The 72,089-nt window shown below is 41.0% G+C and overlaps 4 protein-coding genes across 4 annotated transcripts in view; 1 reads left to right on the top strand and 3 right to left on the bottom strand.

Annotated features, from left to right (window-relative positions):
• LOC146376782 (GTPase IMAP family member 8-like) overlaps window positions 1–3,235 on the bottom strand; it is a 5,297-nt gene extending 2,062 nt beyond the window's left edge. Inside the window, exons 1-4 of the mRNA XM_084945408.1 lie at window positions 3,187–3,235; window positions 1,692–2,315; window positions 1,331–1,375; window positions 1–52 (exon numbers count right to left, since the gene is read on the bottom strand). The exon at window positions 1–52 is cut by the window's left edge and continues 2,062 nt beyond it. Coding sequence (XP_084801534.1) covers window positions 1–52; window positions 1,331–1,375; window positions 1,692–2,315; window positions 3,187–3,235 — 770 coding nt within the window. The remainder of the gene's footprint in view (window positions 53–1,330; window positions 1,376–1,691; window positions 2,316–3,186) is intronic.
• Window positions 3,236–18,357: 15,122 nt separating this feature from the next.
• On the top strand, window positions 18,358–20,855 carry LOC146376781 (granzyme K-like). Its single transcript, XM_084945419.1, has 5 exons — window positions 18,358–18,533; window positions 18,700–18,841; window positions 19,757–19,895; window positions 20,148–20,417; window positions 20,514–20,855. The coding sequence occupies exons 1-5, from the start codon at window positions 18,470–18,472 to the stop codon at window positions 20,664–20,666; spliced, it is 768 nt and encodes a 255-aa protein (XP_084801545.1). The 5' UTR covers window positions 18,358–18,469; the 3' UTR covers window positions 20,667–20,855.
• Window positions 20,856–28,905: 8,050 nt separating this feature from the next.
• LOC146376780 (uncharacterized) lies at window positions 28,906–44,656 on the bottom strand. Its single transcript, XM_084945377.1, has 5 exons — window positions 44,354–44,656; window positions 40,210–40,253; window positions 35,069–35,128; window positions 32,996–33,598; window positions 28,906–32,795 (listed from the first exon to the last, which is right to left on the bottom strand). The coding sequence occupies exons 2-5, from the start codon at window positions 40,223–40,225 to the stop codon at window positions 29,821–29,823; spliced, it is 3,654 nt and encodes a 1,217-aa protein (XP_084801503.1). The 5' UTR covers window positions 40,226–40,253; window positions 44,354–44,656; the 3' UTR covers window positions 28,906–29,820.
• A 16,673-nt stretch (window positions 44,657–61,329) lies between these two features.
• LOC146376779 (uncharacterized) lies at window positions 61,330–66,190 on the bottom strand. The gene is made up of 4 exons (XM_084945421.1): window positions 66,136–66,190; window positions 64,808–65,410; window positions 63,401–64,609; window positions 61,330–63,283 (listed from the first exon to the last, which is right to left on the bottom strand). Coding segments are annotated over exons 1-4 (3,381 nt in total). The 5' UTR covers window positions 66,137–66,190; the 3' UTR covers window positions 61,330–61,715.
• Window positions 66,191–72,089: the final 5,899 nt, after the last annotated feature.

Raw genomic sequence — 72,089 nt, 5'->3', positions numbered from 1 at the left:
GTCCTCTTCGAATCCTCTTTTTCTCCCAACAGCACAATCCTGAGAGCAGAGGCTGTAAGAAAATATGAATATTGTTTGATTGATATTGGGAAAACATTTTTTGGAGAATTGTCAGGTGGCTTCAGAAAGATTTCAAATTCAAATCCAGTGAGTCTCATCCCAGAAACTTGATAAACCTATGATGTACTTTTGTATAACGGATTTAACAGCAGAGAAACCAAACCAAATGTTTTTCACTTCTGCTTTTTTCCATTTCACTTCTCACATTCATAGTTTTCTGTCATCAGAGTCAAAAGGGATTTTCCTAAACTGTGACTGCACTAATAAAAACACAATAGCAGCAAACATATGTTTAAAAATTACCAAAATACTGCAAAACGTTGCTCTGAGCTGACAAAAAAAAGCTTTAGAGGTCCAACACCCATCAACTTGATCTGTATGAGGTGGGTAGAGTGTGTGGATTGCATCAAATTCCCGGGCCTCCACATCACCTTGGATCTGACTTGGTCACTGAACACCTTCGTTCTGATGACGAAGGCCCAACAAAGAATCTTCTTCCTCATGAAACTGAAGAGAGTGGACTCTCCCTTCAGTTGCTCCAGAACATGTGATGGAGAGCATCCTCTGCCACAGCATGATGGTGTGGTACGGCCACTGCACAGTCCAGGAGAAAAGACTTGGACCGGCTGGTGAAAACTGCCCAGCGGATTGGCGGACGACAGCTAACAGATCTGGGAGCTCAGTCTGAGTGGATTTTTTTTTCTCCTCCTCTCACCTCATGTTATGTATTTTCGTTGTTTTTTCCTATCAGCCTACCTCGCTGACATGTCTTCCCAATGTGTTGTTTGTGTAAGTTTGGTCAGAAGGTTCCTTTGTAAGTGCGCATGCGCCATTAGCGTGCTGCCTGCTGTAACCCTGATTTCCTTCGGGATTAATAAAGTATTCTGATTCTGATTTCAGTATAATTACTAACTCTGGCAGACTGCAAAGGAAGGCCAGTCGTATAGCTGCTGACCTCACTCACCCGAGACACGAACTGTTCATCCTGCTGTTGTCTAGGAAACGGTACAGATACATAAACACCACCCAGCTGAGGAAAGCTTTCTCCCAAGAGCTGTGAAAGCCATCCACCTGCCCTTCCCTCTGCTCCCCTGCAGACTGCTAAAGATTTGTGCATCTATTTTTTATATCTTTCTAATAAAAATCAAATTTATTTATTTATAATTTTTGTATTTTATTTATTTCTGACGGCACCACTGTAATTTTTGTTATGATCTAGCAAAAAAATGACAATAAATAAATCTTGAAGTTTCTTGAAGTAGTCACGTACCTCTGGGCAAAAGTTTCCTTTTACTTTCAGTGTTAGAGCTCCGTCCTAAGATGACACACAGACAAAAATCAATCAACCAATAAATAAATGTCATCCAATAATCAAACATAATGATGTTTATTTATTAGTGCTGTCAGCGTTAATCTTGTTAAAATGACGTTAAAGGCATAATCACATTTGCGTGGCTAACGCGTTAACAAGCTAACCGTGCTAACGCATCGACACTGTGCAGCCCTCGCACCGGGCGTTAACTCGCTAACGGAGATTTGCCGCATCAATGCAGTTATGGAGTTAACGTCATTTTAGTGAGATTAACGCTGACAGCAGTAATGTTTATATTTATTTCACACGTCCCACTTACCAGGATCCGACACAACAGTTCGTGTTTCAGTGTTTTTTAGACTCCAGTGAACATTCGGTGAAGCATCCACATATAGATCACAGCTCACATACTCTCCATTGTTCTCTTTGACTATTTGAAACATGCGTGTTAACAGCTGTGAGTGCTCAAGGTTCTTCTGCCACAGAAACCTGCCTGCACATTTTCCGATCATGTCCTTTAAGGGTGGATGGTTCTCATAACTTTCCATGTAATCTAATTTCTCTTCTCCTTTGGGTGTTAACATCAGAATTAGTGAATGCTCAAATGACTGCTCACTGAACAGCTGGAGGACTCTGCAGAGTCTCTTTCTGTGGTTCTCAGTGAAGTCTTCAGGCTGCAGAACCAGCAGGAACACATGAGGTCCAGGATCAGAGAGCCTCACACAGGTTTCTACATGTTCTCTTAGTTTTTGTTCAGAGATGTTGGAAGACATCACGTCTGGGCTGTTGATGAGAAGAATTTCATTCTCTCCCAGCTGTTCTCTGACTCGAAAACAGCAGTCTGCTCTTTCATCTTTTAACCCAGTTACTCCCAGTATGAAGCTCTCCACCACTCTCCTCTCACTCCAGTTATTCCACAGGAGAACCACCCTAAGTTCAGACACTGACAAAAAAATCAGGACACAAAATAAAATACCACAAGATAAATATCACAAAATAATATAGTGATGTACATTTACAGATGAAAGAAACTGAGTTTCTGCCCTGCACCAATTCTTCCTTCTTTGCTCTGTGGCACAGATCATTTACCTGAAACTCTCCTAATCCACAGTGGACTGTGCTGTATCTGTTCATTGAGTCGTAACAAGAGTTAAGCACAGCAGGGTTTCAATAACCTCCAAACAACTAATGGGACAAACTGCCAGCACAGAAAGTAAATATCAGAGTTATTACAACTCTGGGATGTAAGTCTCATGCTGGGACTTGTATCCCATCTGGAGAAATGAGCCTTGAACTTTAACCAAAATGCATTTTTTGAAGTTTCATTCTGAGAATGATCAAAAAACAGAAACATGCAGTGACTCATCATCAGCTGAATAACTACAGCCATAAATCCGGCTGACAGTGTAATCATGCATGGTTTTAGTTACCGATAGAGCCTCACTGTATGTAACCTGCCAACAAACAATTAAATCACTTGTCTACAGTGAAGAAGAAATCTGTGACTGTCTGAAACAGCAGGTAGTGAAGGGCAGGTGAAGGAGGAAGGGTGGAGTGGGTGGAGCGTGTCGAGGGATTTGTGAGCAAGAGTGAAAGGGAAGGTTTAAAGACTGTAGTTGGATATTTTTCCAGGTAATATTTATGTTAAAAAAAGTAAATTCTCTCACTTTAAACACTCGATGTGGTTTTTATTTTTAATTGTAAATAAAATAAGCATTCGTGAGATTTGCCACTTATTGCGTTTTGTTTTTAATTTCTTCTTCACACAACATCCCTGAATAAGTTTGTGCACATAGTAAATACTCGTTACTTACCAGGCGCTGCGGTCTCCATTACGTCATTCAGCTGTGGACCTGCTGCCATTAAATTAGGAACCTAAGAAACAACAAGATAGTGGAATTTTTACGTGTTTCATGTTTGTTTGTTTTTGTTTTTTTTGATTGCCCAAATCCATGTGAGCAGTTTCAGCCAACACCGTAAAAAAAAAATCCAAAAAAAACAGTAATATTCGGGCAGCTGGGGCGCCAAAATAATACCAGAAAATAACAGAGAATAACTTTCTCATGAAAATACGGTTATTTTCAGTAATGACAATACAGTTTGTTGCCCTACTTTTACATGAGATTTTACCTTTTTCAAGTGCTTTTAAACATTAAATTAGGAACATTTTAATGTGATTAAACAATGAAATTACCTATAAACAAGGTCAATGAATGCGGCAATATGAATAATAATACTTAAATGTACAGAAATATACAGTTAACTTAAATAATAATGGATTGCATTCACGTAGCGCTTTATGAGACCCTCAAAGTGCTTTACAATTCCACTTTATAATTCCCCTCTGGCCATCACCAGTAGGTGGCAGGTGAAGTGTCTTGCCCAAGGACACAACGACCGAGAGTGTCCGAGCCGGGGCTCGAACCGGCAACCTTCTGATTACAAGACGAACTGCCAACTCTTGAGCCACGATCGCCCTAAATAACAATAATAATTATTTGATGTTACAAAAGTTTATACGAATCATTTTATATATTTTTCCACAGCATTACATTTGAATTCAACAGTTCAATCTTTCAAATAACGGACAAATATTTGTGAAATTATGATACATTTGTGAATTATTTTAACAATCTAAATATGCTCATTTACAGACAGATACATTTAAAAAAAAACAAGAAAATTATGTTTTATTACATTTACAGTGATTTTACGTTAATTTACATTTGAAATGTAAAATCAGTCTATTTATGTAAATTTAATGATATTCTAGAAGAACAGTACAAAACTGTAAAATACTTTTATATTAGGATTTGTTTTTACAGTGAAGTTAATGAGTGAAGGGAAGCTATGCTAAGGTTAAGTGGCCTATAGTCTACATCTTCCTGTCTGCAAAAGACAGAGTAACTTAAACGTACCATATAACTCCCACAAGTGCATACAATTCGACACAACTACAGGGAGTGCAGAATTATTAGGCAAGTTGTATTTTTGAGGAATAATTTTATTATTGAACAACAACCATGTTCTCAATGAACCCAAAAAACTCATTAATATCAAAGCTGAATGTTTGTGGAAGTAGTTTTTAGTTTGTTTTTAGTTTGAGCTATTTTAGGGGGATATCTGTGTGTGCAGGTGACTATTACTGTGCACAATTATTAGGCAACTCAACAAAAAACAAATATATACCCATTTCAATGATTTATTTTTACCAGTGAAACCAATATAACATCTCCACATTCACAAATATACATTTCTGACATTCAAAAACAAAACAAAAACAAATCAGCGACCAATATAGCCACCTTTCTTTGCAAGGACACTCAAAAGCCTGCCATCCATGGATTCTGTCAGTGTTTTGATCTCTTCACCATCAACATTGCGTGCAGCAGCAACCACAGCCTCCCAGACACTGTTCAGAGAGGTGTACTGTTTTCCCTCCTTGTAAATCTCACATTTGATGATGGACCACAGGTTCTCAATGGGGTTCAGATCAGGTGAACAAGGAGGCCATGTCATTAGTTTTTCTTCTTTTATACCCTTTCTTGCCAGCCACGCTGTGGAGTACTTGGACGCGTGTGATGGAGCATTGTCCTGCATGAAAATCATGTTTTTCTTGAAGGATGCAGACTTCTTCCTGTACCACTGCTTGAAGAAGGTGTCTTCCAGAAACTGGCAGTAGGACTGGGAGTTGAGCTTGACTCCATCCTCAACCCGAAAAGGCCCCACAAGCTCATCTTTGATGATACCAGCCCAAACCAGTACTCCACCTCCACCTTGCTGGCGTCTGAGTCGGACTGGAGCTCTCTGCCCTTTACCAATCCAGCCACGGGCCCATCCATCTGGCCCATCAAGACTCCCTCTCATTTCATCAGTCCATAAAACCTTAGAAAAATCAGTCTTGAGATATTTCTTGGCCCAGTCTTGACATTTCAGCTTGTGTGTCTTGTTCAGTGGTGGTCGTCTTTCAGCCTTTCTTACCTTGGCCATGTCTCTGAGTATTGCACACCTTGTGCTTTTGGGCACTCCAGTGATGTTGCAGCTCTGAAATATGGCCAAACTGGTGGCAAGTGGCATCTTGGCAGCTGCACGCTTGACTTTTCTCAGTTCATGGGCAGTTATTTTGCGCCTTGGTTTTTCCACACGCTTCTTGCGACCCTGTTGACTATTTTGAATGAAACGCTTGATTGTTCGATGATCACGCTTCAGAAGCTTTGCAATTTTGAGACTGCTGCATCCCTCTGCAAGATATCTCACTATTTTTGACTTTTCTGAGCCTGTCAAGTCCTTCTTTTGACCCATTTTGCCAAAGGAAAGGATGTTGCCTAATAATTATGCACACCTGATATAGGGTGTTGATGTCATTAGACCACACCCCTTCTCATTACAGAGATGCACATCACCTAATATGCTTAATTAGTAGTAGGCTTTCGAGCCTATACAGCTTGGAGTAAGACAACATGCATGAAGAGGATGATGTGGACAAAATACTCATTTGCCTAATAATTCTGCACTCCCTGTATTATTAAAGGCTCCCTGTAAAATACTGCAGTGGATGAACTGACAGGGGCTAGAAAGGTCAGGTGACCCCGGCCCCTCCAATAGCTATTGGCTCAGACATCATGTGTTTCTTTCAAACAAGCTCTTGCTTTGATTTTCTGTCCATATTATGATAAAATATTTACAGTGTAAACAGCCCTCAGATGACTGCGGTGATGAATTATTGCTGTGTTGATCATTTCTGTTGGACATTTCCTGCTTAAAAAACTTTCAGACTTTGAACTGAGATGAATCTGTATTTGTGGAAACAGGATTTGCTTTGTTTGTTTTACATCATGGAGAAACCCTGAGGTGTGGCTCAGGTCGCAGTTTTTCAGTTTGCTGGACTGTTGGCTTCAAAGCAGTACAGCGTTCACACGATCGCTGATCAATCATACCTGATGTTCAGCTTTGAGAACTTTGTGGACTCATTTCAAGGAATTCAGGAAATTTCTTGGATATTTTTCTGAATAAAGTCAGATAATTATATCCAGTTTACTGAAAACCTGAAGCTGTGTAATTAAAGTAATTACAAACAAAGGAGAGACTAAAAATAAAAATAATCCGGTTAAACAGCTTCATCCTGTCTCTGCTCTGAACCTCCCAAATGAAACAGTTCACAGCTGAAAGTAAAAGTCTGCTTGAAACTTTTACTTTCATGCAGGAATGTTCAAACATTTAGACGTTCCTATGAAACTGAATCATGTCATCATCTGATGCCACTCAGACTTCAGTGTTTGTACTCTTAACATTTGTTAATGTGACATAAAATACACATTAAAGTTTTTATGTGTCTCTAAGAGTGCATGGTTTGAATTACAGTTTGAATTACAATTAATTAATTCATGAATTATTCATGAGTGACATAATTTCAAGTGGACGAGCTCTTTCTATTAAAAGTTCATGTTTAAACAAAGTACAGATTATTATCTGATGATAGTTTATGACCACATGTGTTAATCTTTATTTTCATTTCCTGTGTAATACCCGTCCATGAGCTCACTGCCTCATCACGCTGTGTGTACAAACTGCGAGACGCACACCTCAGCTTTAAACATGAGACAAACAGCTTTGCTTTGACACTGTGTTGTTGTTTTATTCTGCTGGTACTATTAATATAAAAGAATGCACTGAAAATACATGAGCCACTAATGACTAAAGCACAGAGACATTAGCTGAAATTACTTCAAAAATCTATGAAAAGAAATAATAACAGTTAAAATTACATCAGCAGTAGGAGACAGAAACATTCAGATTTCTTTCAGCTGACTGGAAATAAAACAGCTTCAGCTGGAGAAGCTGCTTCAGTCTTTCTTCTTCTGTTTCAGTGGGATTATCAGTGAATGGTTGTTATGTATTATTAATAATCATGTTCAGTGCTGTTAAAATAAGATCAAACACATAATGATTACAGACAGGACTCTCATATAGACCTCATATTAAGAATGAGTCCAGAAAGACAAACATGAAACAGGTCAGACAGTCCTGAGTTCTTCTGACTGAGATCACAGCAGCTGACTGCTGTTCACACTGACATGAACATGAACACATCATCTTTCTCTTACCTTTCACCCTCCTCTCACTTCTCATCTGAAATATTTTCCTTCTGAGTGGAGTGAAAATGATCGTGTGTGGCTGAGCCTTTTATTCTAAGGTGTGAGGATGTTCGGGATGAGGGATGGGCTACATCGTCCTTACTCGAAATTACATAACTTCAGGAAACTGGAGTGTTATTTACACACCTTTCCAAGAATCGAACCTGGGCGCATGCACGCGCGCGCACACACACACACACACACACACACACACACACACACACACACACACACACACACACACACACACTCACACACGCACAGCTTGTGTTTTAATTTAAGCTTGGTATCCTGCCAGATGACTTCAGTTGAGTGGTATTTATTGTAATTGCTGTTCTGCAGCTGTATGAATGCCGCTGTAGAAGTGAGAGTGAAATAAATACTGAGGAATGATGATGATGATGAAGGTCTGCATGTCTGATTTCTGGTTTAGTTCCTTCTTCCTTTGTGTTTGACTGTTTCCTCCTCTTCCTCCTCCCATGTCCTCGTGTCTGCATGAGACAGTCTTTGCCTCTCTCTCAAACTCTTGTTCACTTCATATTTTAATGTTACTTCCACTTGTCGTTTCTATGTTTTTACGTCTGCCTTTTCCCGCCCTCACCATCGTCCTGACTGAGGTCACCTGTCTTATTGTGCCTGTCGTCTGTGTCTTTGTTCTGAAACCTCTCAGACTTTACTCCTCCTGGCTGCTTTCGGGTAATTATTGCTGTTTTTATTGAATTAATTAATTCATTGGAATAAATGGCGTGTTTAAGGACTACTGAGTTTCTGTGCCCTGAATGCTGACCCACTTGCTCCCCTTCTTCTTGTATGTGAACGGACTTCTGGTGGAGGTTTGGATCCTACAGTTTTAGCAGTTACACACACAGATATACAAATGAATAAATATATTCTTAGTACAAGTACACGACAAACTATGACAGTCTAAATTCCTAAGCTCTCTCACCGAGTTGAAAACCAAAGAATAAAAATGAGTCTTTAAGCACACTCTGAAAATCTGGAGGGTGAGGGCGAGCATAACATGTGGAGGAAACTCATTCCAGAGTTTGGAGGCTTTGGCTGAGGAAGCTCAATCCCTCTGTTTCCAAATCTATCCTTCAAAATACAAGAGATAAGATAAATGTCACGGCCAGGGGATCAGCAGGCCGCTGACTAGTAGTGTTCTCTCTTGCTCTCTCTCTCTCTCTCTCGCCAGGGCGGAACTCATGGTGGGTTCACGCCCTCGGCCCACGCCCCTCTGAAGAGGAAACACCTGGGCCTCATCAGTGCAGCCAGCATTTAAGCCAGGGAGTGGCTTCTACTCATCGCTGGATCGTTGTGTGTGACTCGCGTCAGTGCAGCCCGGCTCTGAGCAAGTTCTCTTTTGCTTCCCTGTGCAAAACCTCTAACGTGTGTTTCCTTCTGTACATAGATCCCCTGGACCCGACTCTGCATTCCCCGAGCGGATTCCCTTTTTGTGTGAGTGTTTGGAGAGGGAGTCAGAAGAGGAGCAAGTGTCTTTTCCCTACCTGGATTTCCCCGGAGCCTTTTCCCTGTCACCGCTTTGTATATAGCACTATCCCCTGCACTGTTTGTATATACACCTGGTGGAACTGTAATAAATACTGACTGTGCCTCTGAGTCCTGCGTGTGAGTCCTCAAGCGAACCGTGACAATAAAATAAGAAACCACAGTGGGCTGGGAGGTCAGTTCCTTGATCATTAATATTCAAATTCTTATGACCATTGATCAACAACCACTGATCAATGGCCATAAGTACCGTTTACAGAGTGCTGGTGAATGGCTGCAATCACAGCATTGTAAGATGGTGACAGATGTACCCTTAGGCCCCTCCTCCATTCAGAGATGGTCTTTCCCTTTTCACGTAAACGGCCTCCTTGACTCCGCCCTCAAACCAGCGTTCCTCCCTGTCCAGGATGTTACATCCTCATCCTTGAAAGAGTGTCCACTGGCCTGTAGGTGTAAATAGACTGCAGAGTCCTGGCCTGACGAGGTGGCTCTTCTGTGTTGCCAGAGGTTGTTTGGTTTCCCCGATGTATAAATCCTGCCAATCCTCCTGCACTTAACAGCGTACACTATGTTACTCTGTTTGTGTCGGGGGACCCGATCCTTGGGGTGGAACAATTTTTGGTGCAGCGTGTTTTGGGGTTTAAAAGCCACAGAGACCTGGTGTTTAGAAAAAATGTGTCTCAACTGCTCCGATACTCCTGACACAAACAGGATCACTACAGGTTTTTGCTTGGGCAGCAGTTGTCCTTCTCTCCTGGATCAGCTGGAACTTTCTTTAGGAGCCTTTCCAGCTTTGACAAAAGTCCAGCTGGGATAACCACATTTACTCAGGGCCTTCTTGATGTTCTTCTGCCTCCCTGGCTGCTGTGTCTGTGGGGATGGTGTTCGCTCTGTGTTGTAGCGTCCTGATGACGCCCAGTTTGTGCTCCAGTGGATGATGAGAGACAAACCTTAGATACTGATCTGTATGTGTAGGTTTACGGTACACATCAGCTTGTAGATGTCCAGCTGGGATAAATGTGGTTATCCCAGCTGGACTTTGGTCAATGCTGGGAAGGCGCCAAAAGAAAGCTCCAGCCGATCCAGGAGAGAAGGACAACCGCTGCCCAAGCGGTTTCACACATGTACAAAGTACATAAGTAGCATGTTACAGTTTGAACACTGGTCTATATTCTGTAAAGGTTCTTGTTCTTATAACTGTACTCGCTTTGGCTGAGAGGAGCGAGGCTGGTTGTGCTCTTCAAACTCCTCGAGAAAAAAACATTAGTGTGCAAACTTGTGACTGTGTGACTTTTAAAGACACTAATAATGTACGTTGTATAATAATTCCACCCTGAAAAAGGAAAAGTTCAAAGAAATCATTTAAAGCTAATAATTACCAATGCCTGTTGTCACCTTATATAATTATATATTATTTTGTTTTAACTCAAATAATAGGAAGGAAGGCAAAAGTGTATATTTAAATTATTGTATAGTTTTTATAATGTGCTATAAGCATGTGTGCACTTTTATAGAGCTGTTTCCAATTTCGTTAAACTGTGTATAATGACAATAAAGGCTTTCAATTTCAATGTCAATTAAAAAAAACCGCAGCAGCATTTCTGTGGCAGCTCGATTGGGAAAAACTGTCAGCGATAAAGTTTTGCAACCTTTGGTGAAACTGTGTTGACAACTTGTGTAAATATTAGGACACTGTGTCTTTTGTCATCATTTACTTTCAGAAATGCTCTTTCATTTGTTTCAAGCTGTCTCCTTTTTATCCTTTTTTTCTCTAACACAGTTTTTAGAAACCTTTGAAGTATAATTTTCAGTGACACAGACCAAAAGAGCGAGAGGACTGTTTTTAATGTCACTCTGTTGTTGCACATGAGTCACATGTTCGTGTTGATTTGTGTGTTCTTTCTTTTGTTTTAGTTTTTTGTTATATGTTGTGTTTGTTGACCAGGACATGTCCTTCAACGCACATATTAAACAAATATGTAAGACTGCTTTCTTCCATTTGCGCAACATCTCTAAAATTAGAAATATCCTGTCTCAGAGTGACGCTGAAAAACTAGTTCATGCATTTATTACTTCCAGGCTGGACGACTGTAATTCATTATTATCAGGAAGTCCAAAAAACTCCCTGAAAAGCCTTCAGTTAATCCAAAATGCTGCAGCAAGAGTCCTGACAGGGACTAGAAAGAGAGAGCAGATTTCTCCTGTATTGGCTTCCCTTCATTGGCTTCCTGTTAAGTCCAGAATTCAAAATCCTGCTCCTCACATACAAGGTCTTAAATAATCAGGCCCCATCTTATCTTAATGACCTTGTAGTACCATATCACCCTATTAGAGCACTTCGCTCTCACACTGCAGGCCTACTTGTTGTTCCTAGAGTATTTAAAAGTAGAATGGGAGGCAGAGCCTTCAGTTTTCAGGCCCCTCTTCTGTGGAACCAGCTTCCAGTTTGGATTCGGGAGACAGAAACTATCTCTACTTTTAAGATTAGGCTTCAAACTTTCCTTTTTGCTAAAGCATATAGTTAGGGCTGGACCAGGTGACCCTGAATCCTCCCTTAGTTATGCTGCAATAGACGTAGGCTGCCCGGGGATTCCCATGATGCATTGAGTTTTTCCTTTCCAGTCACCTTTCTCACTCACTATGTATTAACAGACCTCTCTGCATTGAATCATATCTGTTATTAACCTCTGTCTCTCTTCCACAGCATGTCTTTATCCTGTCTTCCTTCTCTCACCCCAACCGGTGAGACCCCAACCTTTGTCTTTCCCGTCCCCGCTCCTGTCCGTTCTGACTGTAATAACCTTAAAGTAAAACAAGTAAATACTGAAGATCGAATGAACTATGACAATCAAGTGGACCAATATGACAAAAACTGTAATGATCCACTTGTGAAAGTCAATCTGTTGGGCTTTTTTTGGCCTTCACACAGTCATACTGATTGTTACAGTGCCAAACAGGACAGGCAAAAAAAAAAGACATTTCTTATTCTTTAAATATGTTTGCTTATTTATTCTATTTGTTTTTAACAGACTGTGAAGAGAATATATTGTGACCTTCTTAAATTTTGATAGTTTCGAGCGTGGGATCACATGTCTGCACACTTTGATATACTGACTGTGAGTGAGGACATAAACATGATGTTGCTGGATTTATATTTATAGTAGCAAAAATTAATGTCAGCAAACATTTTACTGATATGAGCAGTATGAACATTTTTGCAACTTTACATGAGAGGAAAAAACTAGAAAACAAGTAGACAGGTTTGCTCTTTAATGAAACGAGAACGTGATCACAGTCCAAAAAATGATGCTACACAAAATATGTTTGTAATTTAAATTAATAACATTCACAAACCCAAAGGAAAGCTGTTTCTTAGAGAGTAGAGCTGATCCTCTTTGAAGGTGTTATGTATAACAGCTGCATCAGAGTTTTCCTCTCTCCTGTAGGCCAGAGGTGGAAACTCCAGGCCTCGAGGGCCGGTGTCCTGCAGGTTTTAGATCTCACCCTGGGTCAACACACCTGAATCACATGATCAGTTCATTACCAGGCCTCTGGAGAACTTCAAGACATGTTGAGGAGGTCATTTAGCCATTTAAATCAGCCGTGACGGATCAAGGACACATCTAAGACCTGCAGGACACCGGCCCTCGAGGCCTGGAGTCCGACGCCCCTGTGCTATATAATAACACACATGCAATGAGACAATTATGATTATTGTTTTTGAACCTGAACTTTTAACTTTTAAAATAGGTAAACAGTCATCGCTAGAATGTGTGTGTCTGTGTGTGTGTGCGCGTGTCTGTGTGTGTGTGTGTGTGTGTCTGTGTGTGTGTGCGTGTGTGTGTGCGTGTGTGTGTGTGTGTTTTACAGTATTAATAAGGTGACTTTGGGAGCACACTCCATCAAGAAACGGGAAGAAAATTCTAAACAGACCCGAGAGGTTGTGACACACGTTCCTCATCCCAACTACACCAGTGTAGTTCTGGGCAACGACCTCATGTTTCTCAAGGTAAGGAGATGATTCAGTGTCCAAAAGCAAGCAAAGAAAAAATGCAACATTTTCATATTAAATAAAGTATTTTCTTTTTACACACGTTCACACACATTTCAACAAATCACTGCAGATATTTCCAATCAGGAAAATATAAAAATAAATGAGTGAATGACTGATGATGCAAAACTTCAGCACAATGCTGCATATTTATGTATATATTAGTGCTGCCAGCGTTAATCTCATTAAAATGACATTAACGGCAAAACCGCATTAACGCGGCAAATCTCTAATACCTCGTTAACACAGATCGCCGCGCGGGGCTGGTTAGCTCGTTAACGTGTTAGCCCCATCGCTGATACCTGTCAGGTACGTATGAAGAATACATGTATTTTTCCTTGTTTGAAGTAAATGTTCATTCAGCTCAACACCTGAAACACTGTCATGTGTTTGTTCTTGCTGCAGGGGGATTCAGGAGGCCCGCTGTTGTGTGATGGAGCGCTGGTTGGAGTCACTTCTTTTGGACGGGGTTGTGGTGTCATTAAAAAACCTGGAGTCTACTCGTTTGTCTCAGGGAAACAACTAAAGTGGATCAAGGAAACATTAAAGTCAGCTTAAATGTCATGAAAGCACAGGCGTCAGTCTGCACGAGCAAGAGGAGAATCTTTGATGCTTTCATGTTAAATCTCTCGGTGATGTCTCTGTAGACCATTATCCATTTTATCATTTCTCATTTTTTAGTTTCTGCTAGCTTGCTCACATTCTGCACATATAGCTTTGCTGTCATGGTCAGTCGTTTCCACTGCAGGAACTGAAGGCGACGGCATTAACTGGACTGACCTGAACACGTTTTTTAGCCATTCAGTATTAAAAAAGGCACAGCCACTGTGATGGTTTATGGGTTGCTGTTTTTCATTTTAGCTGTTGTAATTACACGTGTATACACAACCCCGTATAAATGTGATGACCTCGCAACGATCATGACAGCTCCAAAAGCAATCTTCACATTTCTACAGGGGAAAATGAGCTTTTTTACCCTGCAATTTACTGATTTGTGAAAAGATTTTATTTTCACTCAAATTTTAATTTTTAATTTCTCTTTTTCAATTATTTTTGATTATCACACATAATCCATGAACATAAAACAAAGTGAGTTTATTCAGTCTGTCAGTCATGGTTTGTCACCATCTCCTGTGTTACAAACTAAAAATTGTGGCCAGAATTTTTTTATGCTGAATTTTTAAGCATAAATTCTTGTGTATTTTATTGCTCCTGGAGTATTTGTGCTAAAAAACAAACAAACAAACAATCCTAAAACAACAATTTGTCCTGACACATTTTCTATTCTTTCTACTTTCTAATAAAGCTCGTGGCTCTTTCTTTCATTCATGGTTCTTTCAAAGCGTCCTGTTTTTTGCAGTAACTCCTTTTGGCACCACATACTTCACTCTTTCACACTTTTCTTTTTTCGATTGTCACTTCTAACAACACGCGGCTGCAGTTTTGTCTCACACACAGCCACAACCTCGGGTCCCGGCACAGTCTTTGATGCAGGGAAGTGTGATGAGCTGATGGAGCTCCGGTGTGTCTCAGCCTCACCTGCCGACGAGCCCAAACCAAACTCCTAAATCTTTCACATTACTGTGCAATGACGAATTGTTTCAGTCCTCCATTTTTAGTGTTCTGCATATGACCACAAGCCACAGAGCAAGAAGTCCCCTGGCCCGGACCCTGAACACATCACTCACCACAAACATCCTTAAACAACACCCTGACATGATGTGCGTCAGTCTTTAGAGCACAGAATGAAAATGACAATAATCTAAGCTTAGTTTCACAGTGATACAGACACAAGGAACGATCCAGTGTACTGTAACTGTAACCTCTGAGGAGAACAAAAAAAGAGGACAATAACACTCGTGTAGAGCGACAGTGACAGATCTGGCTTGTTGAGCAATAACCTGTTCGAGGCATTAAACTGTCCATCTGTTCTAACTGTATGATTGACCCTACATATGAATGTGATCACTTTGCTGAGAATGCTTTATGCATTTACTTTAGCCTGTTGTGTCATGGTGCACTGTGTGCAGGCAGAGTAGGAACCAAAGGCAAATTAAATGGAGCCTCGTTGCTGTTACAGGAAATACAAAAACTCAGGCAAGGAGAAAACTGAACACACAGCTAGCTGAGATGACGCAACAAGGAACAGAGAAAACCGAGGACACAGCAGCTAACAAGACGATGACTAACAGGTGGGAAGACAACTGGAACTAATTACAGAGTAAAGAGACACAATGCACACAGGACGAGAGAAAAGAAACAAACACAGAGACCAGGACTAAGACACGTGAACGTGACACTGACATGGAGACATGACGGACACAGACTGGACACAGAAAAGAACTGACATCATCAGGAACTAAGGACTAGTCCAGGGGTGGGCCACTCCAGGCCTCGAGGGCCGGTGTCCTGCAGGTCTTAGATGTGTCCTTGATCCTTCACAGCTGATTTAAATGGCTAAATGACCTCCTCAACATGTCTTGAAGTTCACCAGAGGCCTGGTAATGAACTGATCATGTGATTCAGGTGTGTTGACCCAGGGTGAGATCTAAAACCTGCAGGACATCGGCCCTGGACTAGACTATCATACTCAACACTAAATACCAGAGTGAAAGTAAATCATCCAAAAGAATAAATAATAAATTTAAAAAAATCAAACTTCTGGTCAAAGACCCAGGACCGTGACATGTTAGGTGATGTTATCATTATTCACAGCTTTCAGTTTTGTACACAGTCCAACCGGTTTGTTGTTTGTCACCTGTTTATGGGCCTTTATTTATCAGGCTGCAACAAAACTTCTAACTTCCTGTTTGGGTCCCTTAGTCCCGCTGTAAGCTTCAGTCCAGGTTGCTAGGCAAACGTTTAATGAAGGAGTCCCTCATGGCTGTTTGCATGTTCCAAACTTTAAAAGGAACAGCACTCACATCCTGTCACATAAGCAGTTTTAAGTTTAACACGGTCTAAATAGGACACAGGAAGACAAACAGTCCAGGATGATCTACAGCGACAAAACCAGCCTGCTACGTGCACACAGTCTGTTAGAGGAGACAGTGACACTCCACTCTGACACAGTAGCTTTGTTTAAATGTGTCGAGGAAATGAACTAACAAAGATGTAAAGAAGGATTCATGAGTACAGCTCTACAAAACATAACTGGTGATCTAACTGAGGCCATTGAAGCCATCCAGGCTGCAAATGTCCAGTTAAGAGAGCACACAGAGTGTGACGCAGTGCACCAAAGAGCTGCTCGTCAAGTGAAACTCAAGAGTCTGCAGACCTCTGGATCATCTACAGAGAGCCAAAGCATAGAAATGATATTCAAATAAATATCATGAAGTGTGTTTTAACATCATGACCTGGGTACGTGAGGGTGCATGTGTTTCAAATAATCAGTCAATCAATGAGTCATGATCAGTGTGTGTTTGTAGCTGCAAGTATTAGTATGTTTAGTTCAGATTTTACTGCCTAATTTAATTGAGCAGTGGATGAAACAAAAAAGCTTCTTGCATGTTGCTGTCAGGGACCTGGGTGTGGGGACCCAGGGTCCGTGAGCAGTTTTGAACTTATTTATATGCTGTTGTGTGTACCGTGATTATGTGTGCTGCTTGTGTGTGGTTTCCCTTTGTATTGTGCATGTGTGTGATGTCCTGGTTTTCCTGGACCACCAGGCCTAGTGGGTGTGTCCCGTTGGGAGGCTGGCCACACCCGAGGAGGAGGAACACACACACCTCCAGCTAATCAGGATTGTCAGGGGAGCTACGTAGCAGTGCGGCTGAGTGCTCCTCGACACTGGATTATTGCGTGATTACCCGTTAGCGTTTTCAGTTTTTCCAGTGCGTGTTAGTCTGTTGGTATTGAAGTGAGTGCTAACGGCTGCTTCTGTGGCTTTTCCAGCAGGAGTGCGGGAACGAGAGGGCACGAGAATCACGGGAGGGGAGACGCGGAGCACGAGCATTGGGAGGAAGGCAATGAACGGAAATCGGGACGCACAGGGATTCTTTATTGTGTAATTATTTACTGCACTGTAAATAAACGCACTGTCTGCATCCAAGAGTCCAGCATTTGGGTCCTGCTTCCCCATTTCCCCACGATCTGCCTCAGACAGTGAAAGATACAACTGCAATGGTGTCAACATAAAGGCTCTAAATTCTGAGCTATGTGTTTGGTTCTGATCACTACATGTACCTCAAACACGTCTGCTTCCAATGAAACAGACTGTTTTCCATACTGCTGCCACACAAATGTGTCTACGATTTTTGCAGTGTACTGCAGCCATGCAGGCTCCTCACAAGTCCTTCATTCTGTATCATTCTACCACTTTACGTCAAATGAAATGGATGTTACTACACTGCCTCCCCAAGTGACTCCCTCTGACATAACAGCATGAGAGAGTGGACCTTTTTTACTTAGGGGTGTACTCACTTTTGTGAGATACTGTATCCATCCATCTCTCTCACACACACAGAGTCAGATTTTAATGTTTATGCCTTTAATTTAAGAACAACTTTATTTCATATTTGGGAAATTCTTTTATTACAGAGACTAAACTCACAATGTTTAAGCTTGAAGTGAACTCAGAGCAGACTCCAGCTGACTGCAGTTGTATTAAAAGCAGTGATGGTTTCTCTGAGTGAAGGTGAGCTGCTGGCAGGAACACAGTTTGTAGGGATACACCCGGAGCGTCTGCAGGGAGAAAAGGAGAAGTTAGAAGCTGCTGTGGTGCGTTTGAAGAGTCTTTGCTTGTAATTGGGTTCATAGAGAGACTGAGGAAGTGACATTTCTCCATTTCTGAATAATCACACCAACACTTGTCACCTTCTCACCAAGCTTATCGCTGATGATCTTGTTGTCTATCCCAGCCTTGTGTACGTCTTCAGTCGTGTCCCTGATGTCCTTCGGTCTTACCCACGGTGGTAGGAGGTTAGCATGGAGTGAATTGATTCAGTGGATCGGTGTGCTTCATACACTTAATGAGTAATCTGTAATCAGTTTCAGCAGAGGATCAAATAATTAGTGTGGCTGATTGAGGGAAATAGTGTTCAGTTATTGTATTCTGAAGTATTGGTCTGTAGTTTGTACGCTCTGTCCTTTCAGATCATTTACTTTCATAAATATTCTAATTAAAATGGGGCATTTAGAAACACTCATGAGTGTAACTGACAGTGTGGACACACACCCACTGAAACTGTGAGCTGTTGCTAGAAACATTCACACGTGTTGCTCAAAGTGTTGCACCAAGTTTTGATGTGAGATAATGCACGATATAAAAAGAGCTTAAGGTCATCACTTATGACCAGTCTGACAAAAGGCATTAAAACAACATCAGCACTCCTCAGTTTTGTGTGTAATTCATCACAGTGGGTTTCACTGCACTCAACATCTGATCTACCACAGCCAGGAAAAATGTTCTGCCTGAGGAGTTTCAGTCTTTTCCTCTCGTGTGTGCTCCTCTTCATCACACAGCCAGGTGAGTAACGTTTCTATTGGGCTTTAATGAATTAATGAATAATTGTGTTATGTAAACAACAAAGAACACATTGCTGATATCTTGGTGCAGAGTGTTTTTCCACTCATCTGTTCTTGACTTGATCATGTGCTGATTTATGTTTTTGGATATTTTCTTTTTGTTTCAGGTCACGGTTCTGAGATCATTCAAGGGAAAGAAGTTGAGCCGCACTCGCTGCCTTTCATGGCTTATTTAAGAAGTAAACTGTCTGCGTGTGGAGGGACATTGATCCATCCACAGTGGGTGCTGACGGCTGCCCACTGCACTCGGTAGGAACATGAACTTTTCATTTTTTCTTATTTTTTTTTCTAAAAAAAAAAATTACATTATTTATTTTTTACAGACCGTGTGAAACATTGTCTCCTTTTTTAATTGTGATAAATTGTAAAGTCCATACACTCACTCTACTAATACATACTGGTTTAGAGGTAGTGCATTAAAAATGACATTGCTATTACACAATGCTGCTTACCATTTTACTGCGAAGGTCAGTACAAACATTTTAGCACGTTGCTATATTTACATGTCTTTCCTCAGCTTATATTCTTGTTTTCTTACATTATAGACAGAAACCAAACAGGTGAATGTATTTGTGGAAACCACTCAAAGTTTGTCTCCATGAAATGCCTGAAAGACAACAGCTTGAATGAAAACAGAGGTTTATCACATCATAAATGTATTTAAAAAAAATAAATGTTTCTCTAATTCAGCTTTCATTACATTCACACATGAAGAAAATCTGCCTTTTAAATAGTAAAGCTGAACGTTTTTAAGGTATTCCAGCTGCTCCAGAGCTGGAACAAGAAAGTAAGAAGTAAAATGTGTAAAATCGATCCTTCAAAGGTCAAAAAACCCACGTTTCTATAATTATACATGTCAAGCTGTTTAAACCAATGGCTGTACAGATATTTACAACTCTTAAAACATTTTATATTATTGAATTCTTATTTTTTTTCTTATTCTTGATTTATAATATTTTATATTGTTGAAATTTGTGCTTCAGCTGGAGGAAATACGATGCTACGATGTTGCTAAGTCTCTGATGATCATCAGAGACTTAGTAACAGCCATTACGCAGCCAAATGTATTAATATATACACTAATAGCATTAATATGATTATTCTTATAGAAACTCCTGATCTGTTAAACCTTTAAATGTGTAACCTGTAACTTTTCTTTGACAGTATGTATAAGGTGGTCCTGGGAGCGCACTCCATCAGGAAAAAGGAAAAAGATTCAAAGCAGATCCGAGAGGTTGAGAAACTTTTTCCACATCCCAACTATACCTGTGTAACCAAGGGCAACGACCTCATGTTGGTGAAGGTAAGGTGGTAAACTAACCAAAAATAAGTCAAGTAAAAATGCAACAAGATTAATACATTTGTTTTCACCTTACATGATGTATGTCTGTGTATGTTTACGTTTCAATAATACTGCACATATTTCCCATTTTCAAAGTAAAACATGCAAATAAATGACGGTTCAAGACTTTAGCACAGTGCTGCATAAATATTAGCTTTAAGACCAACTCTGTAAAGTTACTACATCAGTGTCACTCAGTGTTTCTTTTTTTAGCTTCAGGAACCAGTGACTCTGACCAGGGAAGTGCAGTGGCTCGAGTTTGGCAACACTGTGAGAGACCCGGCAGCTGGCAGCACGTGTCTGGTGGCTGGATGGGGACGAACCGAAACAAAACGAGCATCAGACGTCCTCAAGTCTGTCAATGTGACTGTGGTCGACAGGCAGAAGTGCAACTCTCGTGATTATTACAACCACGACCCTGTTATCACCAGAGACATGATATGTGCTGGTTCAGATGGTGCAAACGTCGCTGATACCTGTCAGGTACGTATGAAGAATACATGTATTTTTCCTTGTTTGAAGTAAATGTTCATTCAGCTCAACACCTGAAACACTGTCATGTGTTTGTTCTTGCTGCAGGGGGATTCAGGAGGCCCGCTGTTGTGCGATGGAGCGCTGGTTGGAGTCACTTCTTTTGGACGGGGTTGTGGTGTCATTAAAAAACCTGGAGTCTACTCGTTTGTCTCAGAGGGACAACTACAGTGGATCAAGGAAACATTAAAGTCAGCTTAAATGCTTAAATTCCTGAAACAAGCTGCAAATTCCTGCTGCAGGATTTTGCAGGATTCCTTTTTATTTTGCTCTCTTCAATCAGAGAGATATATTCTTTCTTATTTTTGCACGCTTTCTCATTTGTTCATTTCTCATTCCAATTATTTGTGCTAAAAAACCAACAATGATATTTCTCTAACTTTCTAATAAAGCTGAAGGCATGAATAAAAAGACACATTTCCTTCCTCCTCTCTTTCTTTCATTGTTTCAGAGGATCTCTGTTATCCAGCACATCCATAGAGTCATGATTTCAGCATCTCCATCAACTCTGTGTCTTTGTTTATCTCATTATTATTCCAGCAGCCTTCTTTATTTAAAGCTTGGAACAACATAGTTAATATTATTTATGATAAATGTGACCTCAGGTGTTAAAACAATATCAGCACGTCTCATTTCCCATTGGTCTGTTTTTACTGTCTGACTGAGGGTTAGATCACATCCTGTGAGCTCAACATAGAAACTGTGAGTCGTTGAGTTTCAGAGCATTTAACACCTGATAAAGAAAAGAGAAGAAGAAATGATCTGCATGAGAACAAGAAGGAAGTGTTTGCATGTGTGGTGTAATAAAGAGCTGCTAATCACCCTATAAACCGAAGTCTGACAGGTTTGCAGAGGAGCAGGACGCCGAGGATCAATATTGATGATATATTTCTGTTCTGTTCTATTCCTTCAAAACAAAAGTAACAAATTGCTTCACTGGACTGACCAAAACAGCCGAATTAAAAACATGTGAAAATATATAAAATGAATAATAATAATAAAAACAGAAGTTTATAATAAACTTAAACCTACACCATCCTCCCTATTGTGGTATTCTGAACAGTACTTAGCAAAATATAAAACAACCTAATTTGTAATTAGATATACCTAACGAATAGGGTTGCCCACTCCCAGCAAAAAAAGAAAATAAAAAAATAGGGAACCACTCCCCCACCCTCTGCCCCAAGATGCTTAATTGACAAAAACGATTTTAATTTAATGCACGTATAAAACAAATGCAGAGAAATCTATTATTTTTCTCCAGTAATTAAATAGAATCAACATCTTTCTCCAACAGAATTGTAGAGGAGGAATCAGGAGTCAACATGATGGAGGAGGGCAGAAAGGCCCAAGAGGAGGCAGCCCCGGAGGAGAAGGGGGTGTGGAAGAGCCGAGGAGCATGGGAGGAAGGAGGTCTGTGGAGAGGACCCAAGGGAAGACCTGTGCTGACTGCAAAACTGGCAAAACAGAAGATCACCGAAGCCTATGGGCTCGGTCATGTGGGTGTGGCCCAGATGGAGAGACATCTGTGCCATTGGTGGCACCCATTTTTGAAAGATATGATTAAGGAGAAAGCCAGGACGTGCTTGATCTGTGGGAGGCACAATCCAAAGCCAGTGATAAAGCCAGAAGCGGGTAAGTTTCCCATTCCAGAGAGACCAGGAGAAGAGATCATGATTGACTTCACTGACATGATCGACGTGGGTCCAGGAGGAGTCAGGTATTTATTGGTGTGTGTAGATGCCCTGACCGGCTGGCCACAATTACTGTGTGTAATTCGCCCGATCGTGACAATTACATCCCCAGACATGGGTTTCCCAAACGAATTCGGTCAGATAATGGGACCCATTTCAAAAATAAAGATTTGGCAGAAGTAGAACAGAGGCTGGGGGTGCAACACAGGTTTGGGACAGTGAATCATCCTCAGTCCCAAGGAAAAGTAGAAAGAATGAACCTAAATTTGAAAAACAAAATAGCCTAAATTTGTGCACAAACGGGGCTAAATTGGGTTGCAGCCCTGCCCATTGCATTAATGACCATAAGGTGTTCTGTTAACCAATCCACAGGTTTCACGCCGTACGAGCTGTTGACAGGACGACAGTTTCCAGCTCCTTGGACAGCGATCCCGGCTGAAGGAAGTATAAAAAGTAACAGAACGCATGCAGAGTACTGGAAAGAATTAAAAGCTCTTGTGTCCAGTTTCACACAACAGGTTGCAGCAGGAGTGAACAGGGTGGACAGGTCCGTCCCCGACGCCAAAGCAGTGTGGCTGAAGGTCATTAAGTGAAAGTGGAAAGAGCCCAGGTGGACGGGGTCATATGAAGTGACGGCTCGGACCACAACAGCGGTCCAACTGAAGGGGAGAGGTGAGACCTGGTATCACTGGTCTCAGTGTGCAGTAGCCGATGAGAGCTTGGTGGAGGAGAGCTCATCTCCAAATAACACGGGTGGTAAAAAAGAAATAGAGGCAGAATAAACCCTCTCACCCGTGTAACGACCAACCAGTAGTCCACCTGGAAGGTCGAAGTAAGAAGAGGAGGATCGCAGAGAATCCTTCGACCCAAAGAGGGGGCGTTAAGGAGGCGTGAAGCTTAATGGGCTGGGGCTCCAGTCTAAAGTTAAAGGAGAGTATGGGAACAGAAATTATGGGGTTGTGGGGTAATTGGAAAATAATTGGGGTGTTGGCATGTGCAAGTGTTTTAATATGTTTGTTTGTTTTTTTGCAGACAGGTGAATTGCCCAGACGCAGAGCTCCACCCACTCCAGAGTCCAAAATGATTGAGTCACCAGGAAAATCTAAGCGTGAGGTCTCAGGTAAACAGGATGAGTGTCTCAACACATATGGTGGGCTAGAGTTGGACTATGTTAATGCGTCCACTACTTCATTCACATTTGATTTGTGTGATGTTTTTAACTGCAAGGGAGCAAACAGTAGCTGGAGGGGATTTAATGTGTGGGTGTGTTGGGATTATGCAGTGAATACATATTGTGAGAGGGGAAGGCGACCTTGCTAGTCCCTAAGGACCCCAAGGCGCTTTACACGTCCAGTCATCCACACACTGGTGATGGCAGCTACAACAGAGGCGAGGCTGCCGGATACTGGCGCCACCGGGCCCTCTGACCACCACCAGTAGGCAACGGGTGAAGTGTCTTGCCCAAGGACACAACGGCCGAGACTGTCCAAGCCGGGGCTCGAACCGGCAACCTTCCAATTACAAGGCGAACTCCCAACTCTTGAGCCACGATCGCCCCGGCTGGTGTCGGAACTGGAATCAGGTAAGAGGATACACTGGGGAAAACTGGGAGGTGTCAGAACAGGGCCCAGGGAATGAGATAAAGCTTCAGAGGGATTATAGTCTGACCCAGAATCCACTGACCCTGTCAATGGGGAACTGGTGGCGTCAAAACTCTATATATCTAGTTCTGGGTGTGGAAACTGCAGGGACAGACCCAAAGGGGTTAATAAAAGTTAATTTTCTTAAAAAAGCTAATCCAACAAAGCCTGTAGTAAGGGATAATGGGACATCACTGATAAAGTAACCAAAACTCAGATAGAAAGGTAGTTGTAGTCAACTACACTCGCCTGAAACCACAAGATTTAATTGAACGTGCCACAGGATTCAGTGACAGTAACCTCTGGCTGGACTGGGTGGCTCAAAATAGGGAACAGCATGTAGATGATTGTGTTGCCTGTGCCACAGCTAGGCCTCGTTTGTTCACTGAACCTGCGCCTCTGTATCCAGAGGATGAGTGGGGTTATAATTGTATGTTGAGGCTGACTAGAGAAGCTGTGTCCACAGGAGAGTGCACCACACTGTCAAGTTTATATCCACCAATTGACAAGCGCACACAGGTAGGATCATTTATACCCAAACAAAATAATTACACATGCTTTAAATTCTCAACGGACAGTGTGAAATACTCTCTGGGAGAAATTGACCCAAGCTGGTGTCACGACACTCATGGGAAGGACCACAAATAATGGAAGTGACACAAACACCATAATAGGTACATGGGCGAGAAGTGGGTTGTATTATTACTGTGGACATCACACCCTTTGGGGAGTGTGGGGACATGTGCTATGGTGCGGTTAGAGGCACCAATAATGCCTATAGGGAGTAAGGTAAAAGCTATACCACAACATGACACGCGCACATTGATGTGTATGTGCCATGTTTGGTGACATGTGTTGTACTTTCATTCCCAACAACACTGCTCCAGATGGCTCTGTAACCAGGGCTCTGGAGGGTTTGAAAACATTGTCCAAAACTATGCATGAACATTCGGGAGTCAATAATGCGCCGGAGAACTGGGTGACATCTGTGTTTGGGCAATGGAAGGGTGTGTTTATGTCTGCCATGTTTTCTCTTGTTACTTTCATGGGAATATTGGTTACAGGTTGTTGTCTCATTCCTTGTGCCAGACGAGTGCTGGAGAAACTGATAGAGAAGTCCATGAATCCTGGGTGCCACTTCCTGGCTGACCCGTTCTGCACTCCTAGGAGCCTCAGGTTGAGCTTTTTCCAGAGCTCCTTCTGGGCTGAAATGCGAAAGAGGAAGCAAAGTCACACTCGGTGTAGTTAAGCTGCCTTGTGATGTCCCAGCTACTGGCTGAGACCGGGTCACCTCTGGTGTAGCTGCCATTGATTGAGGCTGAGTCACTCCTGTGGTGGCTCCCTCTGCCTGCCGGAAGAGAAAGAGCAGACCATGCTGATGCAGTGGCCGCACTTGCGACTCTTCCTGATACTCTGTGGTCAGCAGGACCCACAGATGTGGGCCTGGCAACTTTATTTCAGCTGAAGTCAATGGACTCAATGATAAGGATAATCAATTCAAATGTAAAGAGGTCCAGTTAGAGAGAATATCCTTAAACAAAGATTCAAGATTCAAAGTGTTTCATGTCATATGTACAAGAAGAAAAAGCATTTCTCTGTGCAATGAAAGTCTTTCTTTGCTTCCACACACAAATGCCGGTTAGGTTTCAGAAGATCATAAAGTTCCACATACATTATAATTCAATACAAGATTTATATTGAAGTAGCCTAACAGTGGTATCAGTGTCTGCAGTCAACAACTGGATGTCAAATAAAGAAAGTACAGTTTAGCAATAATTATTATTAATTTTCACAATGAAGGTGCTGAGAATAAATTAGAAACATCAAACATCTGAGTTCAGATCTGAACTGCAGCCCGCCTGTTGGTGACCAAGGCTCTATGATGTGTTGCCAAAAGTGTGCTGCACAAACCACAGGTGTTAAAACAAAATCAGCCATCAGTTCACGTCTCTATTTTTGCTGACTCATGGTTGGATCACATCCTGTGAGCTCAACAGAAAATGCTCGGTGCTTTTAAGAACCTGATAAAAGAGAGATAAGAAGAAATGTTCTGCTGAGAAAAGTATTTATCTCATGTGTTGTCACAGTCTGCGCTGGCAGACCGTGGGGTTGTGGGGACAGAGGACCCAAATGCTGGACTCTTGGAAGCAGACAGTGTGTTTGTTTACAGTGTCGTTGTGGTGGAATTAAGGCACGACGGGTCCAAGGATCATAGTTTTGAGCCATTTTATTGAGCACTTCTCACCACAACACACACCAACCCCTGAGTCCCCGTGTGTTAACTCGCCCTACCTGCACGGCACCGCAGACCACGCCCCACCACAGTCGTAAATAATTGCACAACAAAGAATCCCCCTGCACCCCGATTGCCGTTCCGTGTCTTCTTCCCAGTGCTCGTGCTCCATGTCTCCGCTCCCATGATACTCCTTGCACACTGCCCCCTGAAGATGCCTGTAAACTGGTGCTCAAACACACATATGCACCGAGGGACAGCAGCACCAAAAATACACAAGTCCAGAAACTATTCCTGAGCCCTGGGTCCCTCAGACCCAGCTCCTTGACATGTGTGGAGCAACACAGTTTAATAAAAAGAGCTGATCAATGTCAACTAAACATGAGCAAGTTATGTGACTTTACCAAATTAAAAACATTTCAAAAATACATTAAAAATATTTTTAAAAAATACATAAAGCAAATAATAATAATAACAAATATGCAAACAAAAGACAAAAAAGCCCAGATTATATAAGTAGGTTTTCATTTATTTATTTTCCACATATGAGGAACTGACTGTGCTCACTCAATAATTACGCCTTATACAATAAAACAATGTGACCAATAAATAATGGAAGAAATTCCAACAAAGTACAGAGAGCTGGGGAATGGCTGCAATCACAGCATTGTACGACGGTGACAGATGGACCCTTAGGCCCCCTCCTCCATTCAGAGATGGTCTTTCCCTTTTCATGTAAATGGCCTCCTTGACTCCGCCCTCAAACCAGCGTTCCTCCCTGTCCTGGATGTGAACATCCTCATCATTGATTGATTGAATGATTGATTGAGTCCTGGCCTGACGAGGTAGCTCTGCTGTGTTGTGCCATCCTCTTTGCCAGAGGGTGTGTGGTCTCCCCGATGTATGAATCCTGGCAATCCTCCTAGTACTTCACAGCGTACACTATGTTACTCTCTTTGTGTCGGGGGACCCGATCCTTGGGGTGGACCAGTTTTTGCCACAGCATGTTTTGGGCTTTAAAAGCCACAGTGACACTGTTTAGAAAAAATGCTTCACCTCCTTTGTTTAGTGTTTGGTTATGTGAGACTATTGCATGTTTGTATATTGAAGAGGTTCGTTATCGTCTTACACTCACTTTAAGTTTGCCAAAATCTGGGGCCTTTCTCAATTATATTAATGGGGATTCGGAACTGAAGAAGCTTCTCAGATGAGAGGTGAAACATCTTCAAACAACTTAAACAAGTCCAGACGCTTTTCTTTACAAGCTCCTTTGACTACGATGACCTGGATGACTGAGAACCTTCACAGACGTCAGTATTTTACGTGTCGGGAGTGAGAACGGGTGCGTAGTCCCAGGTGGGGCTGTGGGACTTGTAAATGACAAGGACCTGGTTTAATTTTGATTTTTCACTGGAGTACATAGATTTGGTTACATATATTGAGAAATTAATTTGCTATGACCTTGAAACAGAAAACCCAAAAAAAATAACAATAATTATCTTATATCTTTTTTATTAATTAATTTTATTAATCACTTCTCGTTACCCCATGTATACTACACGATGCATGACGCACAATGAAGGCGAAACTCGGGCCGATCACCAAAACGGTCGCACGACTGAAAAATCAGCTCAAAAATCGCAGTGTATGCCCAGCATTACAGATTCTGATCCGTCGGCGCGTGCGCGCTCTGTGTTTACGTCATTGTGCAGAATCCGTGCACCTGCTCTCATTTACTGTTTCAGCTGTTTGGTGGTTGTTGAAATTTATGAGGTTCAAACTGAGATTCTGGCGTTTGGGGCAAAATAGATTTATATTTAAAAATTCAGGACTTTAATGAATTGATTTTAATCGGAAAATGGATCAACAAAACCCACCCCTAACATGGAGCAACTGCATTTCTGCTTCCTCATATTATGTGGGTGTTCCACAAATGTGCAACTTGCTGCAGCTCTTCCTGTTAAACATTTACAGTTAGAAAAATCTTATATCAGTACAAAAACACATTTCTTTTGGCTCAACATGTCACCCAAGAGCACCGTATCAGTCAGAACAATAGAGTTTATCAAAAATACCCAACAACAAGAATAACAGTGGTAGATGCGTAATATTGGGGAAAATTTAAAGTAATTATTGAACGTGAATTGTTTTAGTCAGCCTGATTTTATGTTTCTGGCCAATGAAATATGATTTTTTTTCCTATTCTGAACACAATGATAATAAGCCTGGTTTACAAGCATGATGGCTGTTAAAGCCAACTTTTTATCCTCTCTCTGTCTGTCTTTCTCTCAACCCCATAAGGATCAAGATATTTCGGTAAATATCTCACAGTACTCTGCGTGATAACATAACCTGCCTGAATGCAGTTCAGGCGGTGTAGTTTATATCCATGGACCCTGCCGTGTCCCTCCAGTTTATCAAGAAGAAATCCTGCCACCTCAGTCAGATCGGACCCATTCTTTCTCCTGTACAGTCCCATGCGTTTTAGGTTTCTTCTAAGTGTCCGCATGCTTATCACAGTACTGTCCAAGCTGCTCAATAACAGCAAGATCTCCCCATGCCTCAGTCCAAGCACAAAATAGAACTTAATGAATTCAGATAAACCAGCCATTTTCTCGCACTCTGATCTGCACTGTCATCCACTTCACTATGTTTTAAGGCAAACGAATATATCGTGTTTGAACAATAAAAGATATGCTATAACGTAAAAACTTTATCGTTCAAACAATATGATTATCACATTCTAACAATATAATATTTATATTGTAATAACGTGATATTATGTTGTTCAAACGTGAAAAATATATTGTTAGAACAAGTTTTCATGTTATTATGGGATATACCTCTATTTTTCTTTTGCTTGGGTGGCAGCTCTACACTTCCGTAACTTGATCCAACAAAACTGAAGAACAACATTTTAGCCCTTTTAGATTATTTATAAAGAAAGTCTGCCATATATCCATATATGTTCCTGACTTTCCAGTAATCAGACCACACACGATACATTAATAGAAGGACATTTTATTTTTATAAAACATTCTTACATAATGACCAACAACTTTTTTATATTCACTCTGAATTTCCATATAGGAACTATGGTACTGCACGTGTATAGTATCCACCAATAAAATCAGAGTAAAAACTGTTCACAAGTCAATAAAAGTCAATAAAACATTTCCTACCCACTTAAATAATTGTATCAAACTCTATATAAACACAGCGCTCAAATAAATGCACACAAAGACACATTAGAAAATAATGTAGTAACATCATACAATTTTTTTAAACCCTCAATATCAGTAATTATTATGTGCATGTATTTTGATATTTACCAGTTTTATATCTAAATTTATGTTATCTTATTGTTTACAAAGTAAATTTTTCACAGCTATTTTTCTTCCTATTTAAATGAATAAAACTTGCAAAGAACAGATCAGAAATTATTATTATGTTTTTAATCCTGCCATAAAATATTTGTGGCTCATATAATACAAATCATACAATTAATATTTCAAATATATCATCTGTAAACTGTTCAGTATTTCCAGGTTTGCAGTGGAAATCATTAACAGACAATAATTTGGTGAATTACTTTGAATTACTTTTACTTTCAAATGGAGAAGATAGAAAATGAATGTCCTTTTATGAGGACTATCACTCGCTCTCTGGTCTGAGGCAACTGTAGGTCCTTTGTGATGTTCCATGTGTTTTATTTTATGTTCACTTTCAAACACTGGTATGAAACTCATGTGTTCTTCTCTGTTTTACTGCCGCACTGTTTAAAGTCATCAGGCTATGATGCATTTATGTTTTTGTTTATATTTGTTAATTTTTTCTTCATGCTTTTTCTGCATCTCCTCCAATTCTTTCTTCAGTCTTTCTTCTTTGTCACTGGAGACCTTGTGCAAATGAGAATACTCATGTTTGTGTTTCTCATGCTCTTGCACTAACATCTTAAATGTTTCCTTCAGATCCCTTATCTCTTCATTATATTTCTCTATCAGAGATTCAAAGTCACTGGTGTATTTCTCTTTGAAGTCATTGAGGTCTTCAGCTTGATTCCTGGCCTCGTCTTCATATTTCTGCTTCATTTGTTTCATTTTTTTCTTGTTGTCATTCTCTAATTCTCTTCTTTTTCTTTCCTCCTGTTCTATTCTGACACAGTCATCTTTTATTCTTTTGTGATAATCTTCTTTTTCCTTTTCATATTTTTCTGTCAGCTTTTTGATTTTCTTATCTTCTGCTTCTCGTCTCTGTTTACTTTCTTTATACCTATTGTCCCACCATTCTTTCCTTTCCATCTCCCAGGCCTCTCTCTCTCTTTTCATTTCTTCTCTGTTTTGCTCCAGCTCTCTGATGAGCTCTTCTTTTGATTCAGATTCTATTTGCTTCTCCAAAGTTTCCAGTTTTTGTTTCCATAGTTGTTGTTGAGTTTCTTCCTGTTCTTTCTTCTTTCTGTTTTCATCTTCTCTGATTTTCTGTTCTCTCTCTCTCTCTTCTCGCTCCTGGTTAATGCGTTCCTCCATCTGCTTGAGTTTTTTCAAGCTCTGCTCTTTCTCAGACTCAAATTTAGAGATCTGTTCCTCCATTTCTCTTTTTATTTTTTGCATTTCTTCTTCATGTTTCCTTTTAAGCACCCCCTTCTCTCTTATCATGTCTTCATCCTTCTGTTTCAGCAGCCTCTCCATCTCCTTCTGTATCGCTGCCTCGGCCTCTTGGAACATCTCAGTGGTGTAGTATCTGCCATAATTGTCTTTCAACATGGCTTCAATTTTGATCAGCAGGTCTGTCACTTGTCTACGGTTTTTTGGATCTTTGTTGTTGAAGACGTGGTATCTGCCTCCACAGCCTTTAATCAGAGTTTTTACAAAATCAGCACATTCTTCTTCTATGTAACGTTCAATGGACATGTCTTCAAGCTCATCTCCTCCGGTGAAGGTAACAATGATGAAGTTTCCTGACTTCTTTCCAAAAATCTCTTTGATCTTTTTCACAGTTTCTTCCTCCTCCTCTGTAAATCGACCGATCTGCAGCACCAGTAAGAACACGTGAGGTCCAGGAGACAACATGCTGATACAGTTCAGAAGCTCCTGTCGAACTTCGTAACTGGACAGAGTCGTGTCAAACAAGCCGGGGGTGTCGACCACAACAACAGGACATCCATCAATCTCTCCTGCTGCTTTCTGACATTCTCTGGTCACAGATTTCCCACTGGCTTTGGATAAAAACACCTTTTTGCCCAAAATGGTGTTTGCAGTTGCACTTTTCCCACTGCCAGTTTTTCCAAGCAGCACCATCCTGATGGACTGTTCAGTTTGATTTGCATCATCAGATGAAGCCACACTGCTGCGTTTAACTTCCTGCAATTCAGCTTTAAGTCTTGTTACCTTTTCCATTTGAGCTTTGGTGAACATTTCCTTTGTGAAGCACTTGGATCCTTTAGCTTTCATCTTTTCCACTTCATGCAGAAGCTTTGCGATCATTCGCTTTTCCTTGATGTTGAGAACAACATATCGTCCTCGATAAGTCTGACAGAGGTTCTGAATGTCTGTGTCTTGTCTAACAGAGTTAAGAACAGCTGGATCTGTAGGATCTGAGTCCACAGTGAACAGAATCATGGTGAAGTCATTGACTCGAGAGCTGAATGTGTTCTGGATGGTCTCTAACTCTTCCTTGTCTTCATCAGTGAGGGGAGCCACAGGTAGGACCAGGATGAAGGCATGGACACCCTCAGGATCACAGAGGGAGATACACCTGAGTGATTCCTCCATCACTGCCTGCTGAGGTTTTCCATACAAGGCAGGCAGCTCCACCAGGGAAACCCAACGTCCACACACCTCTCCCTGATGTTTAACACACTCTGATGAGTTGGAGACTGAATGAAGCTCAGTCTGACCTAAAATGGCCTTGGCTGCTGACGTCTTCTCTGCTGCTCTCCTCCCACACAGAACCAGGTTCAGACTGGACTTCAGATTGGGTTTAGCCTCTTCTTTTAACAGAACCAGGTTTAACGATGGTTTGATGAGTTCAGATTTTATTCTTCTGATCTCTTCAGGTGGTTTGATGTCTTCAGACTTTGGTCTGATGGTCTCTTCAGTTTGTTTGATGTATTGGGACTGAGATCTTCTGATCTTTTCAGGTGGTTTGATGTCTTCAGACTTTGGTCTGATGGTCTCTTCAGTTTGTTTGATGTATTGGGACTGAGATCTTCTGATCTTTTCAGGTGGTTTGATGTCTTCAGACTTTGGTCTGATGGTCTCTTCGGTGACTGTGAGAAATTTTCCTTTGTTCTCATGCACGATGTTCTCAATCTTCTCCATCAACTGTCTGTGATCATTTTCAAACATGTTGTACTGTCTACCTTCACAATCTCTAAGTAGAGAATTAACTGAAACTCCCATCTCCTCCTCATCTGTGATGATGACCATTGAGTGTTTAAAGGCATTTTCATTAAACACACTCAGGGTCAAATTCAGAGTTTTTCTGCTCTGCGTAGTAAAATCAGAAGGTTTCACCATCAGCAGTAGAACATTTGGTCCAGGAGGACAGAGACTCACACAGCTCTTCATCTCTTCTCTCGCTGCTTTCAGAGACGGACTTAAGAAGTCGGGAGTTTTCACTACTGTTAAAGGTTTTCCTCTCCACTCTCCATCGAAAACCTCTCTGTCTGGAGAAAATCCGTAATTTTTCTTCACAATAAAGTTACAGAATTCTGTCTTCTTTGCTGAGTTTCCTCCAAACAGCAAAATGCAGAGTCTACGTCCTGTAAAGGAGCAAAGATACAAACAGGAAATTACTCTCAGACTGTCTGACTGATCCTAAAAGCCTTTTGGTCTTTCTTCACTTTTTTCATCTTCAGTAAATACTGCTTCATGTTTTTGGTGGATAGTTCCTTCTGAGCACTTTTTAGAAAGTGTCTTTATGTTAAAATATCTACAGATAGAGTTTGGGGTTTTTACTTACCAACAGGCTGAGGATAATTCAAAGTAACAGGAGCTTCTTTTCTTTGTTCAGTGCTGGTGTGCTGACAGATCACATGTGTTCCATTGTTCATTTCTACAATGCGTTCCATGTTTTCTAGTAACTCCCAAATGTTGAGGTTTTCAAGCTGCAGTGACTTGTTATTACATCTTTGCATCATTTCCTGTATAGCTGCATAGTACATGAACATATACCCTAAACCTAGACGCCTGGGTGGTGATATCAGAACCAGTGAATGATCAAAGGAATGATCACTGAAGAAGTTCAGGACTCTGCAGAGTCTCGTTTTTTGATGCTCAGTGAAGTCTTCAGGCTGTAGAACCAGCAGGAACACATGAGGTCCAGGATCAGAGAGCCTCACACAGTTTTTCACGTGTTCCTTTATTTTCTCCTCTGAGATGTTTGGATGAAGCAGATCTGGAGTGTTGATGAGAAATATTTCTTTCCCTTGAATGTGTCCACTGACTCTGACACATCGGTCCAGTTCTTCCTCAGGGTTGAACTTTTTCTCTCTCAGTATAAAGTTCCCCACTGAGCTCCTCTCAGACCAGCTGTTCCCCAGCAGGACAGCTCTGAGCTCAGACACTGAAACGACAGCAAACACAAACACTGAACAAAGAATCTTTCAAAGTTAATACAAGCAGCAACAAAATTATATCATAGGTTGTAATTTATTTTTAATAAGTTCTCCCCTGTAACCGTTGAGTTTTAATTATTGAAAATTTGTTCTCTTGTTAAAATATGTGTTATTTTTTCTAGTATTTATGGACCATTACTGAACCATAGATATATATTCATATATGAGAATACTACATAAAGTTTGAGAGTTGACCTCTGTTAAAAGCTCAGTTTTACATCCACAGTGTTATAATCTGAAGACCAATTTTTTTTTTCTTGTTTGGCACAATTTTATTTCTATAATCTCTTTTGAGCATCATTGTCACAGAATGCATCAGTTTCAATAAATTGCACCAACTTCATGTCTGTGGCATGGAGCTACACAAACACTGGTATCCTGAATGTTTGATCTCTTAACATGAAGTTAAGGAGAAATTTGATATGCTGTAACCTCTCCCAGAAATGACACCCAAAAGTTTACATAAAATAGTTTTCTTCACTTTTCTATACATTATATTAGCTTTAAATGTAAAGAGAGAAAGCAGAGTCCGTGCACTAAGAGGTTTTCATTATTCCAAACAGGCTTCTGTGACAGGTTGAAGGACTACTGCATATAAAACTGTTCAGTTAATACTCATTCATATCAGTTGATATAAGGATGAAAATAATGTAAATATGGTAAGAAAATGGTTAAGAGTTTATTATTTTTCATGTTATATTAATGGCTTTCATGTTATTTAAGAGAACTGCAATCTATACATCAGTGATCGGCTAGTAAGCCTTTTCTGGGATCGATTAGTAGTGTCTCTATTCTCCACTAGGGGGCTTTCGCGCGTTCTCCTCACTGCAATAAACTACTGCATGAGAGACGCAAGTCATAATCACTCTCGTGATTCTTTTCCCCCTGTTTTCAGGTAAAAGTGTTTAAAAGTTGATATATTTCCAATGTGTACACTGTTAAGATATTTAAGAGGTAATCCTTCATTGTTTTGTAAGCTTTAGAAGCATTATATTACAGTTTTGTGCACATGTATGTGGCGGTTTTGAGCCTCAGTTTTGTACTGTGTAATGGCCATTAAGATAACGGCAGGAGCTAAAAATGCTGCGATTGTCAGCCATTTTGTCAGGTAACCTGCTCAAGTATATGTATAGTAAGCACTTTAAATAATAAACCGAAATACTAGTGTTTTTCTTCCACCATGTGACATTTAGCAGTACAGAATGTGAAACGTTTCTGCTCATTTTCACTGCAATAAACTACTGCATGAGAGACGCAAGTCATAATCACTCTCGTGATTCTTTTCCCCCTGTTTTCAGGGGTGTAACACTTCAACTTCCTGCTATATTTTGTCTTCACCTGCTTCTGCCTAATGTCTTCCACCTTAAATTGCCCAGTTAAAGTTTGCATTAAACATATTCTTTTCTTTAAAAACTCACTGTAGGGTGGCAGAAATTCGATGCTGTTCCTGCGACGTCTGGGAAAAGTGTCTTGTGGTCCTGCAAAGATAAAGAAATAAATAACTCTTCTTTCATTATTATTAGTAGTTGTAGGAGCCATTCTTGGGTTAATACCTTATGTGGTCGCTAGAGGTCACCTTTTTCTGTTTTGATCATGTAAAGGTATTTAAGGTAGACGCACGTAATCGGCGTCAGGTGTGTCATTAATTGTAAGAAGGCAAACAGTTTGTGACCGTTGCGCTGTTATGTTAAGTTGATACGGAATAAAGACCAAAAAGGACAAGATACATACTGCTGGATTTATTGGACTGTTTACTTAATTCATGCATACCAGTGACATCGCGTCACCCCCGTTAACGACCACCTCAGTGGCTTCAAGCGTAGGCTTAGCCTCTACAGTAGTAGTTTATGCACTGAGACATAATGTGTTATCCTGCAATGACTACATCAGATGGAAGAAAGCACTTTTAATGTCAACGGCTGACTGCATGAACAGATCACATTAGTTCTGGGAAAGATTATTAAACATGACTGTTAATTTTCAGAAAATACATTCTGACATTCTCACTACCTAATTTATAGCCAAAGTATTCACTCACTGTCTCTGTACTGTTTCGCTAGCTTAGCTTAGCTCGTAGCCGACTCGTTAGCACCATGGCTACTTCACCTGTCCCTCCTGCACTTTCCTGCTCATTGTGTCAGATGTTTAGCTACTCCTCGGCCTCCTTTAGCAGTAATGAGATCTGTAACAAATGTAGCATATTTGCAGCTCTGGAGGCCAGGATTACTGAATTGGAGACTCGGCTTCGCACCCTTCATTCACCCGTAGCTAGCCAGGCCCCTGTAGCTGGTGCAGCCGAAGAGAGCGTAGGCCCCGCTAGCTGTTCCCCGGCAGACCCCAAGCAGCTGGGGAAAGAGGGCGGCTAGGTGACGGTGAGGAGGAAGCATAGTCTTAAACAGAAGCCCCAGGTACACCACCAACCTGGTCCCCTCCCCAATCAGACCAGGAGTGACATGTTTAGCTGCATGTTCTCCTTAAATTGCTGGCTGTCTGAGTGGTGTCCCAGAAACGATGTGGGCTTCATAGATAATTGGCAAACCTTCTGGAGGAAACCTGGTCTTGTTAGGAGAGACGGCATCCATCCCACTTTGGATGGAGCAGCTCTCATTTCAGGAAATATGGACAAATTTATTAAACCCCCCAAAATATGACTATCCAGAGTTGGGACCAGGAAGCAGAGTTGCAGTCTTACACGCCTCTCTGCAGCTTCTCTCCTCCTGCTACCCCCCCCCCAAAAAAAACCCATCTCCACAGAGACTGTGTCAGCTCCCAAAAAGACAAAAAACAAACTAAAAACCAGCAACAAACAACTTAAACATAAACAATCACAAAGAAAGAACAGTACAGTATCCACATCTGAACCAAAGAGTAAATCAGTGAAATGTGGATTATTAAATATTAGGTCTCTCTCCTCCAAGTCTCTGTTAGTACATGACTTAATAATTGATCAACAAATCGATTTACTCTGCCTTACAGAAACCTGGTTGCAGCAGGATGATTATGTTAGTTTAAATGAATCAACACCCCCGAGTCATTCTAACTACCAGAAATCTCGAAACACAGGCCGAGGGGGCGGTGTGGCAGCAATTTTTCACACCAGCCTATTAATCAACGAAAGACCCAGACAGACTTTTAATTCATTTGAAAGCCTGATGCTTAACCTCGTCCACCCCAGCTGTAAAACTCCACCTATCATCCACCTGGGCCTTACACAGAGTTTCTGTCTGATTTCTCAGACTTTTTATCTGATTTAGTTCTCAGCTCAGATAAAATAATTATTGTGGGTGATTTTAACATCCATGTAGATGCTAAAAATGACAGCCTCACTATGGCATTTAATCTGTTATTAGACTCAATTGGCTTCTCTCAAACTGTAAAAGAACCCACCCACCACTTTAATCACACTCTAGATCTTGTTTTAACATATGACATAGAAACTGAACATTTAACAGTGTTTCCTGAAAACCCTCTCCTGTCTGATCATTTCCTGATAACATTTACATTTACAATAATTGATTACACAGCAGTGGAGAGTAGACTTTATCACAGTAGATGTCTTTCTGAAAACGCTGTAACTAAGTTTAAGAAAGACATCTACTGTAATCCACCACTGTTATCATCTTCAATGCCCTGTACCAACATAGAGCAGAGCAGCTATCTGAACGCTACTCCAACAGAGGTCGATTATCTTGTTAATAATTTTACCTCCTCACTACGTACGACTCTGGATACTGTAGCTCCTGTGAAAACTAAGGTCTCTAATCAGAAGTACCTGACTCCGTGGTATAATTCTCAAGCACGTACCCTAAAGCAGATGACTCGTAAGCTGGAGAGGAAATGGCGTGTCACAAATTTAGAGGATCATCATTTAGCCTGGAGAAATGGTTTGTTGCTTTATAAGAAAGCCCTCCTCAAAGCCAGAACATCTTACTATTCATCACTGATTGAAGACAATAGGAACAACCCCAGGTTTCTCTTCAGCACTATAGCCAGGCTGACAAACAGTCAGAGCTCTGTTGAGCCAACCATCCCTTTAACATTAACTAGCAATGACTTCATGAACTTCTTCACAAATAAAATTTTTATCATTAGAGAAAAAATTACCAATAATCATCCCACAGATAAGATAAGGCATCCTAGAACAGAGCTGGCCCTTCGGATAAGCCTGTTCAGTCTTTTCCTGTCCCCAGCAGACCACACCATAGAAGATGGCTGAGGCCACCACAGAGTCATAGAAGGACTTCAGGAGTGGGCCCTCCACTCCAAACTAATATTATCCACAGCTACTCTTAGTACCATTGATGTTAAGTTAGACTCTTTTTCTCCAATTGATCTTTCTGAGTTAATTTCAATAATTACTTCCTCCAAACCATCAACGTGTCTTTTAGGCCCCATTCCTACAAAACTGCTCAAAGAAGTCCTGCCATTAATTAATTCTTCGATCTTAAATATGATCAACCTATCTCTAATAATCAGCTATGTACCACAGGCCTTCAAGCTGGCTGTAGTTAAACCTTTACTCAAAAAGCCATCTCTAGACCCAGCAGTCTTAGCTAATTATAGGCCAATCTCCAACCTTCCTTTCATATCAAACATCCTTGAAAGAGTAGTTGTCAAACAGCTAACAGATCATCTGCAGAGGAATGGCTTATTTGAAGAGTTTCAGTCAGGTTTCAGAGCTCATCACAGCACAGAAACGGCTTTAGTGAAGGTTACAAATGATCTTCTTATGGCCTCTGACAGTGGACTCATCTCTGTGCTTGTCCTGCTAGACCTCAGTGCAGCGTTCGATACTGTCGACCATAATATCCTATTAGAGCGATTAGAACATGCTGTAGGTGTTACAGGTACTGTGCTGCAGTGGTTTGTATCATATCTATCTAATAGACTCCAATTTGTGCATGTAAATGGAGAGTCCTCTTCACACACTGAGGTTAATTATGGAGTTCCACAGGGTTCAGTGCTAGGACCAATTCTGTTTACATTATACATGCTTCCCTTAGGCAGCATCATTAGAAGAGATAGCATACATTTACACTGCTATGCAGATGACACCCAGCTCTATCTGTCCATGAAGCCAGATAACACACACCAATGAGTTAAACTGCAGGAATGTCTTAAAGACATAAAGACCTGGATGGCCGCTAACTTTCTGCTTCTTAATTCAGATCAAACTGAGGTTATTGTACTCGGCCCTGAAAATCTTAGAAATATGGTATCTAACCAGATTCTTACTCTGGATGGCATTACCTTGGCCTCCAGTAACGCTGTGAGGAACCTTGGAGTCATTTTTGACCAGGACATGTCCTTCAACGCACATATTAAACAAATATGTAAGACTGCTTTCTTCCATTTGTGCAACATCTCTAAAGTTAGAAATATCCTGTCTCAGAGTGACGCTGAAAAACTAGTTCGTGCATTTATTACTTCCAGGCTGGACGACTGTAATTCATTATTATCAGGAAGTCCTAAAAACTCCCTGAAAAGCCTTCAGTTAATCCAAAATGCTGCAGCAAGAGTCCCAACAGGGACTAGAAAGAGAGAGCAGATTTCTCCTGTTTTGGCTTCCTGTTAAATCCAGAATTCAAAATCCTGCTCCTCACATACAAGGTCTTAAATAATCAGGCCCCATCTTATCTTAATGACCTTGTAGTACCATATCACCCTATTAGAGCACTTCGCTCTCGCACTGCAGGCTTACTTGTTGTTCCTAGAGTATTTAAAAGTAGAATGGGAGGCAGAGCCTTCAGTTTTCAGGCCCCTCTTCTGTGGAACCAGCTTCCAGTTTGGATTCAGGAGACAGACACTATCTCTACTTTTAAGATTAGGCTTCAAACTTTCCTTTTTGCTAAAGCATATAGTTAGGGCTGGACCAGGTGACCCTGAATCCTCCCTTAGTTATGCTGCAATAGACGTAGGCTGCCGGGGGATTCCCATGATGCATTGAGTTTTTCCCTTTCCAGTCACCTTTCTCACTCACTATGTATTAATAGACCTCTCTGCATTGAATCATATCTGTTATTAACCTCTGTCTCTCTTCCACAGCATGTCTTTATCCTGTCTTCCTTCTCTCTCCCCAACCAATCACAGCAGATGGCCCCGCCCCTCCCTGAGCCTGGTTCTGCTGGAGGTTTCTTCCTGTTCAAAGGAAGTTTTTCCTTCCCACTGTCGCCAAAGTGCTGCTCATAGGGGGTCATATGATTGTTGGGTTTTTCTCTGTATCTATGAAGCGCCTTGAGGCGACTTTTGTTGTGATTTGGCGCTATATAAATAAAATTGAATTGAACTGAATTGACATATGTTATTGGTTAAACACATTGTTAAAGCATGTTACATGCAACACAGCATCCTGGTTCAGCAAAGACACTCAGATGAGACCTGCTGTACCATATTAACCTGTAGTCACATCGTTTATCCTCTAATAATCACTTTTTCTTCATTTTTTTCACATTTCTCCAAACAGGAGAAACCAAGAAACAATTAAATTATTGTCAGAAAGTGCTTGTAGAGGGAGGTAACTCACAGATACTGCATGTAAGTGTGACAAAGTAAGACTCACCAAATGCTGCTGCCATGCTGTCATTCAGCTGCAGAACTCACTGACTGTGGAGTTAAAAAGAAAAAACAACAATGACAGAGAAAACAGTTTGTTTTTCATGTTTGAACCTCTGACATCGAAGGAGTTTTGCACAGACGGTGCTGGATACAGACACTTGGATGGTTTTATGTAAATATTCACAACAAAGCGAACAAAAACTTGTCTTCAGAAGCACGACTGCCTGTAAAACATGGCAGAAAGTCCCTTTCAGACTGTTGTTCACTTTAAGGTGAATGGAAGTACTCTCAATGAATCATATTCAGTTCTTCCAAATGAACTCTCCTTATTTGAGTCAAGAATAAAGATGTAATCTGTCCATGAAGCCAGATAACACACACCAATGAGTTAAACTGCAGGAATGTCTCAAAGACATAAAGACCTGGATGGCCGCTAACTTTCTGCTTCTTAATTCAGATCAAACTGAGGTTATTGTACTCGGCCCTGAAAATCTTGGAAATATGGTATCTAAGCAGATTCTTACTCTGGATGGCATTACCTTGGCCTCCAGTAACGCTGTGAGGAACCTTGGAGTCATTTTTGACCTGTCTGTAACTGAAAATAAAATAAAATAAATAATAACAACAAAGGTCGATCAAATGGACCAATACGGCAAGGCCATGATGATCCACTTGGTAAAATAAATCCATTGGGTATCCTTGTTGGCCTTCAGACAACAATTCTGACGGCTAAAGAACCAAATGGGACAGGCAAAAAAAAAACACTGTGCAGGGGCGGGTCTAGCAAAGTTTTGCCAGGGGGGCAGGTAGGGCATTAACAGGGAAAGGGGGGCACAAAGAAATACTTTCTTATTCTCATTTAAAATGTCTCGCTTTTATTAAATAATTATCTAAATCTTTCAACCAACGTTTTTTGTTTGTTTGTTTGTTCTTCCGCTTGTCCCGTTTGGTTCTTTTGCCATCAGAATTATTGTCTAAAGGCAAAGAAATGCCCAACAGATTTACTTTACCAAATGGACCATCCCAGCCTTGCCATATTGGTCTATTTGATTCACCTTTGTTTTTATTGTTTATTTTATTTTATTTTATTTTATTTTATTTTATTTTCACTTGCTAAACATGGGACAGACATGACTGGGGGAAAGAAAGGGGAGAAAGAAAGAGAGGTAGGGAAAGAAAAACAGCGGGGAAGAGGAACGGGGATAAAGGGCAAAAAACAAAAAACCAACAAAACAAACAGACAAAAAAAATACATATATCAATCACCTGGAAAAAGAAAAAAGAGAAAGCAAGCAAAAAAAAAGAGATTAATATAATAAACAACATCATCGCGATGATCTATGTGAATATAACAGTAAATACTAAATATTAAACATTATTGTGCAGCACCTAAAATCGACAGCACACAGTGTGCTTTGTGGTAGGAGCCAAAAAGGGTGTAGTTTGTGTGTGTGATCACCCGTGTGTACACCTGTGAGCATGAGCGCGCTTGTTTTTTGTTGTTCCTTAATGTAATGATCTGCTAGAGGGTGTGGGGGGGCCACAGCCCCGTCCTCCAGGGCATGAAGCAGGTATGGAGGAGATCCAGGCCCCAGACATCCAGAGGCCCTCAGATAAATCAAAGTTTTCATCTGATGTAAAATGTATAGAAATCATACATATACCAACAAGACTGTACATCACTGTCACAACAGTGTTTGTTTTCATTCAAAGGCTTTATGGCTTTAATACCTGGTGGGCCGGTCTCTAGTCAAAATGCCGATTTTTTGTCCCAGTGCAGCCCTGGGCACGACACGCAGTGAGTTAATCTGAGAAGGTGCATTAAAAAATAAATGGCCGGGCCAGCGGTGCACATCACAAATCAGCTCGCATAGACACATTAGTTGTGCCTCTTCTTAATGACGGTATCTTAGCTAACAACCCCAACTACCAGATTGGCTAAAAATAACTTAGCCTACCGGTGAGAGGGACGCTGCTAGCTGTCAGTTTTTTCAAGCGATGTTGAAATTTCCACATTCCGACACTTCAAAAGCTTCAGGAGCTGTCCGCTCAGCGCAGCATCACCACCACGGAGATACACGGATACATCCAAAGACTGTTTTCAGGACTTTCAGGTGTTTGGACCAATGTTTTCTTTTCTGATCAAACCAGAAATCTTTAATGAGCAGCTGGATTTGTCTCGCATTAACTGGCTGAGTTAATGCCTGTTAATGCGACATCGAAATGCAGGTGATTGAACTGAAAAGCTCGACTCTGTGGGGGTCAAAGTTTGCAGAACTATGAACGCAGCTGGAATCCACAGCTGTGCGTGTTCATGGAGCTGCATGTTCACCTGTTGGACATCACTACCTGACAAGTTTAACTGTCTTCAGAACATTGCAGAGGCCTTATTGACAGTATTTGGCTCTACATATCTGTGTGAGCAGGTTTTCTCTCACATGAGTCCTCAGGTAGCCTCTGAATGCTGGACACTTGGAGACCTGTGTCTCTGAGTGGGAGCCCAGAGATCACATTAACATGTGTGTCTCTGTATTAACAAACATGCCGTATTGGCCCAGTTTATTTTTCTTATCATTGTTGTGAGGAGACCATAAATAGCATTTGTATTTTCTGTTGTACAGTTCATTTGCTGTTATGGATAAAAAGTCATTTTTTTGTTTCAAAATAGCTGATAACTATTCGCTGATAGCTGCCAACATCTGTGAACAAACATAATTCTATGAAGTTGTTCTATGTAGTGTGTAACTGTTAATAGAGAGCGTTATTAAATATATTGCTAATACAGTCATATGGCACACTGACTTCTGAGGAAATATTAGATGCACTCATCATCAGAGAGGTTGCCGACCCCTGCTTTAAAGCAACATAAGGGAACTTCTACTTGTGTCAGTGTTCTGTGATTTGGATGGCTTATCATAAAGCTATGTCCTCTAACTTTTCACCATTTTAATAGGATTTGAACACACACACACACACACACACACACACACACACACACGAATGCAGTTAGTCCTGTTCAGTGTGAGCTAACAAGTAAAAACCGGTATTTCACAAACCATTCATTGAAAATGTTCTACAGCTACATTGTCTGAAATTCAGTTGCCAAATAAGAGTACTGTAAAATAAAGCTGAAATAAACATGACTCAGAAATATCAGAAGGGCCTTAGATTAAGGTGTAAATCTTACAGTAGCTATATAATAAAGATAAAAATGGGGGAAAGATGGCATCAAAGTTAGAGGGAGAAAGCAATTAAAGGAACTCGTGAAAATCAGATAAGAGCCATAAGTTGTAACCGGCATGTAAGTGCAGAGGTCCCAGGGATGGTGCCACAAAGACAAATATGAAATCCCTGCATTACAGGTAATGTTCAGGGGCAAAGAAAATGCAGTTTACTTGGTTCGCTTCCCTGCTGTTATTCAGTAGTGGGCAGAAGTCCAGCCCAGCACCCCGGGTGCATCTGCCCTAGATATTAAAATTAAAAGCTAGCTGTTAGCAACAGCTCATCCCTTCCCTGCTGCTCCACACTGGTCACCACTGCAAATCTTTAATTTTCCCCTACCTTTTCTCTTATTTTTTTCCTCTTGCCCGCTGAACAGGACAGGTTAAACCTGAACAGGACAGGTTAAACCAGGTTAAACCTGTCCTGTTCAGGACAGAAAAGACAAGAAAGAAAAGAAAAGATAAGAAAAAAAAACAACAGCTTGGGGTCAAAATAGCCATTCGTTTTTGCCTTAATCCTCGAATCTCTCCCAATTATTTTCTTACCACATTAATGTTACCTTCCTCACTTCTTCTTCTGATGCTAACAGTGAGGTCTGGTTACTTGTTGTTGTTGGCATACGTCTAATTTCTAGTAAGGAAATGAAATAAACTAAATGGAAAGATTAAGACCAAGGTGATCACAGTTACAGTTGAGTAATATGTGCAGTAGTAACCTTGGAAATAAAGAGCAAACAGCACTATTCTTCTACACCGTTTCCGCGTCTGATTTCAGCCAGAACTCAAACTGAACCTGAAGTTATAAAAACTTCTTGAAATCTGGAGTTCAGTGAGAAAGAGAAGCTTATTTCTGTCTTTTAGTTTAACGAAGCTGTTTGCAGCACAATCACCGTTTTATCAGCAAAAAAGGGTTGAACACAAACTCACCCGACACTCATGAGACTAACTTTCCTTCCAGGTTCGTCCTCTCGTGCTGCCAGTCATCAATTATTAAAATCAGTCCATATAGCCAACACACTGACTGACTGCATCCAGCTTTCCTCTATATATTTCTTTTTCGTTTTAAAACGTTTAGTTTGATTTGATTCGACGGAGGAATTTATTACTGCGCACCGACGCGAATGAAAGCGAAAGTATTTAACTGACCAGGTGTGCATTCCAATTTGCTTAGGAAGGTTTCCACTGTAAATGACGCAGACGCGGAAGTATCTGCGTGGCGGCCATAGTAAGAGCTGCTCCAATTCTCCAAACACTAAAGAAAGGAGCTTCAGTGCTTCCTTTATTGCCTCCTTTAGCATAGGATACACTGGACCATCCTTTATGAAAAGGGAGGAGAAAATGCCGTCCCATAATTCATTGCTGACTGCAATTCGGATCGATAATCTGACCATTCACGAAAGCCATCACATAATAAAGTTGTACAGATCATTTAAATTGTAACTGCATTTCCTGTTTCACTCATAACCTGCTGATATATTTATATGTTTTAACAACAGTCTGTTAAACTCTCAGCTGGACTCTGAACGTCACACTGCGGAATAAAAACTACTTAATGTTGAGTAGTTGCTGAAGAAGGCAGAACGACATATAAGACGGTGATCTTTATTAACCTAAAAAAAGTGTGTTAATTTTTCTGTATAATCAGTGTTCATTAGTAATGTCCTTTGCTTTAGGATTACTTTTTCCTTTAGTACACTGTAAAGACTGTGACTAGAGGTTACTTAAAAAACCTATGGCAACAAAGTGACGCTTAATTTACTTAAGTAGATTTTAATTTCAAGCAATTTATGTAAAATGTATATAAAATGTTAATTAAATTTCAACAAAAACCAAAAGTATACATGAATAAAATTCAATTGTAAATATGTTGGATTTAGGGACAAAATCTCAAATTGAAGGTTAAAATTGCCTGATTGTAACAAAAAATAAATTCATTTGAAATAAATCTCTGAAAAAAATTACTAACATTTTAAATTTACTAACAATCTGGTAAAGGTTTAGTAAAAAATTACTAAAATATCCATTACAAAGAAATTATTTTTTTTATTAACTTTATAAATAATGACTGAATGATAAGAGAAAATTAAATTAATTTAACTTCTTTTCTGAGTAAAATGAAGCAATTTCACAAAGAGAACATTCAAACTGTAATTGTTTTTATTGTGGAATATAAAACGTATAAAAAATGTATAATATAATATTTTTCTGCTTAATTTAGATTGTATGCACTGAAATTCTTCACTAGTGCTTGCCCCCAAAATAATAGGAAGAATAGGCCATAATTGAAGATACAGTTTCAGCCAACTTCTCGAGAATGTCAGTCTTTACTTTGGAGGTGGGCAGAAGATTTCCACTCTTTTTATACTCTCAGTGGCTCTTTCCAGGTACATTTCAGTTTCGTATGCAGACTGTGGGGAACAGCTTCGGCCAGGGCTCACAACGTTCTGTGAACATTGGATACAACTGAATTGGATGGTGAGTCATAGTCAGTTGACAGCGCCCGCTTTTTCTGCTGCCTTTGTGGATTCTGGAATAATGAACTCCAACTGTAAAAGTGTTGAGGACCTTTCGGACATTCTTCATTCTACCTGCACTGATATCTTGGACTCGATTGCTCCGCTCAGGACTGCGCGCTAAGCATTTATCAGAGCCATGGTTGAATGAACATACACGTTCCCTCAGACGTGACTACAGACGCGCTGAAAGGAGATGGAAAAAGGACAGATTGCACGTTTCCCTACAGATTTTAAGGACTCGTCTTTCTGCTCACCAAGAAGCTGTAAAAACTGCAAAGACACAGTTTGTCTCAAACTTAGTGTCAGTAAACAGTCACAGGCCTCAGGTACTTTTTAATGTTCTTAATCGCTTTCTTAGTTCACGTGTTAATGCTGGAGTCACTTCTTCGCCAAGTATGTGCGATGATTTTTTAGCATTTTTTAATCACAAGGTTCTATCGATTAGGGCTCCTGTCTCGTCGTCTGCTGCTTCAGATCAGAGTCCTTCTCCTATGTGCTCAGCTGTCTTAGAGCAGTTTGATCCCATCTCCCTTAATGACTTGACCGCGGTAGTTAGTAACCTAAGATCATCACACTGCCCCTCTGACTGTCTCCCCCCAAGCTTGCTTAAAAGCACTTTTAATACTGTTGGGCCTTTTATCCTGAGATTAATTAATACGTCTCTTGCTACAGGCTGCGTCCCATCATGCTTTAAACAAGCTGTAGTTCAGCCTCTTCTTAAAAAACAAAACCTGGACCCAACTGTTCTGTCCAACTACAGGCCAATCTCAAAGCTTCCTTTTCTATCTAAGGTCTTGGAGAAAGTGGTCTACCTACAGTTGCAGGCCCACCTTGATTTTAATATGATCTCTGAAAAATTTCAATCTGGTTTTAAATCACTACATAGCACTGAGACGGCACTTTTAAGGGTTTTTAACGATATTCTTTTAACTCTGGACTCTGGCAGCCCTGCTGCCCTTTTATTGTTGGACTTGTCAGCAGCTTTTGACACGGTCGACCGTGACATCCTGTTATCACAGCTCGAATTTCATGCTGGCCTAAAAGGATCTGCCCTCCAGTGGTTTCGTTCCTATTTGTCAGAAAGGTTTTTCATGTCAATATGGGCCCCCACAACTCCAAAATAGCCCCTCTTAAATACGGTGTACCTCAAGGCTCTATTTTGGGTCCTGCCCTGTTCGCACTCTATTTGTTGCCATTGGGCTCCATCTTCTCGCGGTACAACATTTCATTTCACTGTTTTGCTGATGATTTGCAGATTTATCTACCTTTAAAAGCAGGGTCAGACCATCCGCAGCTCTTATTACGCTGATGATGTCAAACATGCGTCATTAAATTTTTTAGAGCTAAATGAAAATAAAACTGAGGTTGTCATTTTTGGCAACTTTAATCATATCGACAGCACTCTGGGCCCCTTTCCTCGTATTGTAAAACACGTGTAAAAAACCTCGGTGTCTACATTGATGGTTCTTTTAAATTGAATAAGCAGGTGAGTGCAGTAGTTCAGTCCTGCTTCTTTCAGTTAAGACAGCTGGCCAAGGTAAAGCCAGACCTCCCGGCTAACGTCTTTGAGCGTGTTATTCACCTTTTCCTTACTTGCACATTAGACTACTGCAATTCATTGCATTATGGTCTAGATCAGGCCTCCATCCATCGTCTTCAGATGGTCAAAATGCAGCTGCTCGCCTGCTAACTGGTACCAAACGGAGAGAGCATATAACCCCAGTTTTAGCTTCTTTACACTGGCTTCCTGTCTCCTACAGGATCCAATTTAAACTTTTACTTTTTGTTTTTAAGTCTCTTAATGCCCGAGCCCCTCCTTACCTGTCTGAGCTCCTCTCTGCCTATGCTCCAGGAAAAACCACGAGGTCTAGCTCAAAACTAATGCTGTCCATCCCACGGACTAATCTCAAATCCCGTGGTGATAGATCCTTCTCTGTGGCAGGTCCCAAACTTTGGAATAGTCTCCCCTTAAATATTAGATCTGCACAAACACTTGAGCAATTTAAATCTTTACTAAAGACACATTTCTATGCCCTGGCTTTTAACACACTATGACCCAAGCATTTTGGTCTTGTTTGAATTAGTTTAGTTATTGTTTTAATTCTTTTACTGTCCTATTATTGTTTTTTATTGTTATTATTGTTTTACATTGTTGCTTTTTAATACCATTCTTATATTGTTAAGCACTTTGTGCAGCATCGGCTGTTTGTTTCTATATAAATAAATTTGACCTTGACCTTTGACCTTGACAGGTGATCAGAGGGGCTGCCAAAAAATGGCAGGATGACCAGGGTGATGCCAACAACCTTCACAGCGTCTTTGTGTTTTATCTGGTCACTTCTGTGAATAGTGAAGTCGTCCTGAAATTCTGGGTCAAAATAGTGAAGACTGAAGTTGTTTGAAATCCCAAAGGTATTCTTCACAACACTTTGCAGCTCCTCTACTGATGGTGGGACCCTGATGGAAGAACCAACTTCTCGATTTGGTCATCAGTAATTGCACAGAACTTTGCCTCCATCTCGTTCAACCTACAATAAAATGTAAATGGGCAGAGTTAAGTTAGATTAAGTAGGGTCAACTTGGTCATTTTCTGCTGCTTTCAAAACTAGTGGTTTAATTTAATACAATCATCCATCACTACCTATTTAAAATGCATAGTCTACATACTGATCAACTGAATTTAAGTTGAGGGATCTTCCAACAACTGAAAAGAACACAACATTAATAACAATCGCACTCTCCGAAGTAAAAATTTTACACACACAAATTGTTAAAGACAAATTTTAATTAATACTAACATTTTTAAAGGTGAGGCTCACATATAAAACAATGAAACTCTTTATTATATTAAAAAGGGGATAGACCCTATTTTCTGTACCAATTTGGTGACAGATCATAACATGAAATAACACTATTTATGTATTTATATACTGTATACATAGCTGGACTGGCCATCGGGCATTTGCCTGGTGGGCCGATGGTGATTTTTCGTTTTTATTGGCCGATGTTTTTTTTTTTTTTTGTACCGGCATGAACAATGAGAGGCGGTGGATTGGCCAGATGCTGGCCAATGTGTAAAAATAACTCGCCAGCAGGTGGATGAGGGAAAGGTGAGGCAGGAAGAGCAGAGACCCGAGGCGGCCGCTGGTCCAAGAGTCAGGTGAACTGAACTTCAGGTAAGAAGCTATGACCTGCAGTGTATCTGGTCAGATATAAACCAAGTTTAGGTGGAGTTTATTTTCGTTATGCTGACTTTTTACAGTCAGTTACAATAACTCGTACTGCGTACTAGCTAGCATGACGGAGTTTCTGTACAGCTGGGTGGGTGCTATGATGTTACTGATAGTGGACTTTATTTTATTCATAAGGTTAGTTAGTAGAGTTTCCAACCGTCCCGTAAAAAATGGAATCGTCTCGTATTCAGAGAAAATATTACACGTTTCGTATTGAGGTGAGAAGAGACGCAGTTTGTCCCGGACTTTAGCTAGAATGGAAAAAGACACAAAGCTGGAGTTATTCTGTCTTTACAGCTGCCTCTTCTCCTCTCATTCTCCCCCCTCCCTCTCCTGTTTCTACTTCAATCATGAAACTGATCAATGATCAGCTGATCGGCTTTTCTCTCTTGTTTGTTTATCGCCCACTTTGCACCAGAAAGAGGAAACCAGCGGATGTCGCGCTAAACAACAGCAGCACGTTTAAGCTTGATCAGCTGTTGTTAGAATTTATTTAATATTAATTTCTAGTATCAGCTGATGTTTGCTGGAGCCACAGCTGTAAAGCTGCTGGTCATGATGTCGGTTTGGATATGTGGTGAGAGGGAAACATGAGGATGAAACCAGGAGATGTCCTTACTGAATCATCAGAGCTGTGATGGAGAAACAGGTTTACCTTTTAGGTGACATGAATGAGTTGAAGTTATGAACTGTTTCTGAGAGACAAATAACACCAGGATCCTTTTCTACGTAGCTGACAGCTGGTAACTGTGCAGGGGCGGGTCTAGCAAAGTGTTGCCAGGGGGGCAGGTAGGGCATTAACAGGGAGAGGGGGACACAAAGAAATACTTTTCTTTCTTGTTCTCGTTTAAAATGCTTTTATTAAATAATTATCTGAATCTTACAACCAAAGTTTTTATCTGATGTAAAATGTATAGAAATCGTACATATACCAACAAGACTGTACATCACTGTCACAACAGTGTTTGTTTTCATTCAAAGGCTTTATGGCTTCTCCTATAATACCTGGTGGGCCGGTCTGTAGTCAAAATGCCCGGGCCGATTTTTCGTCCCAGTCCAGCCCTGCTACACACTAACTACACAAGATTTGCGCTAAACGTCGCACATCTCTCACATCTCAAAACACCGCTGTCACTCCTAAAACTTCCCCCTTCCGAAACAACTAAATGCCGTGTTTTGATTGGTCGACATGGTACATTTTTCCACCAATAGGAAAGAGTGGGGGTGTTTTGGTTTTGCTCACAGGTGGAGAGTCCTTTAGAGCGTTTTCCTTATAAAACGCTGTTTTTACTGTTTCTTCCCGCAGTAAATACAAACAACGACAGTATTCAGGAAGAAAACCAAACATTGCAGATATTTTTATCATAACTCTGGTTTTACGTGGCCGATCAACACAATTTAAAAACTGGTATAAAGTCCACACTTTCTCCGTCAGTTGTTCCGTCTGTCCTGCTCACATCTCCAATGGTTGTACACGTTGTCATTAACGTGGCTTCACTCCACATCAGCCGCTTTGCTAGCTAAAACACCGGTGTCGGCACATAAGGACGCTGTCATAGCCTGCCAACCACGTGGATTAGCTGCCTATATACGAATGTGAATCGCATCATTGGCTGGACTATGGGATAAGGTGGCATCGTCCTAATCCCATACGGGAGCAGCCAGTCACTGACTGACTAACACTGCAGAACAGAATTGTTAACGTATTCATTTTAATTTCAATTCAGGTTAGATTTTTTTTCTGTGCGCAGAGACCGTGCCAGCAGTGCGCAATTGCGCACGTGCGCAGCTTAGAGGGAACATTGTTTGTCTGTCTTTGTTTCAGTGTAATCTATCAGAACAGGAAAAACAGCAACTTGACTTGCAGTGTAAAATATTTATTTCATTTTATGCAGGTTAAATGTTGCATCTGTTCTGCGGAGCTTTCTTACACAAACAAAAGCACCTCCTCAGTGTTTAGATATTACAGAGCCAAACATGAAAATGAGGAGACAAACACACTGAGAATGAACACAGGTCGGCCTATATTGACACTGAACATCTTTATCATCATTTTTTTTTTTTATTAATATGTGTTTTATTATTTTGAAATCAAGCATCTAGGAAGACTGTTTTTGACCAGGCAGCCCTGAATTTTATTATAAAGGACTGCCAACCCCTTAGTATTGTGGAGAGTGTTGAAGAGAAACATTCCAAGAGCAGAGGATCCTTTAACGTACTGGGGGAATAGGAAGACCTCTTATCAGAACCTTTTCCACCTGGCTTTACGGTTTGTGTACCCCAGCTTCATCTGTGCCTGTGAGTTTTCCAAAGCTGGGGAAATGGTGTCAGAAAAACACAATAGACTGAATGCAAAAACTTAAACTTATTTTTCTGAATAGAAATTTATAATAAACTCTGAGTCAATTACATTTAAATGGGTAATATTACATTCACAATACTTTCATTTTAATTTTCGCTTAATGTCATTCACAATATATTTAAAGATGTCTACAATATTTACAGTGTAAAAGATATAAAATGATTCCATGGAAAGTACAATACCTTACAGTGTATACAAGGATGACCAGGTCACTGAATCAGTGTCTGTTGAGTCTCAAGTAAGTTGCCTGCAATGATATTTAAGGTCCAGTAGGTGTCAGTATGGAGCAAAACAGCAACACTGTCGACACAGTTTGGGGAGTGTGCTGAAACGCTTCACGAGACCTCATCTACCCATCACTACCAATTACTATGCTAAACTACAACATTCACCTATGGCATAACTTAGTGCATAAACCATACTTCTTCTGCTTCTTCTTCTTCTTTGTGTTTAACGGCGGTTGGCAACCAACGTAAAGGAGCATTACCGCCTCCTACTGTTCCGGAGTATGGGTCAGACAGTGAGTTTACAATTTGTATCCAAAAAAAAAACCTACACTCTTTCATAAACACCTATATCCTTCAGAAACCCCACCAGTTCCCTCACCTGTGCCCTACTACCCTCCAACACACTCCCCCAATTCCCTGCTCCTTCAATCTATTCTGCAGAACTTTCCTCTCCACATCATAGCCCTTGCACCGCAGTATTACATGCTCTACTGTCTCCTCCTCCTTCTGGCACACTGCACAAAGCCCCGTCTCATGTTCTCCTATCATCTGTAGTGTTTTATTTAATGCACAATGTCCCAGTCTAAGCCTGGTAATGACCACCTCTTCTCTCCTATTACCCCTATACAACCTACACTCTGCCACCTCCTTCTTAAGATGATACAATTGCCTGCCCTTACTACCTGAATCCCACCGCTTCTGCCACTCCTGAACAACCTGCCTCCAAACAATACCTTTTGCTTCAGATCCGCTGCTTTTAATTTCCATCTCAGTCCTATTTTTAGTCAACGCTCTTTTTGCCAACCTATCCACCTTTTCATTTCCACTGATTCCTACATGAGCTGGCACCCAAAGAAAGTGAATGTTGCCACCACAACACTTATTCTGCTTATAGTCTCCAGAATAGCATACAGCATGCCCTGCCTTGTCTTCGAACAAAATGATTGTAGACTTAAAAGAACAGCTGCCGAGTCAGAACACACTACCACCTGGCTGATTTTTGAACACTCTACCCATTTCAATGCTACCATTTCAACCGTGTACACTGCCAGTCCATCCGAAGTGCGTCTGTTTATTTCAATATTTTTTGACGGAACTGCTCCAAACCCTGTACTTCCAGTATCTGGACTTTTAGCACCATCCGTGAACACATGAATACGCTCAGGGTATTCATTCAAGCTGTGAAAATGAAATGCTGAAACAAGATCGACTCTGCCTTTCAATGTTCTCTTCAGATCCAGCAAGTACCAGTCCACAGGAGGGGTCTCCAATAACCATGGAGGAACCACAGAGAACACCACTGCAGGACATATTTTAAGGTCATACACATGACACTCCTTAGCCCACTGATTCCCCACCTTTCCAAAATGATCCTTCTGACTTCTTCCATACTCCCAGCATTCCAAAAGTACCTCCTTTGTGGGATGTGCGTCACCATGACCACCAAGATGAACCCAGTAATTCACCGATACTTGGTTCCTCCTAAGATCTAGGGGCATTTCTCCCATCTCCACCTGTAGGGCACTGACTGGAGACGTTTTAAAAGCTCCACAGCACACTCTAAGGGCTTCCGATTGCAGAACATCCAAACGTCTCAACACAGAAGGAGCTGCTGAACCATATGCCACACACCCATAATCAAAGACCGATCTAATTAATGCCTGGTAAAGTATTTTCAAAGCAGAAGAGCTCACTCCCCAACCCCTCCCAGCTACACACCTCATAACATTAATAACTTTTTTGCATTTGGTTTCAATCCAGTCAATATGCTCCCTCCATGTCAGTCTCGAATCAAACACAACACCTAAGTACTTAAAAGAGCTCACTTTCCCAATTACCTTGTCATACAGTTTCAATGTCAAAGTCTCACTCACTTTTCTTTTGGTAAAGAACATCATTTTTGTTTTTTCCACCGAAAACCTGAATCCCCCGTCCAATCCCCACTCAACCACCATATTTACAGCCTCCTGAACCTTGCCCACTAGGTGCTCAATATTTCTTCCTTTTTTCCATAACACACCATCATCAGCGAACAAAGACCTCCCAATTCCCTCAGGAACATCAGGAAAAACATCATTGATCATTATAACAAAAAGCAGGGGACCAATCGCGCTGCCCTGTGGCGTTCCATTCTCAACCGTGCACTGACTAGAAATTGTAGACCCAATTCGCACTTGAATCTTCCTACCAGATAAAAAGTCTTGGATCCAATTGAATGTCCTGCCACCAATACCCAACTTATGCAACTTGATTAAAAGCCCATCCCTCCACAGCATATCATATGCCTTTTCTATGTCAAAAAACACTGCCAAAACAGACTCTTTATTGGCCTGCGCTTTCCTTACAACATTCTCAAGTCTATTAGCATCAGTTGTGTTCCGAGCTGTCCTGAAACCACTTTGATAATTGGCTAAAGCCCCTTTTCTTTCCAGCTCAAAGTACAGTCTTGCCATTATCATACGTTCCATTAACTTGCACACATTTGATGTAAGAGCGATTGGTCTGTAGCTATCTGGTTTAGATGGATCCTCCCCGGGTTTTCTTATTGGCACAATAACAGCCTCCTTCCAAGTACTTGGGAGCTCACCCTTAATCCAAACTGTGTTAACCAAGCACAGCAGTTCATTAAGTGCTTTCGTACCAAGGTTCTTCAACATTAAATAACAAATTTGATCCTTTCCCGGGGCTGTGGGCTTTGTTTTTTGAAGTGCTCTCACCATTTCCTCCCGAGAAAACACCACATCCAAACTACTGCCTATGTGCGTCTTTCTTACTAGAGCCTCCGAATACCGTGTTTTAGTTTGGCACATTCTGTCTTTTCCCAACACTGATATGTTATCAGAGCTATGAATCTTAGCAAAAGTTTTCACCATGACCTCCACTTTTTCCTGAGCTGTTACAAAGTTCTGTTGGCCTGAAGATAGAACTGGGTAATCCCATTCCCGCCGGTCACCTCCCATTCTTCTGACCATGCCCCAGACCTCCCCCACTGGAGTGGTTCTTCCTATTTTAGAACAGAACAACCTCCAACTGCTCCGCTTTGCTTGTCTCACTGTTCTCCTGACCACTGCCACTGCTTTTCTGTATGCAATCAGAGCTTGTATATTAAGGGTTCTTTGGAGAAATTTAAACGCCTTGTTTCTTTCCTTTACAGCAATTCGACATTCCTCTGTCCACCATGGCACCAAAGTCCTACTTTCCTTGCCTTTACTGGTCGGGATTGAGGCCTTGGCGGCTACCATAAGTACTTCAATAAACTGATTATTCATTTGATCAACGCTACCAGACTCATCAACCTTGTCAATCGTTTCCTCACATAATTTTTGGAATTTTGTCCAGTCAGCCCTATGAAAACTCCACTTCTTATGCACCTCTCTTCGAGATACCTGTATCTTCGCTCCAACATCACAGAAAACAGGATAATGGTCACCGCCTATGGTAGTGTCTGTTCTGATGGTTCACTGACTTATTCCTGCAAGGACAGTTGAGACTAGAGTTAAATCCAAAACTGACTCTGTTCCATTAACAACATTACATCTGGTCCCCCTACCATCATTCAGGCACACCAAATTGCATGTATCCATCAATTCCTCAATTACCTTACCATTTTTATCTGTGTGTGTGCCTCCCCACACTCTGCTATGGGCATTAAAATCCCCACACCAAATAACTCTACGACAGTCACTTCCTTCAATTGAATGAAGACGCGGCAGCTCCAATCTGGCGCAAGGATTGTAGAAATTCACAATAACATTAGGTTCATTCCTGTCCCAAACCTCAATAGCAATATACTGCAAATCATTGCCTTTACCCAGGAGTCTATATGGAATGTCTCGTTTGACAAACGTTGCACACCCTCCCCCTCCACCACGGTCCCTGTCATTTCTTATTATTTTGTACCCATACAACACAAAATCCAAAGAAGATTTAAGCCAAGATTCCTGTACACAAATGACATCCGGTTTAACATCAAGTAGTTTGATGAAATGCTTCAACTCTTGGCCATTGACCAACAGACTCTTTGCATTCCATTGAAGAATAAGTACCATGATTACATAAAAGAACATCATGTTTCCTGACTTGACTGATAATTGAGGTTGTCCCTCACTTCTTCCCATGTCAGTCCTACTAACCCCAAGTGGTTAATCGCCGCCTTAACAATGAGCTGAATTTTCTCCTGCTTAGATCTCACATCAGCTGTGGTGTTTATCACTCCTGCAATGAATGTAACCAACGCCATCTTATCAATAACCATACTATTCGTGTTGATCCGGGTAACTCCTTGATCCCGAGATGCACCCTGTCCTGGGTTGACGTTGACCTGTTCACTCACTCTCATCACCCTCACTGCTTCAGCATAGGAGATCTTCTTCTCCACCCTCACTTTTTGAATATGAGTTTCTTGTTTCATTCTCTCACATCCAGCATACACAACACTGTGACTCCCACCACAACTACAACACTTTGGTTGAACTCCATCTCCACATTTCCCATATTCGTGATCTCCACCACACCGAGCACATCTCCTCTTTTCCTTACAGTTGTTTGCTAGGTGTCCAAACCCTGACAGTTAAAGCACCTCAGAGGTTTTGGAACATGGGCTCGTACTGGATAACTAATTGTGAAATGCACTTCACCCACGTACACACACGCACAGTTGTTTGTCGCCAGATGCCACGTTTATTTCTAGTTTTCATTTGTTATGACCGTCCACAGTCTGACAGCTCCGGTCTCAGCTGATTTCCAGCTTCCCCTCCGCTCCTCTGCCGTCTCACTATAAAAGGGGAAGGAAACCATCATCAGTCCAAACGCCATCAGCTGTTCTCACCTGCGTCTCCAGCACCGCCCCGTTGAGCTCACTGCACCACTCCTCTCCTGCAGCCGCGCCCGGGACCACACCTCCGCCACACTAATGAAACCCAAAAACACTTTCCTTGGCAGATTTCCTTCTTCAAAGTGTATCAGGATTCTTATGGCCCGTCTAGGTGCGGCCAGACCACAACATAAAGGGTGATCCATCCCCGTCCAACCCCAAGCAGCACTTCACACAATTAATACTTTGTGACAGTGATTTATTTACAATGAGTGCATTTAAACAAAGGAAAGGAGCAAATTATAACTTCGGGGTGAACCCAAGGCCAAAACAACAAACAAAAGGTAGCCTATCTCAGGAGTAAATACAACTTACCTATTCAAAAGAACTAAACCAAACGACAATTACTTTCCTCCCTACCTAACAAAAACAGGAGAAAACTAATCAAACAAAAAGGCGGTCCACCCCTACATGCTCCTACATTAAACCAACATAGTGAAACACACGGTCTGCCGGCTGGGTTGGGCCGAGGATGAATGACCTGGCAGTCCCTGGTGGTGTCTTCTTATGCGCTGCCTCCCAGTTGTTAGCCAGTCGGTACGATCCATCCACCCTGGATGCACCAATCATGGAGGAGCACCTGCACACTCAAATTTACATATTAATAATTACGACAACAGTCATAACAGGATACTTTCACTATCCACCTTAAGTCCTTCTTTTGTTGCTTTCATTCTGACCACAGAAATCACATTTCCTCCTTTGATTTTGCTTTTCAGATCATCCATTTTCACACTAATGGGCACCCCAGAAATGACCCCCTTGCATCCACCTCTCGTCTGTGCACCCACTTGCCCAGCATTTTCTACTTTAAACTTCCCCAATTGTTTTAAGTTCAAAGCCTTGTTGAGCTGCTCTTCATTCACACATTGCACAAGAAGATTTCCATCTGAGAGTACCTTAGCAGAAACTATATCTCCCACTTTACTGTTAAGTTCAGCTGTCAACACGAACGGACTCAGTTTTTTAATATGGACTTGTGTTCTTTCATTGAATCTCAGAACAACAGACATTCTTGTTCTCTCTCTAGCTTCTAAACAATCATCCCTACCACTACTGCTCCCACCTCTTTTACGCTTTTCCCTCCTCTGCTCACCTTGCACTTGCTCCAGAGGCATTTCCTCCTCTTCGTCAAAATCAACATAGTCTTCCCAGCTGCCCACAGCTGACCCACTCACGGAACAGTCGTGCTCAACCGCTGCCACGGGTGAACTGCCAACCAGGTTTGAATTTTTGGCATTGCTCCAACCAGTTTTGCCAGCAGACGCCGCTGCCATCCGTCCTCTCTCCTCCATCCTCCTTCCCGCGCTTCTTCCTTCCGATCCAGCCCCGGGAAACTCCGGCTTTCCTTCCTGTGTGTGAGCGAAGGGGCGCGGCCCACTTTTCCTTTGCCTTCCGCGCCTCTGGGAGAGCGTCATAAACCATACGTCAAGTTACAGTCAAAAAATGCATCAAAATGATTCAAGCTGCGGTCAACAGAAGGTTTCCCCTCATGCTCACCCTACCTTTCTGCTCATCAGCATCAGATGCTGTGAACAGGTGAGTGCAACCACATTTATCACCTAACACACCCATGAGTCACACCCCACACCCGTGCACCAATACATTGAGTGCATTTAAACCAACCCACTTAACCAAAAAAGGAACAACTCATACGGCTCCTACACTTGGCTTAGTCCATCTCCTAACAATTAATTGCAAGCATTCACAACCACAGACTGGTCTGCTTCACTGTTGTTTCGTCCTCTATGACCAAATGTCAGGCATAGTGTTGCAGGTCACCACTCCAGGATTACAGACAACTTGACATTAACCACACAACTGCAAATAATCTTTTAAATCTTACTTTACTGACCCTTTTCTTTTGTAAAAATTACAGGACACATGGTTCAGCCCTTGCAGAACTTAAAGGCCAGGAACTGGATTTCATTGATATATTTTGTATGAATTTTGCTGTCTATGTTCTATGTATCATATAAATAAAAAGATATTTAGCAAAAATCTGTTTTAAACCTAGTTTTTATATGCAGAATGTTATAGTAAAAACTCGCTCTCTCTCTTTTTCTGCTCTTTCTTTGTTTCTCTCTCTCTCGCCGTCACTCCTAAAACTTCCCCCTCTTCCTCTGTTTGACCTTTTTGCTCCTCTTTCGCCTCATTTCCCTGATTTGCTCATCGTACTTTTCTATCAGAGCTTCAAAGGCCTTTGTATTTGTTTCTCATACTTTTCTTCTAGCTCTTCTCTTTCTCTTTGTTCCTGCTCTCTTCTGATTTTTTCTTCTTCTCTTGTTTTCTTTATGTATCTTTCTTTCTCCTCCTCATATTCTTCTTGGAGCTGTAGGAGCATTGCTTGTTCCTTCTCTCTTCTCTGCCTGTCTTCTTTGTATTGTTTGTTCCACCACTCTTGTCTCTCCATTTCCCAAGCATACTGTTTCTTTCTCATCTCTTTTCTAGTTTGTTTTGTGGAGGTAAACACAGACAACACGAGAGCTCTCGATTAACACTCCTACTTTATTGCGCATCACCACACAACTGAATACTTTCCCCTCTAAAACACAGCAATAACACTTCCTGAGAACTGGGTGTGGTGGAGCCCTCCAGTGGTCCACCACAGTTTCAACTTTCTCTCAGTGATTTCTTTGGACTCTGATTCAGATTTGGTTTTTTCCTCCAGAGCTTCAAGTTTTTGTTCCCATTCCTGTTGTTGACTGTCCTCCAGTTGTCTCCTCTCTCTGATCAGGATTTCTCTTTTTTCCATTTCTTTTTTTTGGTCTTCCAGCACTTTATTTAATTTTTCTTCCTTTTCTTTGAGTTCTTTTTCTCTCCTTTTTCTCTCTTCTTCAGTTTCAGCTCTCTGTTCTTCAAGTCTTCTTCGCATTTCTTTCATGTCTTCCTCATGTTTCCTTTCAAGTTTTTCTCTTCTCTCTTCATCTTATCGTCCATCTCCTTCAGGATCCTCTGCATTTCCTTCTTTATCGCAGTTTCAGCCTTTTGCAGCATCTCATTGGTGTAGCAGTTGCCTCCATTGTACTTGTACGTGTCAATCTTTGTTATCAGCTCGCTGACTTGTGTGAAGAAAAAACAATAATTTTCCATTATAGGATCATTCTTTGTGATTAACAACAGTGAATGATCTAATGTACAGTTTAATTACTATGCAAAGAACGAGAAAAATACCCCACTATTACGATGGTGCTGATTGCCAATAATGTCCTTTGAATGGACTGATATCCAAAGCAGATGATTTAGTCCAAATCAAATAATGTCCTTTTACCTTTATCACTTCCAAGAACTGTTTCTGGATTCTTCTTTTGAGACTCTACCTTTACTTTTGATCTGGTTTGCTTGTGATCTGATCACAAACATGACAAAATCATAATACTTAAACACAAAATAGTGTATTTGTTTAGAGGTGTTTTGTAGTGGTTAATTAGCTTTACAACAAATGACGACGTATAACTTAGAAAACTAAATAATCCACTTCAAATAACCTCCATTAAAATGATCAAATGTTTATTTTTATGCATCTTTAGGCTTTCATGTTCTCAAGATCAATGTAGGAGACATAACTACATGTATTGATGATCGCTGGGTTTTCATTTGTTTGGTTGCTATGGTGATGCGTAACGGGAGTCACGTGGGTGCTAGCGGTGACATTAAGAGGGCGTTGTCAGTCTGTCATTCACTGGTTTGATTTTGACAGAGAGGAGGGCTGGGTAGCCGTAGTTTTTGTTGACCGCTGCACAACGAGTTTCCCCTTGTTGCATTAGAGCCTGCGATGTTTTAAGAGTCTGAATCAGGAGCAGATCACGTTACTCTGTAAACTCTCAAAGCACTTTAATAAACAAGCAAGCAATTCCACCTCTTGCATTATTGCGTAAAGTTGACAGCGCGTCAGGCAAAGAGGCGGGCTCCATCCCCGGCCTCTAGCGACTGTGGAAGTCGCTACAATCAAGGACAAACAACAGATCCAATAGCTGCTGAATGAAGTAGAAATTATAAAAGTTTCTTCACAAAGGTTGTGTCTACTGAGGTTCAGGTGGCAAAGGCTCACAAGAAACCGAGACACAGCTCTCACAGAGCTCCTGGATGTCTTCATTGTCCTTTCCAAAGTTACCAACAGCTGGATCTGTGGGATCTGAGTCCACAGTGAACAAAATCATGGTGAAGTCATTGACTCGAGAGCTGAATGTGTTCTGGATGGTCTCTAACTCTCTCGTCTTCATCAGTGAGGGGAGCCACAGGTAGGACCAGGATGAAGGCATGGACACCCTCAGGATCACAGAGGGAGATACACCTGAGTGATTCCTCCATCACTGCCTCCTGAGGTTTTCATATTTCTATTCTTTAAAAGCAAAAACCTTTATGAAAAACATGGAAAAATTCAAAACTCGCAGTAGAGAGAGAGAATGCAACAATTCCAATATTTATTTTCCACTTTTAGATTTTATTTATGCAAAATGCGTTTTAATGTAGCATTCAGGGAAACGTTTGATATTGTTGACCATTAGATTTTATTATAATGATTAGCACATTTAACAGTTTCAGCAATGAATTAATCACAAAGGAAAGAATTTACTGCAAGTACACATAAAATATCACAAATAAATTCAACATGTTAGAAATTCTTCAACAAATGGAAAATGAGAATTTGACATGATATTGTGACTGTTAATGGAAATGTTTACAGCTTCTGTCATTATATCATAACAGCAACTCTGAATTAAAATGAAATCAAACTCCACGAAAAAATACTACCTAGTCATGAAAGAGTCTACCTGTAAAATGAGAGAGTGAATAAAAAAGGTCAAAATACAGAAAAAAACATGCAGATTAATTTTTTTACGTCAGTTCAGCTGCTGAAAATTGTGGAATCATATTATTTGCTGTTACTTTATAAAGCTAAGAACCTTCTAACATACAATCAGACAAACTGGAGAACATGTAAAATAAAAAAGCCAAGAATGTGAACACAGCTACATGATGCACTGTGACGGAGGCCTGTAGATGCTGCTGGGGTTACAGAACGATCAGTTTGTAATATCAGTGAATAATATTTATTGTTACAGCAAAGAAGAACATCAGCTGATGGTACACTTCTTGAATTTTACCACCGTGAGGTCAAGATAATCATCCTTTTCTTTTTGTTGTTTTTCTTTCAGGGTTTTGATTTCCTCTTCTTTTTTCTTTTCTTGGTCTTCTAATGTCTTGCACTCTTTGGTGTGTTCGTCCTGTTTCTGTTGCATTTCTGTCTCATGCTGTTGCTTCAGAGCGTCCAGCTCCTCATCATGTTTTTCTTTCAGAGTTTCGAGTTCTTTATTATATTTTTCTCTGAACTCATTGAACTCTTCAGCTTGTTTTCTGGCCTCCTCTTCATAAATCGTTTTCATGTTCCCCATTTTGTTCTTGTAGTTTTCCTCTAATTCTTTTCGCTCCTTCTCTTCTTGTTCTCTTTTGAGTCGATCTTCTTCTTTTCTTTTGTTTTCATTGTTTTCTCTTTCCTGTTCGTACTCTTCTTGAAGCTTCTTCTGTTTCTCTCTCTCCTTCTGACATCTCAGTTTATCTTCTTGATGCTGTTTTTCCCACTGCACTTTTCTTTCCTTCTCCCAAATCTCTCGTTTTTCTTCCATCTCTCTTTTAACCTCCTCCAGTTTTCTGTCAGTGATTTCCTTTTCCTCTGATTCTGACTTGATTTTTTTCTCCAGAGCTTCTCGTTCTTTCTTCCACTCCTGTTGTTGACGTTCTTCCTGCATTTTTCTTTTCTTTTCTTCCTCGTCTCTAAGTTCTTCTTCTCTCTTCTTCTGTTCTCTCTCAGATCTTTTGATGTTTTTCTCCATTTCTTGAAGCTGCTTCTCTCTCTGTTTTCTCTCTTTTTTAATTTCATCCCTCTGTTTTTCCATTCTTCTTTGCAGGCTCTTCTTTTCTTCCTGATGTTTCCTTTCAAGTTCTTCTCTTGCTCTCTGCATCTCTTCTTCTTTCTCCTTCAGGATCCTCTGCATTTCTTTCTGTATCGCAGTTTCAGCCTCTTGCAGCATCTCATTGGTGTAGCAGTTTCCACCATTGTTCTTCACCATGGTGTCAATCTTTGTTATCAGCTCGCTGACTTGTGTACGGTTTTGTTCCTCACGGTTGTTGAACACGTGGTATCTTCCTCCACAGTCAGAGATCAGCTTCCTGAAGGAATTATCACATTTTGTATCAATGTACTCATCAATGGTCAGATCATCAGCTTCCAGATCGTCTCCTTTGGTTAAAAGAATGATGGTGAAGTTTTCTGAATTCTTGCCAAAGAATTCCTTGATTAGTTTTACTGTCTCCTTCTCCTCTGCTGTGAACCTGCCGATCTGTATCACCAGCAGGAAGACGTGTGGTCCTGGAGCCAGAAGACTGACACATTTCATCAACTCCTCATAAACTTCTTCATTTGACAGAGTTGTGTCAAAGAGACCAGGAGTGTCGACCACAGCAACAGGACGACCGTCCACTTTGCCCTGTACTTTCTGACAGTATGTAGTTACTGACTTTTGGGCTGATTCAGCTTTAAACTCTCTCCTTCCTAGAATTGTGTTTCCTGAAGAACTCTTTCCACAGCCAGTCTTTCCTATCAGGACAATCCTGAGAGGCTCTGTGTTCATGTTCTCATCATCACCTCTGAAAGAAGTATGTATGGGGCTAAATTAGACTCAGGAGCTATTTTCTTGATAATGAAATACATAGCAGAGTATCACATTGAGAGAACAGTAAATATCAGTTACAGTTTACTTACCAGTGTCTGTGACCTTTGACCTCCTCTCATTAAGCTCCTCCTGTAGAGAAATTATTTTTGTCTGCTGTTGTGAAATTTGATCCATTTTTCCGAATCCAAATGTTGATGTTGTGTAACAGAATTGTTTGTTTTTGTCTGGTCTCATCTTTTCCACATGATTCAACAGTTCTGGGATCTGCTGTTTGTTCTTGATGTTGAGAACAACATATCGTCCTCTGTAAGTCTGACAGAGCTTCTGAATGTCTGTGTCTTGTCTTACAAAGTTAAAAACAGCTGGATCTGTAGGATCTGAGTCCACAGTGAACAGAATCATGGTGAAGTCATTGACTCGAGAGCTGAATGTGTCCTGGATGGTCTCTAACTCTCCCTTGTCTTCATCAGTGAGGGGAGCCACAGGTAGGACCAGGATGAAGGCACGGACACCCTCAGGATCACAGAGGGAGATACACCTGAGTGATTCCTCCATCACTGCCTGCTGAGGTTTTCCATACAAGGCAGGCAGCTCCACCAGGGAAACCCAACGTCCACACACCTCTCCCTGATGTTTAACACACTCTGATGAGTTGGAGACTGAATGAAGCTCAGTCTGACCTAAAATGGCCTTGGCTGCTGACGTCTTCCCTGCTCCTCTCCTCCCACACAGAACCAGGTTTAAATGTTGTTTCTTGTGCTCAGACACTGATTTTATGGTCTCTTCAGTGACTGTGAGGAATTTTCCTTTGAGGACAATCTGCATGTTCTCAATCTTCTCCATTAACTGTTCCCGATTATTTTCAATCATGTTGTAGTGTCTACCTTTACAGTCTCTGAGGACTGATGTAACAGAATAATTAGTCTCCTCTTTATCTGTGATGATCGCCATGGAGTGTCTAAAGGCATCCTCACCAAGAAAACTCAGGATGAATTTAAGAATTTTTCTCTTCTCTTCAGTGAAATCAGAAGGTTTCACCATCAGCAGCAGAACATTTGGTCCAGGAGGACAGAGACTCACACAGCTCTTCATCTCTTCTCTCGCTGCTTTCAGAGACAGACTTAAGAAGTCAGGAGTTTTCACTACTGTTAATTGTTTTCCTCTCCACTCTCCATGGAAAACTTGCTTGTTTTGAATTAAACTTGAATAATAGGAAGTTTTTTTCTTCACAATAAAGTTACAGAATTCTGTCTTCTTTGCTGAGTTTCCTCCAAACAGCAAAATGCAGAGTCTACGTCCTGTAAAGGAGCAAAGATACAAACAGGAAATTACTCTCAGACTGTCTGACTGATCCTAAAAGCCTTTTGGTCTTTCTTCACTTTTTTCATCTTCAGTAAATACTGCTTCATGTTTTTGGTGGATCGTTCCTTCTGAGCACTTTAGAAAGTGTCTTTATGTTAAAATATCTACAGATAGAGTTTGGGGTTTTTACTTACCAACAGGCTGAGGATAATTCAAAGTAACAGGAGCTTCTTTTCTTTGTTCAGCGCTGGTGTGCTGACAGATCACATGTGTTCCATTGTTCATTTCTACAATGCGTTCCATGTTTTCTAGTAACTCCCAAATGTTGAGGTTTTCAAGCTGCAGTGACTTGTTATTACATCTTTGCATCATTTCCTGTATAGCTGAATAATACATGACCATATACCCTAAACCTAGACGCCTGGGTGGTGATATCAGAACCAGTGAATGATCAAAGGAATGATCACTGAAGAAGTTCAGGACTCTGCAGAGTCTCGTTTTTTGATGCTCAGTGAAGTCTTCAGGCTGTAGAACCAGCAGGAACACATGAGGTCCGGGATCAGAGAGCCTCACACAGTTGTTCACATGTTCCTTTAATTTCTCCTCTGAGATGTTTGGATGAAGCAGATCTGGAGTGTTGATGAGAAATATTTCTTTCCCTTGAATGTGTCCACTGACTCTCACACATCGGTCCAGTTCTTCCTCAGGGTTGAACTTGTTCTCTCCCAGTATAAAGTTCCCCACTGAGCTCCTCTCAGACCAGCTGTTCCCCAGCAGGACAGCTCTGAGCTCAGACACTGAAACGACAGCAAACACAAACACTGAACAAAGAATCTTTCAAAGTTAATACAAGCAGCAACAACATTATATCATAGGTTTGTAAAAATTTGAATGATTTTCCACTTGTAACCACTGAGTTGTAATTATTGAAAAATGTGCAAAAATTGTCATTTTGTTTAAATATGTGTTGTTTTTTCTGGTATTTATGGACCATTACTGAGCCATAGATATATATTCACATGTGAGAATACTACATAAAGTTTGAGAGCTGACCTCTGTTAAAAGCTCAGTTTTAAATCCACAGAATCTGAAGACCAAATTTTTTTTTCTTGTTTGGCACAATTTTATTTCTATAATCTCTTTTGATCATCATTACCACAGGATACATCACAGTTTCAATAAATTGCACCAACTTCATGTCTGTGGCATAGAGCTACATAAACAAACACTGATATCCTGAATGTTTGATCTGTTAACATGAAGTTAAGGAGACATTTGCTGTAACCTCTCCCAGAAATGACCCCAAAAGTTTACATAAAATAGTTTCTTCACTTTTCTATACATTATATGAGCTTTAAATGTAAAGAGAGAAAGCAGAGTCCGTGCACTAAGAGGTTTTCATTATTCCAAACAGGCTTCAACTTCCTGCTATATTTTGTCTTCACCTGCTTCTGTCTAATGTTTTCCACCTTAAATTGCCCACTTAAAGTTTGCATTAAACATCTTTTATTTAAAAACTCACTGTAGGGTGGCAGAAATTCGATGCTGTTCCTGCGACGTCTGGGAAAAGTGTCTTGTGGTCCTGCAAAGATAAAGAAATACATAACTCTCCTTTCATTATTATTAGTAGTAGTTTATCCACTGAGACGTGTTATCCTGCAATGACTACATCAGATGGAACAAAGCACTTTTAATGTCAATGACTGACTGTATGAACAGATCACATTAGTTCTGGGAAAGATTATTAAACATGACTGTTAATTTTCAGAAAACACATTCTGTCAAATGTTATTGGTTAAACACATTGTTAAAGTATGTTACATGCAACACAGCATCCTGGTTCAGCAAAGACACTCAGATGAGACCTGCTGTACCATATTAACCTGTAGTCACATCGTTTATCCTCTAATAATCACTTTTTCTTCATTTTTTTCACATTTCTCCAAACAGGAGAAACCAAGAAACAATTAAATTACTGTCAGAAAGTGCTTGTAGAGGGAGGTAACTCACAGGTACTGCATGTAAGTGTGACAAAGTAAGACTCACCAGATGCTGCTGCCATGCTGTCATTCAGCTGCAGAACTCACTGACTGTGGAGTTGAAAAGAAAAAACAACAATGACAGAGAAAACAGTTTGTTTTTCATGTTTGAACCTCTGACATCGAAGGAGTTTTGCACAGACGGTGCTGGATACAGACACTTGGATGGTTTTATGTAAATATTCACAACAAAGCGAACAAAAACTAGTCTTCAGAAGCACGACTGCCTGTAAAACATGGCAGAAAGTCCCTTTCAGACTGTTGTTCACTTTAAGGTGAATGGAAGTACTCTCAATGAATCATATTCGGTTCTTCCAAATGAACTCTCCTTATTTGAGTCAAGAATAAAGTTGGTGGGGTTCAAACTGAAATCCAAAACTTTCCCGTTTGAGTGTCTAGTGAAGATCATCCACCCTTATTTCAGCATTTACTTAGTGGGTTATTCTCAGTTTCATTTGGCCATGTTGCTATCATTAGTTACAAAGAAACCTGATCTACATCTTATATTACAGACTATCTGCGGGTTTTGATTTTTTGATTTTATTGATTAGCATTCAAATATCTCAGTGAAGACAGAACAAAGATCTACCACAAAGCAAGAAAGCATGAGACAAGGCTAATCAAAAGGTATTGGCTGAAGCATTTGCTTATTACGCCAACCCTTTTAACAAAAGATCTTTTTGCATGCAGCTCCTGTACACAGGGCTCGAAGCAAATAAAGATATGACTGTTTTTCAGCAATAAATACTTCATTTGTCAGTGTCTCGAAAAACTCATTTAAAGGATTTGCACATGTCATCATATACCCAACACACATAAGTTCTATAGAGTCTTGCTAATGACCTACTAATGTTCTTCAGGTGTGTTGCAGCAGAGAGACATTTAAAAGTTTCAGGACACCGGCCCTCGAGGACTGGAGTTTGACATCCCTGCCATAGAGCAGAAACCCACCCCAACCCCATCCCCCCTCCTTTGTGGGGTTTTCAGTCTGAGTCTCAGGATGTTTGTGTGTATTACTTCTAGTCTATGTACCCACCTTGTTTTTCTTGTGCTACAGCTCTCTGGTCACACCACCTGTTTCACGCTCTGACTCCTGGGAAGGATTTCAGTATGGCACCTGCCTGCCCTCTTGCCACCACTTTGCACTGGATCTCTTTTAACTCGGGTCAGCCCAGCATCGCTCTCTTCTGTTCACCCGGACCTTCAGCTGCTCCTCAAAGTGTCACCAACTCTGCCTGCAACATGAGTCATATTCCTCTTTCAAATTCATTCACGCCTGGAGAAGTTTCATACCCACACTAATCACCCACTCCTCTGTCCACAGTTACAGCTTTAGATCTCCACGCTACGAGTCGTGTTCAAACATCAAGCCCTGAATCCCTCACCAAGTTTATTCCTTTGCTTAAACTTGTAAATAAAGTTTGTGAAAATTGCTCTGCTGTCTCCACAGTCGCATATTGGGCCCCTTTGACACTAAGCTTCTGATCTCTTATTTGCTGTGCAGTGTGTACAGTCAATCAATCAATCAAAGCTTTATTCGCCACGTGCAGGTTGCCCTGCAGTGAAATAGGACCCCCCCCCCGACCTTACACACACAACACAGACATCACATGGGGATACAAGTCGGAGATCGGTAGCGTTACAGAAAAAAAAACACTGAGATATAGACTACAATGGGAAAGTACAAGAGGAAAAAAAGAGACCTCTGCTCATGCTGGGCTTCCATGGGTAGGACAGCAGGAGAACAGGAAACAAAAAAACTCCTCTGCACAGAAAAGCACATAAATGTCCACAGCACAACAGTATGGAGCACGTGACCAGCAACAGGGTCGGGTGGGGGGTGAGGAGTAATCCGAAGCAAACACAGCAGCCATCCTGCACAGCGCTACCATTCCAGCGCGGGCTCAGACCTGCTGTGTTCCCAGGAGGGAACAAGCATCGAAGGCGTTTGGAAAGGGAGGGGGGATGAGTGTGTGCATATCATTGTATATGTGTGTGTGTGTGTGTCCAGAGTTCAGCTGAGACAGTGTCCTTCGCCCTGCCAGGCTAAGTAAACAGTCTTCCAGCCAACCCAGGTGGCCTTGCAGGGAATGGGAAGGAACGGACTAAACACAGTCGTTATCAGGGTGTTGTTGTTCAGCTCCAGCCTTGAGACCGCAGCTGGCGCCAAAGGGGTCTCCGCATAAGTGATGGTGGTTTTTACTTTAGTGCGAACAGCTCATATGAATTTCAAAGCAGTTCTACAGTCCAACACTGGTCTCTCAATCTCCCGTTGGAGAGCCGTGAGCTTCACCATACTTGCGTTCTGTGATGTTGTCATTCTTGTGGTCAAAGAGCCGATTCTGCTCTTGCTCTTGACGAAGGTGGTCGCACTTTTCTCCTCCTCCTCTCCCTTGGCTTCCCTGCTTAGCCTCTTGTGTCCTTGTCTAGTCTCGTGTTTTTTGTATTACTTTTCCCTGAACACTCTCTCACAGTCTGTTCTCTAAAACCTAAAAGAGGAATTATGGATTGGATCAACTGGTCCCTAAATGCTATTGACACCCCTTTCTCAACGAGAAGTCTGGGCTCGGGTGAGCCTGAGTGCTGAAGATATCTACCTATTCGGAACCATGATAACAGGGTTCTGGCTGATCGGAGCTGGCTTGGCCCTGACTTATCGGAGAATTAAGGAAGCGAACCGGCTGTTCAAACCCCCACAAGGCTGCCCGCTCGGATTGGAACGATGGGAGAGGCGTGAGTTTCTCGAATGGGCTCATTGAGTGTAAATGCCGGCAAAGCCACTTTACTTTGCGCTTTTATTTTGAAGAGTACCATAGCACTTCCTCTTTTATTGTGTCAGACTTCCTGTTCTGTTCTCAGTGAGGCGATGCAAACACGTTGCTTCAGAGTGAGTAAAAGTGTTTGTTTTTTGAGGGTACTCATGCAAAACTATGTATTTTATGTATCTGTCACATGCTATAACTTTGAAAGTTTACTCAATGTGGTTGGATTAGTTTTTTATTGTATATGCATATCATTTGTTTGTGGTGTGGGAAGACTGGCTAAGAGATGTGCATGGAGGAGGTTGGCTAGCTGATTCAGCATGATTAGCACCCTTGGAAGCAGAAAGAGGTTGGTTTAATGATGCAAATGATTGTTTATGTATTTAAGAGACAGAAAGGTTGTCGTTAATTCATTTTATTAAATGCTGTAACAAATAGTTTAAAAACTATTGATTTATGTCAATGTCACTATTTGAGTTAATCAAAAACAATTTTCTATAGTAAAATGTGAACATTTCTGCACTTTCTACTTGAATGTTTAATGGTATTTGTTTGTGCATCTTTATAGTTTTCACGGTGCCATATTGTCGGTGGTTTAAAGAGGAGAGAATAAAGTTGCATCAGTCGAAGCTCTCTGCGTCATGAGTGGTAATTCCAAATGGGCAGCTACATTGAGTGCAGCACGGATAAGATCTTGGAGAGGCTACGGCTGCTGTGAATACTCAGAATAAGACCTCCGACTGCAAACTGGATACATCTCGGGGAGGCTCACTGTCGTGTCTCAGACATTTGTGTTCACCTGTCCTGATAAAACACCTGGTCACTGTGTCGTCAAATACATGCTTAACTGCATCTGCATGCACATCCAACAGCAATGTCGAGTACCCCTGACCATCACTGCTGAGGTCATAAATAAAACCTCCAGATTTGCATATACGAGAACTTTGAGAGGTCAGATTACTCTCTAATATTTGCTCCCACCTAGCTTAGAGGCTTTACTTGATGAGTTTGCGTCTGTTCAAATTAAACAAGGTAACAAGAAGTCTGTGTTTATCTGTATACAGTGAATGTGATCTACTCTGTGGTCAATGTTCACTTTTTCCAAACATTATCATTTTCTTCTTTGTGCATGCTGTTACTCATCAACTCACAGGACACGATACACATCACATTTACTTTATATCTAACTGCAGGTCAAAGGTCGGCTTTATAAATATCAGTGTGAGTTAATGATTTAAAAAGGGCCCTTTCTGAATATTCTCTGCCATCAGTTTTATGTTCGTAGATAATCTGAGACTAAGACTTGTGAACCTTTTTAAAGATTAATACAAAGGTTTCAGATGTTGGTGCAGAAGAGAAAATTATGGCTATGGTCACAAAAATAAAAATACTTAAATACATCAGGTTATGATGGAATAAGCACACGACGTCATTCAAGTTGGCTTTTTTTGTTTTTTTACTACAGACTAACAGGAGGTCACACGGGTCACAGTGAGTATTACATTACTGTTACTCAGCTGTATTCCACGTATCGTATGCATTACTCTGATGTCCACAAACTGATGAAAAGAAGGAAAGTATCCATAACTGTGATGGCCATCAAAGCAAACTTTCTGAAAACCAAATGTTATTTTGACGGGCTCCTGGTAATTAACATGAATAGAAGCTGCACTAATACACACAGATCTACATTTACAAAGTTAATATTCTTACAGTTAAATATTATACTTTTATTATTGAATTTCTTTATTGCTTTTAACATTGTAGCTGCAATTAAATTCATCGTCCCTGGACTTTAGACTCTCCGCTCTTGAACAAAAATGCATCTGCCCAGCTGGATTAAAAGCGTTACTTTATTAAAATCTGAATTTAAAACAGACGAGCTTTTTGACATAAAATTCAAAAAAAATAATTTCTCTGGATTTTTGTCTTTGAGATCAAACGTTACAAACAGAACCGCAGAGATCCTGCAATCTGTGCATGAACTGATTTTAGTTGTTATTATTGATCAGGTCATCCTGCAGATCTTACCTGAGCTGTGTGTCTGTGACATCACTGTGCTGGGAACAGAATTCATGCTGACTCTTCAGGTCTTTAAGCTAAAAGCAGTCGTCATTGATATTCCACACGTTTCATGCGACACCTCTTCAAGGTGAAAACTCACCTGTAACAAAGTCTTCTCAGCAGAGTGGGCGGGAGTCTCACTGCTGACATCACTGAGACACCTGAACACCTGAGTCAATGTTTAACCTGCAACACCTCAAAGGAAACTGAGATTGAGAAATTTTACAGCTGAATAAGAACAAGGTTTCTCTTCAGTAAGCAGCCTGTAACTATGTCTGCTGGTTAATTCTTGCATTGTGAGCTGTCAGATTTTAACTCTGATTTTAATTCTGAAAAACAGCAGAATTCACAATTTACCAGAGAATAAGTGAGAGCAAGGGCGTAGATTTGGCATGGACGGAAGGGACGTGTCCCCACCAATAATTTGATCTCTTCGAGTAAAGAAAAACAAACCCGATAGAAAGCCAGGTGACAGAAGAACCAACACAAAGCTCAGAGAGTAATGGTGACACAAGATCACAGGTGAAATTGGATGATGACCTGGTGGTTCATGACTGTATTTGAAGCACATGTGTGACTGCATGTATGTGGAATGTCTCACTGTTATTTAT

Source organism: Perissodus microlepis, chromosome 12 (assembly GCF_051167445.1).
Source record: "Perissodus microlepis isolate ML-2025 ecotype Zambia chromosome 12, ASM5116744v1, whole genome shotgun sequence".
In the NCBI taxonomy this organism is placed as follows: Eukaryota; Metazoa; Chordata; class Actinopteri; order Cichliformes; family Cichlidae; genus Perissodus; species Perissodus microlepis.
The sequence above is the reverse complement of the archived record's forward strand: the minus strand, read 5'-3'. Positions and strand labels throughout refer to the sequence as shown.

Bases quoted from the DNA above. Each gene is read 5' to 3' on its own strand.
- LOC146376781 (XM_084945419.1), top strand. From the start codon at position 18,470: ATGTTCTGCCTGAGGAGTTTCAGTCTTTTCCTCTCGTGTGTGCTCCTC. The intron at 18,534-18,699 runs GTGAGTAACGTT...TTTTTGTTTCAG, and splicing joins CCTCTTCATCACACAGCCAG to GTCACGGTTCTGAGATCATT. The intron at 20,418-20,513 runs GTACGTATGAAG...TTCTTGCTGCAG, and splicing joins ACGTCGCTGATACCTGTCAG to GGGGATTCAGGAGGCCCGCT.
- LOC146376780 (XM_084945377.1), bottom strand. The intron at 33,599-35,068 runs GTGAGTTTTTAA...CTGTCGTTTCAG, and splicing joins CGAATTTCTGCCACCCTACA to TGTCTGAGCTCAGAGCTGTC. The intron at 32,796-32,995 runs GTAAGTAAAAAC...GCTCCTTTACAG, and splicing joins GAATTATCCTCAGCCTGTTG to GACGTAGACTCTGCATTTTG.
- LOC146376779 (XM_084945421.1), bottom strand. The intron at 64,610-64,807 runs GTAAGTAAAAAC...GCTCCTTTACAG, and splicing joins GAATTATCCTCAGCCTGTTG to GACGTAGACTCTGCATTTTG. The intron at 63,284-63,400 runs GTAAGTAAACTG...CTTCTTTCAGAG, and splicing joins GTCAAAGGTCACAGACACTG to GTGATGATGAGAACATGAAC.